Raw genomic sequence first — 67910 nt, 5'->3', positions numbered from 1 at the left:
TTCTTTAAATTATGTTAGTCAACAGAGACACAAAATATAAAATGGTGGTGGTTCAATTAATCCCTCCTGTTAATGTGATGGGTATAAGCTGCAGGAAATGGTCTCAACAAAAACAAAGATAAGTTGGCTTTTGGACTTCAGACACGACCACATCAAGCAAAAGAAGCTAAACGACCTTTTCATGATGCATAATGATGATATCTGAAACATGGATGCCACTATCTCCTACATGCAATCATGAGGAAAGGGTGTGGTAAATTAAGAGCAGCTGTAATAGGAACTAATTTCCTCTGCTGCTCTGCAAAATGGAAGGAGAGAAGCCAAAGAAATTACAGGGGGTAGCAATACATGAACAGGATTGCATTAAAGATGACACGGTGACCCTAGTACTGATCAAAGAGAGGAGACGATGCTCACCTGCACAGTGGAGGAATTGACCGACAGCAGGTCCGGCAAGAGCTTCTCGAAGAGCTCCTTGCTCCGGTACACCGACCCAGGGAGAGGGGCGGGCGGCGGCGCCACGGCCGAGAAGATGGAGGTGCAGTACAGTAACCCAAGAACGTAGGAGAGGAGCACGGAGAAGAGGAGGAACGGGGAGCGGAGCCGGCGAAGGGCCTCGGCAGCCTTGGGGTTCTCGGGGAGGTCGTACCAGGGCCTGCCTCGCGACGCACGGCGGCAATGCCCCTGCGGCGGCCTGGTGGGAAGGTCTTGGACGTGGGTCTTGGCCTTCATGGCTCCGGAGCTGGGTTCAGGCCATTGTATGAAGAGTTAAGAGGAGGTGGTGGTTGAGAGACAGGAGGAGGAGAAGATCACTCCAAGAAAGCGATGAGAGAGACTCTGGTGAGCTTTTAAAAGAGATGAAGAGGACAAAATGAGGTTGTTCAAAGTACAAAGCTTTTGTCTGGGCTCTCCCTCTCCACTTCTAACCAAAGAGGAGAGAGAAAGGTATCGAGGATGGGATGAGGTTCTTGGTGTTGAGAGAAAGAAGAAGAAGAAGCTTCAATAGAGAGAAGATGGTGAGCTTTGAAGAGAGATAATGATGGGATGAGGTTGTTCAACTTCAAACTACAAAGCCTGGCTTTGGATGAGTTTGTTTGGGCTCTCCTTCTTCACCTCCGAATAAAGAGAGAGAGAGAGAGAGAGAGAGGATTCAAAGCCTTTGACTCCTCCAAGTACAGGGGAAGATTTAAGCAAAAATCTTTCTGTGAGTGTGTCAAGCCATGGAGATGACATTGTCGGATCTTTTCTCTCACTACATTGGTATTTGCATATATTAATGATAGGATATAAGATTATATTTTTTCTATATTTAATAATTATTATAACAAGATAGGAAACTTCAGATGTAAATTGAGATGATAGATGATATCATGGCATTTCTTCCTTGTGGTGATCCCATTTCACTAAATTGCACTTCTCTAAGAATTAAAATTATTAGTTCAACATCAACCCTTAATTGCTTTTCTTGGGATTCTCATAATTATTTGAACATTAATTAGAGATGATGATTGGAATAGATGAAGTTCTTCAAGCAGTGTCAACATCCATTAGTAGCTCAGAGAACAGTGCATTGAAGAATGTCATACACCCAGTTAGGTGTAGCATCCATGCATGCTTACCCCCCCCCCCCCCCCCCCCCCACATCTGACACCTCCATTCAACTCACACATTTAGAAATGGCAGATAAAGCTGAGCCAGCAGAACCCCACAAGAGCTCAGAGGCTGTGAATTAAGGTTGCCATGAGCTGTTTGAAGGATTGCATCCCACTGAGTTAAGAGCTTTGTTAATAGCATAATGAGTGTCACAACTATGTCCAATAACATAATTGATCCATAATGAGTGTCACAACTATGAGTGTAAATAGCATAATGAGTGTAAATAGCATAATGAGTGTCACAACTATGTCCAATAACATAATTGATTCATTATTTTGTTAGACCTTAATCACATCATAAAAAGATTTCAAGTCAATTTAACGATGGTATATCCACTCCATTCCTATGAACTAATTCAATTGTTTTCTATGTGTTGTATGAACATACTGAACTTCTAAGTTTATACTCTTCTTTTTATTATTCGATAATTGGTGAGGAAAGAAATCGTTAATATCCTGATCAATCTAATGTAGTTCGGCCCGATATGCACGAAATTTTCTGAGGTACCTTCGAGATAAAAAAACATCAATATTCGGATGTGTTATATGCACGAAGATCAATAAGATTTTCCAATCAAATTGATTCAAAGCTAAAGTTAATAATCTAAAATATATTAGTATCAATATGAGTTGTGAAGGTAAGCTTCATTCTTTTTATTGTGTTGAAGATAAAAATTTATATTTAATCATAAATAAGTAGAATATTATATAGAATATTCTACGAGGAGATAATTATAATTATTTTTAATAATTTTTCTTTGATTTCTTGTTCACATGGGTGACAAAACAAATGAGAGATAGTCCATAATCGTCTATCTTAAACCTTTGCTTACATCGATAAATAGATAGGTGGTGACATTTGTTTTTTTCTTCTATCATAAATATCATATCATGATTATGTATCGATGTATTCTCAATCAAAAATATATAATTAATATGTAGTTCAGTTATTCAATTATATTTATGTTTTTTAATTATATATATATATATATATACTTTAGAATTCATATCATTTTAAAATTATTTTTATTTATTTTCCATTAAAAAGGATGAGGACATAACTTGCGAGGATAATGTTTCGGGACTCGAAATGTGTTACCCAAAATTCTCATTCCTTGTTGGATGTGGGACCCACAAGTGCGCTAGTGGGACCAGCCATGGGTTTTAGGTGTTGCCCCGAGGACCACCCTGCCGTGCCTTCCAAGCACACGCGGACGGTTCCTGTTCCGCCTCGAAGCGATCCGGGGCTCCAACTCTCGCGACCATTTCCTCGGTCTCTATGGCGGTGGTGGCAGAGCCCGCGCAACGGGAGGGTGGTGGTGTGCGTGTCCTCCCATGCTTGCAACCTTCCATCCCCTGTTCGAATGGTTGGTTCTCTGTTGTGATCAATGACGAATATTGCCCTGCTGGCTTCTTTCAACTGTTTATAGCTTGAATTGTTTGGTTGATTTGGTAGCTGATCTGATTTAGGTATTCCGAGCATTTCTTTTCACCCCTTTCTTGTGGCTTCCTTTCATTAACGATCGATTTCTTTGGTGTAGTTTTTGGTTTCGGGATTAATGGAACGAAATGGGTGGATGCCCTGAGAATAAATTTAGGTTGCACTCGACAATTTGATGCTTCGGAAGTTGAGACCAACTTGATGCAGCGTCGGTAGCATCATCTTGGTGGGGATCTCATGGTTGCACAAGGATCAAATAGGTTACTAGTCATCGAACTATCGATGCCATTAGATGGCGTCCCGCCTTTGCTTTCTTGTCCAAAAACCTGAGAGGTTTGTTTTGGGGCAGCGGCAACAATGGCGGTAGAACTGTTGTGTTTGGGCGGAAGGATTGATAACTATTTGATGATTAGGCAATGCTAATATTGCAAATGATGATTGATGTTAGCATTGGATAAATCAGTCTCTGGACGATGATATGCGATTATTAGCTCAACCTGTGGTCAGGTCAGGTGCAACTTAACACACACAGTTGAAGATTTGTAGGTGTCGAAAATGGTGCCGATTAAGGCCAATATTGGGAAGCTAATGGCAGAACCTAACTCCTATGACCCCTAGAATGGACATTATTTAATTGGACATAGGTTGAGCTGCCTGAATGCTTAAATGGTTATTTAATGTGATGCTCCTGCTTATTATGACCAGTATGGAATTTTTTTTCAGATCAGGATGTTTTTTATGGCTTTTGGGTTGTGAATCATCTTCAACTAAGCTGTTGTGTTGCTATAATTATTTAACTGGCTCTCTCTCTCCTTATTCTTTTTTTCTTTTGAATTAGTATACAAATTTAAAGATCGGGCAGAATTTAACTATTATGTCAATTTATTTGCAATTTGGTGATTGGATCAGGTTTTTCTGTGAGATACATGTGCACCATATTTGTATAAGAACATGAACATATTCAATTTGATATGAATACTGAGGCCCATTTGATCTTTGAGAAGTTTTATGTGATATTTGATATCTCATCCTTCGAAAGTTTGCTTGTGACTAGCGATTATATCTTGTTGTTGCTCTTGATCTAAATCTAGCTTTTATCATCAGATTAGGTGTCACATGGTTAGTTAAGGGTAAGAGACCTAGCATGATGTCTTGGTCCTGATCTTGGCTGAGATCTAGCTTTCGTCACGAGATTAGGAGTCACACAATTAGTTAAGGATAAATTGCAGCCAGAGAACTTTCTTTTTTTCCTTTCTTAGCAAATTTTGTATTTTTGTGTCTATTCTCTGACCCTATAACGAAGAAGATGCTCAACATCTGATCGATTTAGATGAAAAAGATTTCTGATTAGTATACCAATAAAGTAATAGGTAAGCTCAATGTCTGCAAAATTATCTGAGAGGTTTTCAAGTGCTTAAAGTTCTATCATGAATTATATCCATTAGGTTTACAGTGATTCATGGCATCTAAGGTTTACCTAGAAATTTAAATGCTTAATTACATGTTATCATAACTATGAGCATGATCGTTACAAAAGGCAACAAAATTACAAAATATCTTCTGTGTGATAATGCCCAATTATTAGGTTGAATCATCTGTTTGATTTGGTGAAGCCTAATGAATTTTCTATTCCTTTTTTCTGTTATATAACTTCTGCCTAATTTGGTGAAGCCTCTTGAATCTTCTAATCCCATTTTTGATATATAATTTCTTGATACATCTTTGTCTTTTTGTAATATCAGTTGGCACTTCTATTTAAAGTATTATTTAATAGTTACTTAAAATCAATATAATGACTACAACAACAACAAAATCGGAAGTCTCAGCTATTTGGGGTTGGCTACATGGATCTTTTGTCATCGTTGAGATATGTAAATATGTTTAATTAAGTTTAGAGTACTTAAATTTTTATTTATAGTTTCTATTAAGGTTTTCCTCTACATTACATTAATTACTTTATGTTTTCTAACTATCGTATATGGGGTTCTCTTAAGCTCACGCTTATAGTATCTTAAACGATTTTTCTCATCTTATCTTCTATCGAAGCGATGCCTAGTTGTTCATGTATAGAAGTTTTTTTTTTTTTTTCATATCTTTCCTAGTAACTCTACATATCTATTTCAACATTCTCATCTCGATAGTACAAACTTTTTGTATATGGTGTTTCTTAATTGTCAACACTCAGATCCATAAAGTATTGTTGGTCTCACAATTATCTTATAAAATTTTAATTTTAATTTAAAAGGTATCTAACTTCTAACGCATGTCATTATCTTAATCATCGTAGCATTATGAGATCATCAATTTTGTATCTTAGATTTACTTCATCGAGCGGAGCAAGCCGATTTACTCTGGTATGGATCGTCAGAATTGATAGATGTTAAATTCATTGGCTTGAATAAATCAGATTCGTTTGAATAAATCAAATTCATTGTAGCCTTATCAAAATTGTATTTCATCAAGCATGTCAAATCATAACTTTATTAGCAATCAACTCTACAATCAATTATTAGAATCAATATGTATTCAAATAATTAAAAAGCTCTTCTTAATTATATTTCCAAAATGATTGAAATGATGGTTCCATCACATCAAACACGTGAGCTCGAATCTTTCTTAATTATTTCCCAATCATCACACTAGTCGACTTGAAACCGATCTCATTTATGTTTAAATTAGACGTAGAAATCGAAGACTAAAAGAAAGCATTGCGTGTGAATCGCGTTGTTGTTGGTGTTGACCCTCGTCGTTCACATTGATTTGTGCATGTGGTATTACAGTGACACGACGATCCTCAGTCATATGAATGATACTTTCCTTTTTTAAAAGTGTCGAGGGGATCATTGATCCTCACGACTCTTCTTTTCCAAAAGTGTCGAGGGCATCATCGATGATAAAAAATAAAATTATATACTTGATCATAAATTTCTTTGTATTTCCTCTTATATAATTTTTAAAAAATTTATTATTTTTCATCGTCTTTATGTCTAATATGAAAACACTCATGGATGATTAGATATATATGGTGTTTATAGAATAATCAAACTATAATTTGAAGATTTTTTTCCTTGGTGAAGACCATTATATACTCGAATATACTTTTCTCCGAGGACACCAATCTACGTCATATGATTTGATATTAAAACAATTAATGATGAAAATTATATATATATATATATATATATATATATATATATATATATATATATATATATATATATATATATATGTTTTTGGTAAGCAATGCTGGTTTACTTAGTGCTTTATAAATTTATCTGTGTTTGTGGAAAAGAAAACAAGAGGCCACCCTCATGATACAATCATATATCATCATCATGTCATCTAACTTTTTTTTTTTTCTTGATGGGGTCAAATGATCCTCCAATGCCCTTCCATCAATTATTTATTATCGAATAATAGGGTATTGCCGTGCAGGCGAGAAGAGCCAGTGGGCGATCAATGATTGTGTTCGACACCCATCCACCTTACTTCCCTCGTTGACTTGCTCTTTGTTGGTTCCCAATGTTCCTCCTCTCGCCTCCGGTCCAACACGAGCTCTTCACCAAACATTTATATTGGATGATCATCAAACCGTTCCTAATTTTCTTTTAGTTTGATAAGTATATTATTATTATTATTATTATTATTCATCAACATATAATTAATTCCATGAGTCATTATTATTCTTTTTTTTATCAAAAAAAAAAGGAGGGAGGGGGGAATGATGAAGATAGATTTTGACTCTAAGAATACTGTTTCCTTCCATGGGTAAGAAAGAAATGGCAGAATCGGACTGAGATGAGATATTTAACTTTACTATGAGGACATAATAACATAATAATTTGATGGATTCGTCCGACTTTATTTTCTTCATCATTTTACCCCATCCAATCAATCGAATTAAGACCCAAAGCCACTTTTTTTTGAAGTGATCTCAAAGCCACCTTTTACGATCAAAAATTTTGTGTCAGTTGATGTTGATGGCATTATGATTTGGCTCACCATGCAATGATCACCAAAAGAGTATTTGTATCAGTCTCGTTGTGTATGGGATACATAAATGGCCCCTCCTCTTCCTTTGTGTCTCACACAGTATGAACTGAACATGCCATGGCATGCACTGTAAAGTTCATTAATTTCCATTACTTGCATGTAATGAATTCTATATAAAACTTTTGGCCATAAATCTGTTTTTAATTTATCAGACTGTTTTCTTTGCTTTTTTTAATGCATATTAAAAGAATATATATATATATATATATATATATATATTATAATATAATATAATATAATATAATATGATAATGGGAGGTTACGGCGTCTTTCCATGGCGGAGAAAGACGCGGGTCTCGAACTGTTCACCGTCGATGGCTATAAATGAACAAGGCAGGTTCGATCCTGAGACCTGTGCCCGGAACAATCTCTCTCACTGCCCCGGCATTGATGGCTTACAACCTCCTCTTCCTCCTCTCCTGCATCGCCTTCGTCTCCTCGTCTTCGCACGCCTACGTCTACCCTCCTCTCGTGGAGGGCCTCTCCTTCACCTTCTACAAGTCCACCTGCCCCGACCTGGAGTCCATCGTCGGGAGCTACCTCGAGCAGCTGTTCCAGAGCGACATCACCGTCGCCTCCGGCCTGCTGCGCCTCCACTTCCACGACTGCTTCGTTCAGGTCGAGGAGGAGCATGGAGAGGTCCCGCGTCTCGCATGAGTACTGTTTGATAGAATTCTTAAGAGGCGAGTGAACTGTGTGCAGGGCTGTGATGGGTCGATACTGCTCGATGGGTCGTTCAGTGGGCCGGACGAGAAGGACGCTCCGCCCAACTTGACGCTCCGCCGGGCGGCCTTCAAAGCCATCAACGAGCTCCAGACGCTTATCACCCAAGCTTGCGGCCCGGTCGTCTCCTGCGCCGATATCACTGCGCTCGCCGCCCGCGACTCCGTTCGTTTGGTATCGACCAACAGATTTAGAGTCTTCACCTAAATTAAATAGGACATTATGAGATTAAATTCTAAATTATTTAAGAGTCTATATATAAATAAAGACATAACCTATAGAGGGATTATAGGATTTTTTTTATGTTATCTAATTGATAATATTTTCACTACCCTAATTTATTTATTTTAATTATATTTCTTGAGAATAATTAATTCTTAAAAATTGATATTAAGTTCTTATTAGAAATGCAAGGCTCTGATCACAAGTTGAATGTCAATCTAAAAGATATTCACAAATGGATTTATAAATCTAATTATATCCTCAAGATTTATATTCAGATAAATTTATAAATCATACATGTGATTAAATAATACTGATAAAGGGACTATAAGATTTTCATGTTTCTAATCAATAAAATTTTCTTTTATTCATCACTCTAATTTTGAAAATATTTTCGTTATATTTTTTAATAAGATGACAAAATATAGTTAATTTTTAACCAATGATATCAGAATAATTATTACTAAATTATAATGCCTTAGTCCGAGTATATAATTCCTAATCTTCATAAGTTTTCTTGTGACAAATGTAAGCTCTCAACGAATACAATTAACTAATTCAATTAAATCATAAAATTGATAAATATGTTTTATAAACTTTAATTAAGATTATTATTAGAATCATATTTATTTAAAAAATTAAAATATTCAAATTATTCTTTTAAGTATGTTTGTGTGTGTGTGTGTATATATATATATATATATATATATATATATATATAATTCTTGTCTTGTCTTTAACTTATTCCGATCTCTTCTTCGTGTAGTCCGGCGGCCCGAACTACAAGGTTGCTCTCGGCCGGCGCGACGGCCTGAGCTACGCGACGGAGGAGGCTGTCCTTAGTTTCCTCCCTTCTCCGACCTCCAACGTAACCGCCCTCATCGACGTCTTCACCGAGCTCGACCTGACCACCAAAGACCTCGTCACCCTCTCCGGCGCCCACACCATCGGCATCGCCCACTGCTCCTCCTTCGAGAACCGTCTCTTCCCCACCCAGGACTCCACCCTGGACCCGATCTTCGCCGAAAACCTCTACCTCACCTGCCCCGTCATCAACATCAGCAGCACCACCGTCATCGACATCCGCACGCCCAACACCTTCGACAACAAGTACTACGTCGACCTCCTCCACCGGGAGGGCCTGTTCACCTCGGACCAGGGCCTCTACGAAGACTTCCGGACGAAGCCCTTCGTCATCATCTTCGCCCTCTGCCAGCACATGTTCTTCGAGAACTTCGTGTACTCCATGACCAAGATGGGCCAGCTCAGCGTGCTCACCGGCAGCCAAGGCGAGATCCGCCGGAACTGCTCGGCGCTGAACTCGAACCTCTCGTGGTATGCGGTCGATGGCGACGGCCACGACGGCAAGGTGTTCTAGGATAATACGTGTGTGTGTGTGTGTGTGTGTGTGTTTGCATATAAGGTGTTTGCTTAAATGGCGGAGAGAGGGGAAGGGCAATAAGGACGCTTGTGGCGGTGCTTTCATGTGCATCCAGTTTGTGGCTCATCTGCTTTGTGGTTTGACGCACTTTGGATAGGGAAACGTAGTGTGTTTGTATTCTGTCCAACTGAAGTGGTATGGGGGCTCCAATCATGTCTCCATAAACTCACACGGACTTGATGTGACGAGATCAATGCTAAGGTCAGAGCTGAAGAGATGGAGATGATAAGATCTTGCATCCACCGAATCACAAGCAGGAGAATGAGCAGATCAAATATAGAAATAAGAAAAAGAAGAAAAATATTTTAGGTTAGACTTCCAATATTAAGTAACCATTGTCAATGGCAATGCATTCTTACCTAACACAGCAATCGCTTTTGGAACACTCATTATAAAAGATGTCTTGAACATTGAGAAACATTCTTACCATTGTACCAATATCTATTTATTGTATAATATAAAATATTTTAATATAATTAATCCTGTTTTTTTGTCCTTTCAAAATACTATGCATATTTATGGGACATGTACTTACCAAACCAACAACATCATTTAACCCACCATGGAGCCCTAACTTCAAAAAGCAAAGCCAAAATCTTCTTCAAGCTTTATTGAAGTTGGAGCCATGCATTGAATCCTAATGGTCTACTTTGCCCATAAAGCTGCTGTTTTTGGCTAATCATTTCCTTTGTTGCTAATGTTGGTCAAGTGGTCAAAAGAAGAAGGTGAGCTTCATGTTTGCTTGTGTGCTCCCAAGTGAGTTCCTCTTCTTTTTTCCTCCCATGTCCTCTCAATGAGGCAAAAATATATGCTTAGCTTGAAGGGCATTAATTTCATGTGTTTGATTGCCAAGAAGGAAGGAAGCATGCATTATTATAAGATGTTTGATTGGTGACTTTATTGTTTGTATTTATAATTGTAATTAAACTGAAGAATATAGGAGGAGGCAACCCATAAAAAAAAAAAAAGAAGGAAAAGTGCATTTAATTCTAATTTTAATTGGCAACTTAAATTATAAAAACAAATGTTTTAAGAAGCAATTACAAGTGTTTTTTTTTTTAATGTCTATACATATGATTGCCAATACATCAATATTCCTTCCTTCCACTTGCAATATATAAAAAGTTTTATTATCATCATCATCATCATCATTGTTGTATAAAATAACATTGCAAAGTGGCTCATTTAGACACAATCAAATGCTTGTAAGTGAACTACTAGAAGACTTGCATGGGGTCCACTTTGGTTTATATAGAAAAATCTAGATTAGAACAACAACTCAATCAAAGGAGTTAAGGTTAGACACATCCCTTCCCAAACTTCCAAGTCAAAATAGATCAGCTAGATTGTTGACTTTTCTAAGGATCAACCCACCCTTAATGGATATGCTATCCTTGGCTGGTCCTTTTCACTCTACCAACGTATACCCTGAAATGCCTATAAACGAAGGTAGATCGAACTCACGAAAGCAGCTTGTGCTACTTCGATGGCTGCTGCGTCTGCTTCTTCACCGACTGCACTACTGCTGCTTCTACTCTCTTGCATTGTCTTCCTCTGTTCCTCTTCAGAAGCCTATGACTACCCACCACTAGCGGATGGCCTCTCCTTCGACTTCTACGACGCCACCTGCCCCTTCGTGGAGCACCTGGTGAGGTTCTACCTCGAGCAAGCCTTCGGGAAAGACACCGGCCTCGCCGCCGGCCTGCTCCGAGTTCACTTCCATGACTGCTTCGTTCAGGTACCATGAACGAGCATCCATCCTCAGCCAACAGAGTGTTGGATCGAGCTCTGATGGCGGGACGTGCTTCCTGTGCAGGGCTGCGACGGGTCGATTTTGCTGGACGGATCAGCAGGCGGGCCGAGCGAGAAGGACGCGCCGCCCAACCTCACCCTCCGGTTGGCTGCCTTCAAGGCTATCGACGAGCTCCAAGCTCTAATCACCTCCGCTTGCGGTCACGTCGTGTCCTGTGCTGATATCGCCGCCCTCGCCGCTCGCGACTCTGTCTATTTGGTATGCTTCCTGTATGTATAACTCATCTCTCCGATGCCTTCACACAAAGATCACAACCTCGAATCCACGTGTGGTTGTCGTCGTTGCAGTCGGGTGGACCGGACTACGAGGTTCCTCTCGGCCGGCGAGATGGGCTGAGCTACGCGACGATGGAAGCAGTCCTCAGCTTCATCCCTCCCCCCACATCCAACGTCACCGACCTCATCGACTTATTCGGCAAGCTCGGCCTCGACGCCTACGACCTCGTCTCCCTGTCCGGTGCCCACACCATCGGCATCGCCCACTGCGCCTCCTTCGAGAACCGCCTCTTCCCCGCCCAGGACCCGACCCTGGACCAGACCTTCGCCGAGAACCTGTACCTGACCTGCCCCGTCGCCAACACGTCCAACACCACCGTGCTCGACGTCCGATCGCCCGACGCCTTCGACGACGAGTACTACGTGGATCTGTTGAACAGGCAGGGACTGTTCACCTCCGACCAGGGCCTGTACACCGACGCCAGGACGCAGCCCACCGTCACAGGGTTTGCTGTTGACCAGTCACTGTTCTTTGAGAAGTTCGTGTACTCCATGACGAAGATGGGCCAGCTGAGTGTGTTGACAGGCGACCAAGGTGAGATCCGGAAGAACTGCTCTGCCATCAACGCAGTGGACGACTTCTCGTGGTCTGTGGTGGATGGCGACGGCGGGGAGAGCAAGCTGTTGTAAGTGTTGCTCGGCATGTGGGCGAGAGATGGATAGATACAGTAAGACATATATATATATATATATATATATATATATATATATATATATATATATATATATATATGTGCTCGAGGAGTGTCTCGTTCGATAGTAAATGTATGCCGTATAATATGATGATCCTCAGTGGTATCACATAGTGAAGCCACAGATGGATATCCATATAAGATCTGTATTTGATACAGGATATGTCCGGTAACTATTGACTAATGGCTGACATAATATATCTGATAATTATTGACTAGATTTCATATGTCCACTTGAGGTAAGGACTTATTTATCTCGTAGGGTGGTGTAAAGAACTTTAAATCGTGGTCTCGGGATCGATGTGACTTGGTTCGAGTCCGAATGATGGGGGATCTTTACGGAACGACCCTTGAGGCCGCTGAGGTGGTCGGCTGCGATGGTCCGATCGAGACAGGGTCGTTGTTTCCTTCGGTAGGAAACTCCTCGCATGAGTGTTTAGTGGGAGGCCTCCGTCTTCGTACCTGCACAAAGGTCGGGTCGGGAGAGCTCGGCCCGACCCCTCCGACGATAAAATTAGCGAATAGTCGCAGGGGGTTTTTTCCGTCCTCCCTCATTTTCCCTCGGAGCACGAGGGTTTTTATAGTGAGGATTACTGTTGTTTGATGTGCATGCCCGCAGGGAGCAGGATCGTATTTCTGGTAACGTCTGACATCGACGTTGGCATGGCGTGAGGGATCGAGCCTGAGCAGGGTATTAATGTGCCTCGGTCGACGTTCCGATCCGTGTTGACCAGGTGCTGTTAGGTCAACAGAGATGTGAGGCGTCATCTAGGGGCTGACGTCACCCGAGTCTTATCACCTTATTACCCTCATCACATAGCATAATGTTTGTTTTGATATTTCGACTAATGAAATCTACATTCCAATGGTTATGTTACACTTTGGTTGTTTTCTTGTCTTAGGTGGATACATTAGGAATCCAAATACTTTATATTGAGTGGACATTTCGTGTGCAAAGAGATCGTTTGGAACGTGTCGAGTGCTTCAGATGCATCATTATTATTGGTGGATAGAGCAAATATAGAATAGATGCCTTATAGCATGTTGGGTGCCTCCAATGCTCTCTTGTCCTGGGCGGATGCATCACGTACAAAGGGGATGCTTAAGGTATGTCAATCACTTTGGATGTTTTTGATCTTAGGCAGATGCATCATTATAAAGGGGGATACCTTGGGGTGTTTCGAATGCTTCAAATATTTCTCTATCATAGGCAAATACGTCATGTATAAATGAGATGTTTTGGGGTGCATCACATACTTTAGTTACTTTTTTGTATTTGCTTATCTCTATATTGCTTCTTAATGTTTACATTTTGTTTTCTTTGATACGAGAACTTCAACTGTTATATGAGTAGCCTATGGATTAGTTTAGAAAACATCATTAAAAGAATTACAATGAATATTATCACATTTAAGAATCATATTGTTGAACCTCATTATATAGTCAACTATATATTAGTCCTTGATAGTAGTTAAGATTTCTTATGATAGATGTCTAGATTTCTACAAGAGAAATATTACTGTTTTGTTAAGAAAAATCCTCTCTCCTTACGTGTATAAATAGAGAGTACCATATCAAACACAGATGTCTTTTTTCGTTTCATTCTTATTCTTAATCGTTCTCACTTTGCCGAGTGTGAACAATTCCTTAGAACAACAATTAATCCCCTGTTAGCTCATTTCTAACTCACAATGAACAAGATAAGCAAGATGCCTATCTTACAAAAGCCACTGAACTCATCTATGAGCATCTACCTTACGAAAGCAAAGTGAGAACCTTCTTTAAGCTTTGTGAAAGATGGAGACAGCATGGGGAAGAACTTTAACAAGGTGCTTACCTTTGATTTGGACTGTCATCGTTTGCCCAATAAGCTGATGTCTTCAGTGGATTTCTCTTGTTTAACCCCAAGACATTGTCTCAACTCCAAATGGATTTCTAATCAAACAAATAACACAACATGGAGATCATATACCTAATCTGTTTGTATGCATGCATGAAGAGAATCAAACCATGGTCTTGATTGATGAAACCAAGTTCATCGTCTCTTGATGTCTTAAGATCTTAACCAGTCAGTATATATAAGTAAGGGTAGCTAAAGCCTGTGTCCATAACAAGCTCTCTTGCCGATGGCTGCTTCTCTACTTCTCTTGCTGGTCTCTTGCATTGCCTTCCTCTCTTCTTCCTCGGAAGCCTATGATTACCCTCCTCTGGTGAATGGCCTCTCCTTCGACTTCTACAAGTCGAGTTGCCCCAGCCTCAAGTCCATCGTCAGGAAGCACCTGAAGCAAGCCTTCAAGAACGACGTCGGCCTCGCTGCCGGCCTTCTCCGACTCCACTTCCATGACTGCTTCGTTCAGGTACCCAACTTCATATACCCATACCTCACAAGCAGCTTCTTGGAGCGAGTTCGAACGATGGATGTCGTTCGGTGCAGGGCTGCGATGGATCGATACTACTCGACGGGTCGGCTGGTGGACCGAGCGAGAAGGACGCGCCGCCCAACTTGACTCTCCGGCCAGCGGCCTTTGAAGCCATCAATGACCTCCAGGCTCTCATCACCAAGGCCTGCGGGCAGGTCGTCTCGTGCGCCGACATCGCTGCTCTCGCCGCCCGCTACTCCGTTCACTTGGTATCGATCTCCTTCCTCCTCCATCATCTCACAAGAACTACTTCATGGCTAGAATGCATGAAGATTGAACCGAGTTCATGCAAGTTTCAGTCCGGTGGCCCAAAATACAAGGTTCCTGTCGGCCGGCGCGACGGGCTGAGCTTCGCGACCCGGGACGACGTCCTCAGCTCCCTTCCTGCCCCCACATTCAACGTCACCGACCTCCTCGACGCCTTCGGCAAGCTGGACCTCGACGCGGACGACCTCGTCTCCCTCTCCGGCGGCCACACCATCGGCATCGGCCACTGCACCTCCTTCGAGAACCGGCTCTTCCCCTCCCAGGACTCGACCCTGGACCAGACCTTTGCCGACAACCTATACCTCACCTGCCCCGTCGCCAACACCACCAACACCACCGTGCTCGACGTCCGATCGCCAGACACCTTCGACAACAAGTACTACGTGGATCTGTTGAACAGGCAGGGGCTGTTCACGTCCGACCAAGACCTGTACACCGACTCCAGGACGCAGCCCACCGTCAAGAGATTCGCTGCCAAGCAGTCCTTGTTCTTCAAGAAGTTCGTCTTCTCAATCACTAAGATGGGCCAGCTGAGCGTGCTGACTGGCAACCAAGGCGAGATCCGAAGTAACTGCTCCGCGATCAACTCAGGCAACAAGCTCCTGTCATCAATGGCGGATGGTGAGGGTGGAAGTAATGCCTTCTAAGTAGATGTATGCGGCCAGATGTAGCATTAGGGAAATTTGCTATCACTTCAGATCACCCAAAAGCTTGTATCTCGTTTGTGTTCGGTACAACTGCTGAGGTTTTGCGAACACCGTCATTGCTGTATTTGGATTGCAGGAAGATATATCTACAGCTTCAATCTCATATGAGTTCACTGAGGTCTCCTAATATTGCTGTCATTACGCAATATAACACTGTATCTCCTGATCTTAGTTTTCCAGGGACATGATCAAATTAAAAGAAAGAAAAGAACAGGAAGAGCTTTTTGGCTGCCGCATTGGGTACAAAGCCAGGATTTCTATTGGCAACTGCAATGACAGTGTTGTCCATGATGCTCACAACTTTACCTTCGACTTCCCCCTACTTCCACACCCTCCCTTCCCCTCCTTTCGAAACTCCCCACCTAGTCCTCTTCCACTTCTCCAATAATCACCTCATCCCTATTTTTAGTAGTATCGTTGTTGTAGACCCTCATCACCCTCGATCTCATTGTTGCTTTTAACATCCCCTCGACGGCAACAAGGTTGAGGCAACGTGGACTAACGGGACGAAGGCCAAGAATACTCTTATTTTTTAGAAAATAAAAAATATTTTAAGATAATAAAGTAAAAAAGGAGTGTTCTCTTGGAAAAAGTGGAAACTTGGGTTTCCGAGGGGAGAGGAGGGGTTGGATATGCTCTTACAAAATCATATCTTAAATATTTTACATTTAGATTTTTCACACCAAAAAATATTGTTTGACACCAAACTAAAGACGAACTGTTATAATTGCTTATCACATACAAAATATTGTTTGGCTCGTGGTCGGGGCTAATTATATATTACCTCTTATAGCTAGTTACTTTTAGCGTCTCGATCCTTATATTCATTTATCCTAATATCGTCAGTTTTATCAATAAATACATGAAAACAAAAGATAAATAAGATAATGTTAACATTCTAATTAACAGTAAATGACGTTGGTGGTGGCAGACGGTGACGTCGCCATCGATCGTAGGATGTTTGTGGATGATGAGAACAACAACGAGAGGTGAGGACAAATTTATATATACATCGATACTGTTGTAATTATCGAGCGATGAAAGGGTCATTGATCTGTATGTACATCGACGGTGATGTTGATATTGAGCGATCGCTGATGCAGATGTTAAGTAGCAAAAATGTCACTGGATAATTACGTCGACGTCAACACATATGCAAAGCGACCCTCACCTCTCACCAGCGGCACTGTCATCTGCCACACCGACATCGTTCGTCATTATTACTTAGAACGTTAAAATTATTTTTTACCTTTATTTTCGTATCAATATAATTTTTTAAAATATAAAATCGATATACTAAATATAACTAACTATGAGGTTAAACTATAATTAGCCCGCCGTGGCTGTCATCATGACACTAGAGACGAAAACACAAAATAAATCTTGCTTCTGTTTCAATTTTTTTTGTTTTCGAAAGCAAAACCACGTTGCGACAATAAAAACAGACGCCGACCTCGACACCAAGCCTGCAGAGGAGGGGAACGGGAGGGACGCTGCCGCCTGCCTCGCGATGGATCTGTCGCCAATCCAAAACGCTGTGGCCTCTGGATCCTACGCCACGATCGCTGATGCCTGCGACGAGCTGATGCTACAGGTAACATCTCCCTTCCCCTCCATTAGGGTTTCCTAGGGTTTTGAAGCTCGATCTTCTCTTCCATTTTCCCGATATTTGATGCTTGTCGAGACCGTCGAGTTATTGATCCTTGGATTATTAGGTTGCCTCGCGGGGGATCGCCTACCAAGAGGACTGGCCCTTCACGGTCCATCTTCTGGGCCACATATTTGCGAACGATCTGTGAGTCGCGTTTTTGGTTTATCTAAACCTGTTGATTCATCGGCTGAAGTGATCAATGGTTGCGTTTGTTTCAGGAACAGCGCGAGGTTTTTGTGGAAATCGATACCCCAGGGGTTCAAGGAGAGCAAACCAGAGCTCGTGGCTGCTTGGAGGATCGGGCAGTGCCTTTGGACTCGTGATTACGCCGGGGTTTATGATGCAATTCGTGGGTTCGAGTGGAGCCCTGAAGTCGCCGGCTTGGTTACTGCCTTCTCAGGTTCGTCTTTCTAGATTCGCAAGTAAAATTTTAGTGAATTCGCAATAAAGGGTAGTAAACTTATTACACCAAACTGCATCGCTCCAACTCCTTTTTAATCTATAAGGGATGTTTGGTATACTGTAATACAATTATGGAATTCCAATATCCTTACTCATCTTTTTGATGTTTATGTTTCTATAATATGTTTTCTATTAATTATAATGCAATTATAGTGGAAATTATTGTTTCTTGGATACTAGCACATAGGACATAGTGTCTGGCTCACACGCCTATCTCATATCAGTTCACATAAAATGGTAGTTTACACGAGACACATTCTCCTATACACAAGTATTCAGCCTCCTAGTTGCTTTTCGTTGTTAACTGCACATATCCTATCATGGTCCAAAAATGCATGTTCTAGTTATATTATAAATTGAACAGAACATTATGTCAAAACTGCCTCACAATATTCCCAAACCAAAACCGTTTATTTACATTTTGTTCTAAACCTTGTTTGTAGGAATTAGAAAGAACAGTGAACATAGCGTAAGAAACTCTATCTGATGATGGGTTCTGTAGAAGATGGCTTGTTTATAGATGAACGGTATTAGGGCTCTTGAAGTTGAAGGCATCTTTTAGGTTTCAAGAGTGATAACATGGATGCTTTCTGATTGATGCTTGGTTTCATTGTGAAATTTAAGGTTATATTTGCCTATTGCTTAGGAAGGTAAGCTATCACAAGAACATCAGGTAAATTGATGCAGTATGTTTGCTGATATATCCTTCCTGAGATTAGTCAGGGGAGGTTGCATCAAGGAAGCTCATGAGACAATTCTGTATTCCATTTCTGCTTTCTTAAATGATAATCCATATTTTTCAACTTGTAGGTTGATCGGAAGTCTCTGGCTTACATGTTCAATCTCCTGGTTACTTTTCATTTGTTAAGTGTATTCATCGTATTCACTTTGAGGAATGCATGTGACTGAAAGGAAACTGAATTATTGGAAATTTTGCTGTTTTTAAGCCTGGAAATGAATAAAAACTTCCTCATTGTATCCCCAGTCCAAATATTATATTAACTTCACCATCCATTGATTAACAAATTTTTTGGCATTGCGTTATATCACCAAATCGATTGAAGTTATACTTATCCTTGTAGATGTCACACTGATTATCTTTTCCAGAAGAATCTTCTTTGAAAATGCTTAAATGGAATTACTGCTTCACGTGAATAAGTTAGATGAAGATAATGATATTAGTCACTTGTCTGCGTGATCTTTATTATATAGCTAGATGATAACATTTGTGGTTGTCACATTATTGTTGTGAACAATGGTGGATGCTCATACCATTGTATATGGTTATTTATATTAATTAATGGTATTTTGCTAAAGCTCTTGATTTGGATCAAACTCCTTGCTCTCAATAGCTGTGCCTGTTTTTGTTAAAAAAACTGACTGATTATGCATCATATAGAGTCACACTCAATTTAAAGTTAAGGTTTTGGTTTATTAATTTCCTAAGCTAATTGATTCATTGTCTTAGAATGGCATGATAACCAAATGATTGAATAGTTTACGTTTGTCACTCAAAACTGCATAAAAAGCCCAAATACCTAAATACAACTGAAGAAGCATGTGAGAAATTGGAATCAGTTGCTTCAATCGTAGTCATTTACACAACTTTTCCTGGCATTCCTGCATATTCCATCCTAATTATCTTTCTCGTGTCTGCCATCATCATCTTGATTTTGTCGATCTACGTGTGCCGCATGTGCATTTTTGATCTGCTTTCTACCACAGCTTTTGTTGAGGGAGAGCCAGCGAAGGTTATTATTTTTCATTGATGGATCTGTAGCACTGTGTTGAAGTATGGACTTTGCAGATTGGAAATCTCATCTTCTCTCTAAAGACCTATTCAGAAGCCAGGAAACAAAGAAATTGTTTCTCACTACAAAGAAATCCATTTATCAAATCAATCATGCTTTAGATTGCCAGAGGGATGATTGCTGAACTAGTCTAAAAATTAACATTGCAATTTTGTAGAAAAGGCCCAACTTGCACTTCATGTTATCGAGCAAAATTTTCTCATTATGTTTTCTTCTTTATGCTACTGTTACCATATATAAGAGAATTATGTATGACATAAGGGCACTCAAATGAGATATATGAAGAAATTGAATATTATGTAGTCTTCATGCATGTGTGAAACATTAGCTAGATTTGAATTGGATTTACTTCATAATTTGTTGATATTCTTTACTTCTACTTCATGATTGAATACTATTCTTGACAATAATCCTTTGATGGTTTTTCTGTTGATTTAAGTTCTTAGAAGCAAGTTACCAGCAATTTGAATAATTTGTATCTAATCCTTGTTATGTGATGCCACAGAGAACTATACCAAGAAGATGTTTCAGCTATTAAGTTCTGCATATTCCACAATTGGGGTTGCTGATGTCGCTCATTTTTTGGGAATGAGCGAGGATGAAGCCACAAATTGTACGTTGAAAGTGACTGAATGAATTTATTTAAATTAATTTTTTGATTTTGTGCATCCTGAATTATTGGTAAAAAAGTATTATCACATAATTTTATCTCTACTGCATACAAATTTGTTTGTGAGCATGTAGTATGTTTATCATGAATTTTTGTGTTTAAACAATATAGTAATAGAAAAAAAATTGTGATGTGAATGCTTATTGATATTTTACTTATCCTAATTGCCATGTCTATTATGCCCTTAAGGTTCCAGTTTTAGTGTATCTTATTCAAATACTTTTCTTTGTTTCATCGAATAATTCCTTTTTTTGTGAATTTTAAATAACTTAAAGAATTAGTTGACTTTTCTTAATTAAAATAATTTTGAATGTCAAGTGCCAAATCTGTTGATAATCATCTTCCTTGACCTGCCACCTTTCCTAGAATATGGATATATAGATTGAGTGTTATCATCACTTTTATGATCTATATTTTATCTTAGTCATCTTTGGCTTACATAGGATATGGAAAAATTTTAATCATGCAATGGACCACCAGTCTGATACCAAATGTCTTTTTATCTTTTATGTTGAGGACTAGATCTTTTGGAAGCGCCTTTGAGCCAAATCTTCTTGGATAAGATGTTGCAAGTCTTAGAACAGTACTATATTCCTTCATGTTTCTCAATTAGAAATTTGCAAAGCACGAACAGGGGTTCTCCAAAACAGAGCACTGGAAGGAGCTTTGATTACAACAAAATCTAGTGTCCTATGCTTTCATCCGAATCACTTGAATCTCTTACTGAAGCCATTCACAGAGCTGCTGGAAACCACTTGGAATCTGGTTTCTGTCTCGATATGACCCACCAACCTCCATATTATCATCTCTGGCCAATAGGAAAGCATACAGTTACCTGTTTGCTCTCCACTGAAAAGTTGCTGATCGACTGCCTAGTTGAGATAGAATTGAATAAGACTAGAAGAGGGTCAAGTGAGAGTCTAAAAATTGAACTACACTGGTTAATTCTTTTTCTGTCAGATTTTGTATGTTAGTGCTAACTAGGTTATGCCACGCAAGCTCAGGAACCAAGCACCATTAATGACCATTGCATCCCTTTGAATGCCTTAATGCCTTACATAGGAATTTGGTAGGTTTGTTTTAGTTTTGGTGATATGGTGGCTTGTTCTATACTTCATTTGCGACTTCTTTGGTAAATTGCTTAAGTGATTGTGAATGTGTTTGCTACGTGCAGATGCATTGCAGCATGGGTGGACATTGGATTCGTCATCTAAGATGCTGACTGTGAAGAAGCCCAAGATCATCACCGAGCAGAAATTAGATCCCAGCAAATTACAGCGTTTAACAGAATATGTTTTCCATCTGGAGCACTAAAATTTTTGTTTCACCTTTGATACAGTATTTCATTCTGCTTCTATGCCTCAGTTGGCTTAAGGGAGAATCTCGATCGGGCACCAGATTCTAATCATGCGTTTTCTTCTGATATCTGAAGGTATTCTTCAGTCTTGCAATGTGCTCCGGAATTGCCAGTTTGTATTTCCATCAAGTGCTTGTTACGTGCTGTCATTGTTCCATACAAACAACGCATCGAGGACTCTTTCCCTGATGTCATTGCAATGTGCTCGAGCTACTTTGGTTGGTCAACAGAGTTATTCTCTCTGGTACATTCTTAGGACACCAAGGCCCTAAAAAATGTATTAAATGGTCGATTAATAGTGACCAAAATCCTCATTTTTCTTTGTTTTCGTTCATTTCTTTTTTGGTTTGGTATATTAAAGTATAGTTCATAGGCAGCAGCCACTTGGTTTTCTTGGGAGAGTTTGCATGGGTTTCAGCTATTAGGTGCAAAGATGGTATCAGGGATTCTGCATGCCTTTAATGGTGCAAGTGCAACTGAGAGGAAGTCACGTGCCCTTTGAAGGAAGGGAAGGTGTAATTCGGAGATGGGAGCCCAACTCCTTGTGACAGGGAGAATGGGAGCCGCAGGCTGTTGAGTGAGCTTCTGAACATGTGATCCGAATCGTGTTCGCACAACGGCTACCGCTCGTGACGCTCTTTTGGTCAAGTCGATGCACGAATCCCGAAGACACTCGAAACCATGCGCGAATCTCAAAGGCGTCTTCATCGGTCGGTGTTGACTCGCCCACGCCACGGTGACCTATCCACGGCGCGGTCCTGCCTGCTGAGGGTCCACGTAATGGGACCGTCCAGATCCGACATTGCGGTGTGGTTCGACTGACGCATGCCAGTCCCCTGGATGAGACGCCGAACTTTTTATCCACGTTCCCCCCTGCTTTAAATTTTCGCTCACGAGCCCCTCAAGCTTCTTGAATTCCCATTTCGAACTCATCCTCTCTCTCTCTCTCTCTCTCTCTCTCTCTCCTACCGAGATCGGTGGACAAAACCGCACAAACCCGCGCCGCGAGACTAGAAGCGGAAGGAACCCTAGCCCCTCATTCCTACCTCGCATGGCGTCGCCACGGGTGATGGCGTCGCCCTCGTCGTCCGCGAGCTCCGACGTCGCCCGCCAATCTTCCGCGTATGCCTCCGCCGCATCGTGCGACCAGACTGAGGCCCTCGGATCCGTGAGCATGGACCACCTCCTCCGCGGTTTCTGCGCCCAGCCGCCGTTCCCCCTGCCCCTGCCTAGGAACGCCGCTGGCACGACGGCGGATGTGGTTTGGGAGATCCCCGACGGGGCTGGATCGGGGTACGAGGACGCGGCGGCGGGGGCAGACGGGGAGGTGACCCTCGAGGAGTTCTTGGCGAGGACTGGCGCAGTGAGGGAGGAGGACGTCGGGGTTTCGACAGGGTTCGTGGTGGATCCGGCGATCGGTGGGCGGTTTTGTCAGCAGGAGCAGCAGTTGCCGCTGGAGAATCCGATGCTGGGTTTTGGGAGTGCCTTGGAGAGTGGAGGGCGGAGAGCGAGGAAGAGAGTGGTGCTGGATGATCTAGTGGATAAAGTGGTGCTGCGGAGGCAGAAGAGGATGATCAAGAACAGGGAGTCGGCTGCGAGGTCGAGAGAGAGGAAACAGGTCTGTGATCTCATTCTTTCTTATTCCCCCAACTTTGTGCTGGTCAGATGTTGTTGCAGGCTAATACTTACAGTGTTTGGTTCCTTTCAGGCTTACACTGTAGAGCTTGAGTCTCTGGTGACACGGTTGGAGGAGGAAAACGTTACGCTAGTAAGAGAACAGGTATTTATTTAGTAGGATCCTACCTTTGCTTTTCTATGGCTTCCTTATTAAAGGACATCATCCAATTTATGTTGGAGTCTCTGTAGAGAATTCAAACTTATTTGATGGGTAAATTGACAGGATGAGTTTAGACATATAACATGAGGTCATTTCAATTGAAATATTTCTGTTTTTCTTATATTACCAAGTACTTACTCTCAACCACGGCACAAATAGACATTGTACCTTCTCAATAATTTCATTTAGGGATGACATTAGAATGTGATGATTTTGAACATTCTTTATTTGGCATGACTGGGTGATCTTACAGTTTGAACAGCAAAGTCATGCACAACATCTTTTGATTGAAAGACATATGCCTGGTGTAAATTGTCTTGTCGAGGGACAGTCTTACTTGTTGCTCAGTGGAATCAAATGATATTTTGTGCTTTCTTGACATCTAATTTTTATAATCATTTTTTATGATCATAAGTTTATATGGTTGCAGGAGGAGCAGCACAAGATGAGATTTCAGCAGGTGCACACTTCTGTCATTTCTAGTGAAAAGTATCTTTCTTATGCTGATAGAATGGATTAGGATGATTGTAGTTCTGCTATTATATTGCTTTATTTCCAGGCATTAAGAACTCCATTTTATGCTAAACCTCGTCATCATCTTGAGACATATTTAGATTGTTTCCCGGTATATTTCTTTCTTTTAATATGATCTACTCGAAGTGTCGCTGACTCACTCTCATGTTTTTGTTTGTGCTCTCTCTTCGGCTCATTTTTCTGTTGTATGTTTCTCATTATCTATTTGCCTCTTTGCATTCTTGTCTCACTCTTAATTAAAATATTCCTCTCTAAGTGCCAATGTCTCTCTCTTTGAACAAGATAAATTTTTAATTTCAATAGTTACAAAAGTTGGCATATCACTTATTTTCAATATAATTTGCTGGAACTATATCTGGTGTTTATGATCTTGCTCTACTTACACCCTTCTCTTGTTATTTCTCTGTAAATGTTGTGATATGTGTGCCTCTCTCTATCTCTGTCTCACACACACACTGTTATTCTCCTCTCGTACTTTGGTATCTGGAAATATCAGTCCAATAGATTCATTACATATAGGAGTGCATAAATCATTTTTTTTTGTGTAAAATCAAATCTTTCTAAGCAAATATAGTTTCAATTGTGCTGCTTTGGTCTCAATTATGTGTTCTTTGCTTTTTGGTTGTTTGCTTTGTAGTGATGTTCACATTCCATTTATCAAGATGTCTTGCTAATACTTAACAAGTTGTTGTTTAGATTCTTTAGAAGACAGTTGGTTAAGGTTGTGGATGTTCCTTCTATGAGTTTTGTTGGTGATCGATTGTACGAGTTATTGGAATTGACTAGCTACTCTCATGGATATCTTATTGCTCTGCAGTGGATAGAATCTTCTCTGAAGAGAAAAAAAGGGGTCATGAGAATCTGAACTCTGATAATTTCAAAAAACATTATTTGATTTGTCATCAGAGATTGGTAGAGGGGATTGGAAGTTTGTGGAGTTGTGTAGGTTGGAGATTGGGAGACTAGTCTACAGGCCAAGGACAGTCCAGCTGAGGTGCAGTAGAACACATTGCTTTATATCTTTCCTGCCTTAATTCTGGCATGTTAGTGGTTGGTTTTTTAAAGATGATAGAGTTACTGTTAGACTTGAGCTTTAGTAATATATGTTTCATGATTAAGGCCTATTCTCGAGTTATGGCACATTAATCATGATGAGGTACACTAGAAGAACACATTGCATTTCTCCTAGTTGCCTTCTAGCATGATAATTGGTCTGGTTAAGTAAATACTTAATAGAGTTGCCATTTGACTTGGACCTTATTGTTTTTTGTTAGTGATTAATAACAATTCTATCCAAATTTCCGGGATAATAGTTTATCAGGCCATGATGATTGAAACAGGAGTAACTTCATGGGCCTGTCCTTGTGGGTTGGCACATGCGAAGATGATTTTTACCTTGTTCACTCCAAGAATAATATTATTTTGGGTTGGTCCAATATGAGAATCCGGGAGGTTGATTTTGGGCTGCCTTCCACATGGAATTTTATTTTTGCATGGGCGATTGTGATAATTCATTAGTCTAATATCAGGAGACATGATAGGCATAACTTTACAAGTAACTCAGGCGCAACTTTTAAGTTTCATGTCCAATCCCTGTTTTATCCAACCTATTCTCAAGTTTTGCCCAATGCCTGTTTTAACATTTTAAACTCCATTGAAATAGGATCACTTTTCTACAAAAGGTCATTAAGGTTGTCTAGGGAGTTATGCACAATGACTAGAAAGTGTGATGTCATGATTTTTGTACTACAGTAAGTATCTTTGCCATTTCCTATTTTTCCAAATTTTCCTTGTATTTAGTACATGTGCTTTTATTGATGGACTTGATGGATATTTTCTATTAAATTATGATTAAGAAGATAGTTGGCAAAAATTATGGTTGCATCTTGAGAAAGAAAGTTTAGAGGGCCATCAAGATGAAAATCCAAGGATGCAATTATTTTTGCTCAAAACACTTGCTTGACCCTATCCATGAGATGATATCACGTCAGGAACTTGATATATATATATATATATATATATATATATATATATATATATATATATATATATATATATATGTGTGTGTGTGTGTGTGTGTGTGTGTGTGTGTGTGTAAGATCTCAATTCTATTTCTTCCTATGAACAACACGAATTCAATTTGGTTTCACAAAGAGCTAAGTACAGCTCCCAATTTGGTTCAACATTCTAATTTTAGTGAACAGCTTTCTCAATTAGTTATTATGGCTGCTTATGAATATTTTTTCATAGTTTTCCACTTGTACTATGGTTGTAACCTGTGTAGCCCTTTTAAATTTTATGAACAGTAGAGTTAATTGTTCTTGCTACTTTGATCTTTTTCAGCTTATGGTGAATATTATCCCAGTTAATGAGAGCAGGAAACCACTGCCTGTTCTCCGAAGGACTAATTCCATGCAGTGGTAGATATTTCCTAAGCTGATGACAATATCAATATTATTGTCCAAAGAAGGAAGTCCATTCTGCTCACAGCGCACAGCAAGGAAAACATAATATATGGCATAGTTGATGCACCTGGCTTTTTCCTTGAAGTTCCATGCTGACATTTTTTCCTGAAAATACTCATTTGTGAAGATTAATGGATGGAAACAAACAGAGGAGGAATTTGTAGATAGTGTTGTGTTATGCAGCTTCCTGACTAGTAATGTTTTTGCATCAATAATGCAAAATTACACCACTCTTTTCTTTTAGGATGTTAGTGACACTTTTCACACTTTCATCTATGCTGGGCCCAGAGTCTTGAAATTTTCTTTAACAACAGTAGCTGCCCAAACTTGTAGCTTGTCAATTCTTATAGATGATCAAAGGAGAACTGTGCTCGGATGAGAAATTCTGTAATGAAAATAATGTTGGTCAAAGGAAAGTACCGACTCCCAATTCACTTCTCTTTCTTCAAAGCAGCTTTTGACAGCTTAAAATTGCTAATTAGCTCTAGTCCTTTGTTTCAGGCGATTTGTTCCCACACTATTTGGTGTCTGATGCATTTGATGATCATCCATCGTTCCAGCAGAGACTAAGCCTTGAAGTCTAGACCAGGAACAACACCATCTGAATGGAGCAGAAAGGTTCGACAACTTCAGGTTAGCATGTTAGAATGAGATATGTAGTGCCAAATGGTTGTATATTATTCTTGCATCATTATATTCAAGCCCCAATCTACTCTAGATTTCATGCCAGTTTGCAGGAGTTTTGCATTTTTCATTTGTCTAAAACTCAAACTCATCGAATAATGTTCAACTGTTTTTCAAGATGTACATTGGCTCATGGCTTACAGGTACCTGTTCTCTCAATTCGGTTTTTGTTTCCAATATTCCGGTTTATGTTGGCGGCTTTTGGGACATGGACTACCACCTACAAAATTTGAGGTTAGTGATGCGTAAGTTTTACCATTTTGCAGTTTATTAAATGCCCAGTTTTTTTTTTTTTTTTTTTTTCTTTTTTAGCTTTGGATTCTTGTTGCTCACTTCCTTGCAAGTGACCAAGTATTGTTTGCCTTAAATTCGATGATCCTGTGATTTTTGAGTATCACCGTAAGCATTAAAAGATAGTTGAAGATCTTTTTAATCAACGAAGAGAAATTAAGATTTGTTAGAATTCAGGACAGTTGTGTGGCCCTATTACACTTGAAAGAATTCATTGGTGTTGATGCTTTCTATACAGTCTGAAATGATCTGCATTGTGATCAAAATACTATTTAGCAGCAAATATAATAGCACAATCTCTCTTTTTAGCATCTCTATTAGTAAGAAATTCCAACCAACTTATGATGCACAAGTGACTGGAGAACATCCTGGAAAAAACAAAAACAAAAAAAATTCTATACTGCAATCACCGGTAAAATACAGTCTCAGGTTAGATTATGACCCAATCTGAGACAACCATAAAAACACAGCTCTACGATCATACCCCTTTTCTATGAAGTAAACACAAAACTCGACACTCCATACAAGAACCAAGTGTTCTTGTTTGGAGGGCTGAAGAACTGAGTCAGACTGAACTGGTAAAAAGGGGCCCAGGCATCACTCTCCGGCCTTGTAGGATCACCAATAGCAGAAGAAAGAAAGAAAAAAGAAAGGCTTATTTGCTCGTTCATTGGGCGGCTCGTGACAAGCAATCGAGGCCTGCGGTGCGGCTGCGCACGATCCGAAGGAATACCTCCCTGACTTGGCGCTCCAAGGGATCGAGCCCTTCCTTAAGAGCCTCGCAGACCTGCGCCAACTCCTCCACCCTCTGCCGCAGCCCCTTTTCCTCCTCCGCAGACATCGGCAATCGAATGCTCTCAATCTGCTCCGTCAATCGGTGCGTGCACCTCTCTATCTGCTGGATCTCCTTCAGCAGGCCCGCCCGGCTCTTCCTGTCCTTCCTCGATTCCTCCATCATCCGCTCGTGGAGCGACGTCATGGGCACCCCCCACGCGAAGGTCCGCGGGACCGAGAAGTGGGCCTGGAGGCCGCGGTCCTGGCAGGGGATCGCCGCCACCAGGGCCCGCATCGTTAGGAAGAGGACCGCGCTCATAGTGTACACGGGCACCGCGAACCCCGCGGTGGCGACCACCTCGTGGCTGCGGGGCGCGGCAACGTTGCTCCCGATGGCCTGCAGCAAACGCGACGCTGACCACGGACGGGACGCGCTCCAGGAGAGGGAGCGGAGGCTGGAGAGGTGGCGGCCGCTTTTCGGCAAAGAGAAAGAGGATCCGCTGCGGCCGAAGGAGCGGTGGCGGCGGGTGAGAGCGGCGCCGGCGTCCTGGTCGTCGAGCATGAGGTCGGCGAGGTCGGCCAGCGCCTTCCGGGCGCGGCGTAGCTGGCCCTCGCTGATCCCGTGGCGTGAGGTGCCGGCGGCTGGGCCTAGCGCTGCGACCACGATCTCGAGATGGGTTCGCCAGCGGCGGATCTGATCAATACCGTCGCGGGCGGCGTTGCATATGTCGAGGGCCTTGACGGCGCGGTCGGAGAAGTCCGCGACGAGACGGTCGAGTGGCGATCTTACGACGAGCGTGCGGCTTTCCTGGAGAAGAGCCCGGAACTCCGCGTGGCACATGAGGAAGGCGTCGAGGAGCCTGCGGACCCATGAGAGGGAGAGGAAGTCGTGGGCGCCGGGCGCGGCCGCGTCGGAGAGGTCGACGCAGAGGTCGGCGACGCAACGCTGGAAGTCGAGCAGCAACATCTCCTGCTGCTTGCTAGCGCCGGCGTCCATGATGCGAACCTGGTCGCGGCTGAGGGAAGAGAAGTATAAGCCCGTCGCGTACATCCTTGCTTCAGTCAAACAGTTCGATTCATCCTCGCTTGGAGCCCCCTCCCGATGCGATGAACGCAGGCGCCTTTTATTCACGGAGAGGGGGATGTATTGGTTCGAGGGGATCACCACAGGCGTCCGCGTGCTTGCTTTCGGAGTCCTTTTGCCCGAATCCGAAAGCAACGCGTGCGGCGATCGTCGACCATGTCGGATGAGGATGCCGTCGATGGAGGGAGCCGTTGCCATTACCACCCGGGGGGTCCTGTCAAGCGGACCAAGTCCGAGTCATCGTTTCCGAGTCGAGAACCGTTTCTAGAAGAAGCTACTTCAGTGGCCGAGAGCGCCCCCGACTTCCTCCGACTCCGTCCGCATGAACGGAGGACACCCTCGTCATTTCGCAGCCCAACGCGGCCCCGTGGAATAGGGACCGAGTCCAACATCCCGTGTGGATCAAAAAAGCAGCTGGTGCATCCGTCGCCGTCGAAGGAGCAAGTTATGGAAAGGACCCACCTCACTCACGCGGGTCCCACGATCTGACACGGTGGCACTACCTCATCTGCACCCCCATAAGTTGACGACGACGTGACTCTGAGCACGTTGGTCTCGGTCGGAACCCGAACGAGATAATCCCATGCAAGTCTGTTGACATTGTCTTCCCTAGAAAAGGCGACATTTGAAGTCCTCGAACTTGGACTTGAAGGCCAAGCGCCAGTCGAAAGGACATCATGGACCGATTCAACGATCCATAGTGTTACCCATTCAACAATCATAGATATCTCTACTTTTTTTATTTTTTATTTTAAATAGTACCCTTATTTTTTATAATCTTATAAATATCCTTTCCTTTCCTCTTCTGGCCATCACCCCTATCACCTTCGTTCCGTCACTATCGTCGGCCCTTCCTCGCCCGTCGCCGCTGCCCTCAGTCGAGATCCATTGCCTGTCCGCCACGTCGTTCCCCGCCCGATGCCATCAAGAGCAAAAGCACCCAGGGTGACCGGCGAGGAAGGGTAGAGCCTCATAGTGACCAGACGCAACAACTAAGAAAGAGATTACAAAATTATAAAAAAATAAAAATAATGTCTAGAAAAAATTAAAAAGAAGGAAAAGAGCAGCATTTTCAAGGAAATCGCTCATTAATATATAAAGCTAAAGAAAAAAAAATAAAAAGGGTATTATCAATCAACTTGAATCCATATGTCCAAATCATTTATCTTACAAAATCATGATCTGGACATATTTGATCGGTTAAGGAATCAATCGTGTCCGAGATGAGGGGGTGGGAACATTGGCATGACGACGGGAAGGCAGCAGGTCAAGCCCTCTCGCCCCTGATGCGGCGTGCGAGCTGGATGTCCTTGGGCATGATGGTGACCCGCTTGGCGTGGATGGCGCAGAGGTTGGTGTCCTCGAAGAGGCCCACCAGGTACGCCTCGGCCGCCTCCTGCAGCGCCGACACCGCCGACATCTGGAACCGAAGGTCCGTCTTGAAGGCCATCGCGATCTCACGCACCAGCCGCTGGAACGGTAGCTTCCGGATGAGCAGCTCCGTGTTCTTCTGATACTTGCGGATCTCCCGCAGAGCCACCGTCCCTGGGCGGAACCGGTGCGGCTTCTTCACCCCCCCCGTCGCCGGCGCCGTCTTCCTGGACGCCTTCGTCGCCAGCTTCTTATGGGGCGTCTTGCCGCCCGTCGACTTGCGAGCCGTCTGCTTCGTCCTCGCCATCTCCTATTCGACTGCCTGGAAGAGGGATTTCGCCGCCTCTCGTCGTTTGGGGAATTGGAGCGATGAGATGGGGAAAGGGTGTATTTGTAGCGGGCAACAAAGGGCGGGAGCTTGGGAAGTTGGAAATGTTGACGCGCGTCTCCGTTGGCACCGTCGGATAGGGAGAAACGAAGGGACCGGATCTCGTCCTCGGTAGGCAACGGATGCATTCAAACGTCCTCCCTTCCATCACAGGCATCAGGATGCGCCGACGCATACACGCTGGCGAACGTCAGATCGTGATCGGCCGGCCGTCAGGGGCCTGATCCCCATCAACATCTCAAAGTCCCGGCGCAGTCGTTCATTGCACCACAGCAAACTCAAAGGTGGTTTAATTGGTATATGAAAGTGACTTTATTTGCTCCTGTGATTCTTTAGAAAATATCTATATTTTAGATATTTCTCAAATAGTATCTTCCTTTTTGTATTTTTTTCAGTATCCTTAATTTAAAAAATATTTAAATTATTTCTCAAAAAAATTTGCCTATTATAATGTATTATATTTTTGGGTTATAATTATAATAAAAATATTATATATAAGCTAAATAAGATCAAAACATATTGGAAATTACTTGTGATAGGGAATCATTCTTCTATATACCAATCCCTTTTTATTCATTATGATAAAAAATTAATCATAAACTTTCTTCTTAATCATTGATGATAAGAAAAACAATCATAAGTCTTCTTTTTCATCTATTATAACGATGAATGTAATTATAAATTTATTTCTCATCCTCTAATATATAAAAAGATATCTTAAACTCAGTACAAGATATTTCTTTTGAACTATTTGAACCCACATTTCGGAATATTATAACATTGGAGGAACTAGATTGGGAAACATCTCCTAACATCGATCTCAATGTAGGTTCCACCTTGGAAGCACAATATTTTCATCTCAGAAGCATAATATTATTGTCTTGAAAACATGACATTTCTATCTCGAAAACATGACATTTCTACCTCAAAAGCATGATATTTCTATATCAAAATTACAACATTTTCACTTCGGAAGCATGATATTATCACCTCGGAGATATCTTGGACATTCATATACATCAGAGTCTGGACTACATCTAGCTAGCTAAGACAATAACAATATTGTTAGAAGAAAGGCCTCATGTGATTGGAACGTTCACCCGTCAATCCCCTAAATGAATGCTCCAATGAGGAGGTCTCGCCTCCAACCCATAATACTTTTACTCAAGTGGGTAACTATCATCCTTCCCACATGTTGATGTATCAACTTCGGTACAGATGTTGATGAGGTACTAGCATTTATTCAATGACCTGGGCCTCTCATACCCCTAGGGGCAAACTCAAGCTACCTGTTCGTTCCCACCGAGATATTCTTAAACCTCACCCATTGAGTATAGATGCTCGCAGGCATGATGGATGCTATTAGTTCTCTCCTACCTCAACTAACTCAATAAGCGACGCCACTATCTCAGCCACGTGCGACACCTCAACCGTCGCTGACACCGACACCGACACCCGTCAGAATCCCCTTGATCGACGTGATGTCAGCATCTCAAGATTGCCCAAGGTCCGTAAAACTATTAGCTGAAGAAGCACCCTGCTCCCTTATGGTAGAGTTTGGCACACCACCACTCTGCCTTGCCCTAATTGTAGACCCAATCGATAGATTGAATATATGACTCCTTGAAAGTCCAACTATGGGAAATGGATCAATGCCTAGATGAAATGTGATGAGAGTTCTGGCAATCCAAGGGAGAGAATCTGATCGATCCCTATTCACCCAAAATATCCAAAAAGAATCAATATCGACCAACTTTCACCTCCCATCGTTGGAAGTCTTTGATAGTAGTATTGATTTGGTTGAACACATTGTCGTCTTTCATGCCTAGATGTCTCTCTATAGTATCTCAGTCGCTTTGATGTATCGCACATTCCCAATGACACTAAAAGGCCCGACATAAGAGTGGTATACTTGTTTGAAGCCACTCTCGATCAACTCCTTCGCTCAACTTGCAAAAGAATTTAAACTCTACTTCCTAGAAAGTATATGTCTATGACCATAAGTAGTAATGTTGCTTAGACTCAGGAAAGTAGAGGAAGAGACACTCTCCGACTTTGTCACTCGGTTCATCAATAAAATCCGAGACTTGCAAGAAGCTCATATATCACTCAGGATTCAAGCCTTCATGATGGGGCCCAAACATTCTCGTTTTTTTTTTTGCCATTGGTGGATTGGCTACCATCAACCATACCTGAGGTCCCCCAAAGGGCCAACCAATACTTAACCGTTGAGGCGATGGTCTCATGTAAGTATAAGGAGATGTGTAATAGGCCACGATAGAAGCAACCATCATTGGTTCCAATCTAAAGGTGACCTCAGCAAAGAAAATAAAACTGACTTGAGCCACCTGCTCATCCCTACATAGATGTTCCTAAATCTTAACCAGCAATAGGCATGATGCAAGCTATTATTCTATTCTTTCCCCAACTAGCTCAATGGGAGACCCTAACAAGTTATAAAGAGATAGCGAAGTGATACCATACCTTGTTTCATGGATAAGTTATCCTTATTTGACCGGTGATCCTCCTCGATGACTAACCGAGGACATCGATTTTTTTATGATCTACTCGATCACCATAGCCCCCAAGCTAATGCAAACTAGGACTCCAGAAGTAGCAATGATGGCAAGTCCATCACCCTCGGCCAGCACTTCATCCTATAGCCCCAAAGTAAATGATAATTAGGACTCTAGAAGTGGCAGCGACATCAAATCCATCACCCTCGATATGCTCTTCATCCCACATTCCTCGAGCTAATGCTAACCAGAACTCTAGAGGTAATGACGTTGAAAAGTCCATCACCCTCGGCCAGCTTTTCAAGCGTGCCAATCATGCTTAAAATGACGATGTCACCAAGTAATGGCTATGCCTCTCTGGACCACCATGTCCTCAAGCTTGATGACTTCACCCCCGAAGGTGATGCTAGTGACCACCTGGCCTTCTGCCTTTGTCCCCTTCATCCTTGTCTCGATTGATCTTTTATACAACATTAAGATGCATCGAAAGTTGTCACTCTTACACAAGAATGACCTTGCCATCGACCTTGCCACCGAAGGCGATCTTTAAGACTAAGACGCTATTGAATTCCATCTTTAGTGAGCCAAGGAAAGGGAAGATCTTCACAGTGTTGGGGACGAATAGCTCCGACAAGGCCACCCTAATCAATGCCCTCGTAAACTACATCATGTAGGAGAACTTTCAAGGTCCCATCACCCTCAATGGCAAGAAGCTCGAGGGGTGGCTCCTTAAGGTGATCTCCGCTTACTTCATATAGGATAACCTCCTACACCCCATGCTCATTGTAGAAGAGACATTGATGTTCTGCGCAGAGTTTTGGCTATCGCGATTGGGAAAACTTAAATTGTATAAAGTAAAATCAACCACGACGAAGACACAAGACTCAAAATCCACCATGATAGAGGAAAAATCTAAAATCTACTATGATGGAGAAGGGAATTGAAATCTACCACAAGAGAGAAAGAATTTGAGGCTTGTGATAGTGGGAAGATCCAAAATCTATCATGGCGAAAAGATGACTTGAAATCCACCTTGGCAGTTAGAATTTGAAACCCACTACGACGGAAGAACCTAAAATCTGCCACGGTAGAGGGAGGATTTAAAATCTACTATGACGAAAGGATAACTTGAAGCTTGCCACGATAGAGACATAAGGCCAACGTGCCTAAGAAGCCTGAGTCAAAAAAACCCAACTCACATAAAAAATAATTTGCCACGACAGGGGCATAAGATTAATGTGTACCCAAGACACATTATTCAAGAAAACTTGACCCACGTAAATAAATTTGTTATGATGGAGTTGCAAGGCCAAATATGATTGAGATGTGTAAATCGAGAAAGGCTGATATGCACCAAGATCAATCTGCTACGACCAAGACATAAGGCTAAATATGTTTGAGATGCATGGGAAAACTCGACTTGTACCAAGATAAATCGATTATAGCGGAAACACAAGGCCAAATGCACCCGAGATATGTGAGTTAGAAAACCTCGACTTGCATCAAGAGAAATGCACTAAGGTAGAAGCATAGGCCCAACGTGTTTGAAACACCTGAATAGGAAAAACCTAACCCGCAAGATGAGATCTCAAATGCTCCAATATCAGACAAACTAAATGATGTACTTCCAACCCCTCCCGCAAGAGTCCCGAAACACGCCTACAGAAGGGATAAAACGGAAGGGATAATTGATAGAGAATCTACTATTATATGATATATGATTGCCATGTGAGATCTAAGCCATCCTCCACCTATATGCCTACTTTGACAAAGATTCAAAATAGGGAAACATAAGCTTTCTTCTCATCTATTGTGATAAGAAAGATAATCACAATCTCTCTTCTCGTCTATTATAATAATGAAGGCAATTATAAGTTTTTTTCTTATCCTTTATGACAAGGAAGATAATCACAAACTATCTTCTCATCCATTATGACGAACTAGTATAAAAAAATCTAAAAACTAAGACTCTTTTTGAACTATTCAAACCCATATCAAGGACCTCATATTGCTAACTTATATGTTAGCATTAGAGAGATTAGAGAGACCAGATTGAGAAACCTCTTCTTACTTTAGTTTTCATGCAGCTTTTACCTTGAAAGAATGTTATTTCTATCTCAAAAGTATAACATTTTTACCTCGAAAGCATGACATTTCAACCTCACAAGTATGATATTTTCATCTCGGATATACTTTGAAGATTCTTGCATACATGGGTCTAAACCATATTGGATTGGCGAAGGCGTCAACGATATTTTTCCCTAATAACTTGTATATCGTATTATAGTTCAAATAGGTATTTATAATAGTTTAGGAATAACATCACCTAAATAAAAAAATATTAACTTATTATAGTATTTTTGCTACCACAATAAAAACATTATCAAACCTACTAAAAAATACTATAAATAATTAAAATGGACTCCTGAACTTAATCGGACAAGCTATAACTCTAAAAATATAGTATCATGAGAGTTTAGGAGCCGAAGAGATATAATGTGATATAACTTATATTTTTTAATAATATTTTTAATACTTTAATGAAAACACTATAAGCACTATTGGAAAAAATTATAAACGAGCTAAATAATGACATTATTGTTGAATCCTGAATTTTGATAATTAAATCAATTGATAAGTTTATAGACTAATATGTTTTTAAGACAAGTGAAATAGAAAATACTTCGATCATGGACATGAACTATCAAAGAGTAAATTATCGAAGAAAGATAATAAAACGTTATGTCGGAAAAAGTATCATATCAAAAATTGGATGTTGAGTCGAAGGATTGGTCGATGTATTGAAGATTGAACTTTGTGCTATAAGTTTAAGCATCATGTCGAGAGGATCAGGTATTGTACCAAAAGATTAGATATCATGCGAAAGTCAATATGTCGATAGATCGGGTGATATACTGAAGGAAAGGATGAAGTACCAAAAAATTGGACGACATGTTGGAACGACATTTAACATGTTAAAAAGCTTCGTAATTATGTTGGATATGTGGTTGAATTGTAAAGTTTTGAATGTGGTCTTTTTGTGTCATATTATGTTATATTAGATCGAAATTATGATAACTTGTTGAGAAGTCTAATAGACTTGGACTCAAGTCGAATTGGGCTCGTTAGAATGCCAAAATAATAGCCTTTTGCTGGTTTGGTCGGTGATACCACCAAGCCTAAGTGGTGGTCTGAGTTAGTCGACAAGCACAAACAATGCTTGTCAACATTACCAATAGTGGTATCATCCAAAATTGAAAATTTACGATGATGGTACCATCCTAAAGTATGAAATTATGGTGTTAGAAGTTATGACGATAGTATCACTATGTGTCAATAGTAGTATTGCCCATACCTTAAATTTTTTAGAAATTTAATTTTTTTTGCTTAATTTTGAAGCCTTTTGAGGTTTATAAATACTCCACTAATGCTTGGTTGATGAAGCATCAAATTCTGAGTTGAAGTATTGTAGCTATCTCTTTGAGCATAGTTTGATGTTTTCCTCCTCTTTGAATTACGAAGTGAGTTTAAACCGTAAGAAGTGAGAGATATTATAAAAGAACGAGTGTGGAGGTTCTCTACTAAGCTTATTAAAAGAAAAATTATAATAAGAATAATTGATTATGTTGGAAAGAATAATTGGGCTCGACAGAAAAGAAATTAAGAGTGATTGTAAGTCGAGAAAATTAAACCACAATAAATCGGTTTGTATTCATTCTCTTACTTTTCATTTGTTATTGTTTACTCATTTACTTTACTTGCAATCCTTATTGGTTAATCATGTTTTTGATATAAATTTATCAATTAAAATTTAAAATCAGTTAAAATTTATTATAGCATTAATTCAACCTCATCTTGGTACCATTACGATCCTAACAATTATAACAATAAAATTGGTAGAAAATAAAAAAAAATTGAGGAGAAAATTTTAAGGATATTTTATAAATTAAGGGTCTTGTTTGAGAAAAATAATATAGAAAATTGAAAAAATCTGAAATGTGTCTTTTTTTTTTATAGAAATCACCCAATATAGATCACTACCGATCCATAGTTTATTCTGATTTAATCTTCTGTTACAATTGATATTTTACTTTCTTTTTACCCTTTGTTGCAATAAAATTTTTATTTTCTTTTCCCTTTTCCTCGCAAAGCATTATCTTAGTTTTATTTGAATATTAAAAGATGACTAATCAATCTTGGTCGGACGATAATTGCATCATTTTTTTATAAAGAGAGAATCATATCGAATACTAAACGCAATAAGTTTTTGAATTTTTAGTATATATATTATCGAAAATGGCTAAGTTTAGAGAGATAGAACGAAAGTTGGTGGATTTCCACAATTCTCATGTGGTATCAGCAAAATGGATGGCAACATTTCGGTAGTCTTGAAACCCCCTCGATCGATCTTAGTTCATCTATGACGTCGAAAATTTTGATGGATCATGTTAAAGATCGATCGAATTGGTGTAATTTTAGAGAATTTATGACCCATCGTTTATCCACATCGAATTGATTTTTCTAACATCTACACCGATTTGTCCCCTTTTTTGAGATAAAATTATCATATAATTATATTGTCTCGTATTATTGATGTGGACGATTGATGAGTATAATAATTACGATAAGACTCACGTGACATCAGCTGCATCAGGTGACGCATCTCGTCTCTGTCAACTTGATGAGCCACCCGGTCAATACGGACCGGAACGTCTGCCGAGGCACATTAATACCCTGCTCAGGCTCGATCCCTCACGCCACGTGAACGACAATGTCAGACACTATCAGAAGTACGATCTGTTCCCTGCGGGTAGCCACGTCATGCAACGGTAATTCTTATTATAAAAACCCTTACGCTATGAGGGGAAGGAGAGACAAAAAAGAAACCCCCTTTATCTTACACTGACTTGATTGTCGGAGGGGTCGAGCCGAACATCCCGACCCAACCTTTGTGCAGGTGTAAAACCAACAACCCCCACAGGACATGCAGGCGAGGAGTTTCTGCCCGGAGAGGAGAGCCACCCCATTCCAATCAGACCCACACAAGTGGCCACCTCAGTAGTCTCGGGACACGTTCCCGGGAGATCCTCCATCGTCCAAACCCGAACCGCATCGATCCCGAGCCCACGATTAAAGTTATTTATACTAACAACGACAATCCTTATATTGTTGATTCTTACTCAGATGTTGACCGCCTGATTCGATCTTCTTCCTCAGGTCGAAGACATCTTTGACTTCATGCGACGGAACACATCACGTGCTGATGTAATCATCAACCACGTACGGGCCGATTCCTCCAACCTTTCACCATCGCATCCCTACTCTACTACTACTTGAGCCTCCACATCATGCATCCTGCATCATGCATCATGCATCATGCATCATGCATCGTGCACAAAGGAAAAGGCATGGCAGTGAGTGCATGGCCATACGTTCGAGCGGGGAAGCAGTGCTTGGTCGCCATCGTGTATGCCGTCCGTCGATCATCATGTCATGAAATGAATTAATGGATCTAAGTGGAGGAGCAGTACGCCATGTGCCCATGCGAATCACATCCTTTTGGCTGACCCATGCAACAATGAGCTTTTCTTGAATTGACTGTTTCATGCAGAATAGTTTGTTACTTAATTTACAGTGTCGATTAATATATTTCATTTGATCGTCTTAAGTCGTCTTTATATATATATATATATATTAACGAATGGTTGAAAAAGTAAAATAAGATGGATCTCGCTTACGTACGAATCGAAGTCCACGCGGCACTGGTTGACTGGTTGAGCGGAGGAGGGCCCACTGCCACGCCCCAAAACAGTCAAAGTGTGGGCCCCACGCAGTAAATGCCAATAAAGAGTGGCCACGTCGGGCGCATCCATCCCCTCCGTGGCGTTCGCGTCGTTTCGGAGGCCGCGTAATAAACCTTCACCGCCAGTCCTCGGGAACGACACCCATACACTGTTCCGTCCACGTGGGCGCGCCTTCCCACGCGAGAAACGACCCAGGGACGGAAGCGAAGCAACCTGATAGTAACGTGCTCCCGAGGTGCACGGCTCGGGGTGGGTCGGCTTACCATCACCTTCGGTGACCGCACCCGACCTCTTCCTTTGGGTATATAAATATTCCTTCTTTTTCGCTTTTTGGTCTATTTTTAGTCCTTTTGTTGCCTCCTTTGGCTTTTTGACTCGTTTCTCCTTTTCCCCCCACCTTGTGAGCGAGCTCGAGTCCGCTGCTCCGCCTCCAGTGTTGCTCCGCCGCTCCCCCTCTCCCCCTCCCGTCACGGTTCTCCGACCACCCGAGAGCCGCTCGAGGAACAGACGCACCGCCGACGGGAAACCGCCCTTGCTCCCGCCTTAGGTCGGTGGTCCTCGTGGAAGTTTCCCACTTGGAAGTTACCGTCGGCGTCTCCTTTTCCCAAGTGCGGGGGAGGATTTGTTAGGGTTTTCTCGTCGGATTGGTGGAGATTGATGAGAGTCCGAGGGAAGATCTGGCATCTATGACGACGCCTGATCGGTGCTGGCGGCGCAGCGGAGTGGTACTCAGATGGAATGGCAGATCTCGTCGGCTCCGGGGATGTTGAGAAGGTGAGGGGGATTCGATTTCTTTCTACTTGCTATGCTTATAAGTCGCTTTTTTTGGGGTTTTATGGCAGGCGTATTTGATGATCACATAAAATCTTCCATCTTTTGTTCTTTTCCTGTTTCTTCGGGATATGCTTACTAAACAGAGCCTTTCTTTTTCTTTGATTTGGGGCTTGGATGCTGAGGTAGGGAAATTTCTTGTTATTTTAAGCATCAGTGCTGGTAGCTGTAAATGATTAGAATTTGTTTCTTTGGAGGTCTCGGGAAACAAATCTGGTATGTGTCGACACAATGGATGGAACTTCTGAATCGTTTGAGATAGAGGATGAACCACATTTCTGCATGATTGCATGGTTTGTGCAAATGGACGGTGGATATAGTTTATTGGCTTGCTCTTGAGACTTGGGGTTTTTTGAGTATATTAGATATGGATCAGGCCTATCTTTAACTGGGACCCTCGATGAGCATTGGCGGAAAATGCACCAATAGACCCTCGATGAGCATTGGCGAAAAATGCACGAATTATATCAGTACCCAATTATATCAGTATATTAGATATGGATATGGTCTGTCATTACTTGGACCCTCAATGAGCATTGGTGAAAAATAAACCAAATATAGATATAACACAAACTGATACCCCTTGGGAAGAAGGTGACGACGAGGATCCATGCGTCTTAACCATAGGAAGAACTTTCTGGTGTGTGCAAAAATATTAGGAGGTAGGACCCTACTTGTGGGTTGGTGGCAGGCCTTGCCTGTTGTTCTGCCTTGCTTGTTTTTCGTCTCTATAAAGTCAAGCTTTTGGTTGGTTTAACAGTGGTCCTTGTGATGATTCTCACTGTTACACCAAGAATGAAAAGACTGCATCATATATCGAAGTTCAAGGAAAATTAGGGTATAGAGAACTTGATATAAGACCAAATTTGATGTTGGATTCATGATTGTGCTTTGGGAGCTATTGATTTTGTTATATTCCTAGGAAATATTGAATTCCATGTACTGACAATGGATCAAGTCCAAGTTTGGTACCTGTCAGGCATTGTTTTTGGTCTTTGCATTCCATATTAGTGATCAAAATTATTTGCGAGAACCTTCTTTAACATCAAAAATCCCCTTTCTTTTTCTCTTTAGATTTCAAGTTAATACTAACACCCAACATAATATAGCGGCAAGGAATAATCCACACAGATGATGGCTGCAGTGGGAATACAAATCACAAGTGCTTCTTCGACTGTGATGGTCACTATGCGTAACTACTGTTGGTCCTAAAATGCCTTTAGTCAAATGTCTAGATCTAGTTCCCTGTCTGCACTTCCTACATATGTTCCTGGAAGTAAGCAGATAATTTGGTCTCTTAACCACCACATGAGGACCAAGAAAAATATTGAACATATTGGATGGAGAAGAGGTTGAATTCTGCTTTTGTTTCCCTTATCTTAAAGACCGGCGATATTTGGAATGTATTGGAAGTTTAAGATGATGGCAGGTCCCACCATGGCTAACTGGTGGAACCTTTCTTTGCTTGATATCTCTTCTTTGAGCTCTTTTTATGCTATGTTTTCTGATGGGATCAACCGTTAATTGTACATCAAAAAATTTCCTTCTATAATATACAGAATGTGGTATAAATGTTAAATTGTTGTTGAAGTTCCATCACTTATGTGCTTTTTCTTTTTGATCCTTCCTAGCCAGGTTCCTGGATCCTTAAATTTGATGCAAGACAGACCATAGTCTTGGGCATGCACTATCTTAGCTTCTGCCTACTTTTGTCTGACACCAAAACCATGCAACATATCTTAAAATGTAGAATTCAGATTCATCCTCATCGTCTGGTGCTTTTTTAGTAGTGGCGTTAGATTCTCTTCGCTTCTCTATGTTATTAGTTTACAGTTTCCCCACATCATTTTCAGTTATATAATGCAAACCATCATTGTACTGCTTGTACTCGAGAATATATACATTAGGAGCATGAATCTTCTTCTTGATTTATTATGCATTTTCATAAAGAGTCTGCATTTTTCTTTAACACTCCATGTGTTTTTGAAGGCACTCCTTGCATTGAAGAGAGGCAGTCATTTGCTTAAGTATGGTCGAAAAGGGAAGCCAAAATTCTATCCATTTAGACTGTCTGATGTACGTATGCTTTCTTGCCTCTTATCATAGGAAAACCTTAAGAGTTAATAGATTTCTATAATCTAACTGTCCTTTGTCTGATAATTGTCTTTCATCTACGCATCTTATTCTATAATGAAGTTACACCACAATATATACAAGTTATCTGCAACATAAAATCATATGATTGTCTCATCATATATCTAGATTATATGTTGTATGCTTGAACAAGAGCAGGCCTAGTTTAATAAGTTGATTCTACGAATGTTTTGCAGGATGCATCATCATTGATTTGGTTATCAAGTGGTGGAGAAAAAAGTTTGAAACTAGTTTCTGTTTCAAAAATTATCCCAGGTCAAAGAACTGTAAGTCAATCTTCATAATACAACAAATTTGGAGGAAATTTTATAATTAAAAAATAATTACAATTAAATTAATTGGGCTTCTGTGTGACACTATATTGCTACTTTAGAAAACAATGATTCTTTTTTTACATATTTCTTTGTTAGCTAATTTTCAATATAATAATCTATTCATTTCAGCCTGTTTTTAAACGGTATCCGTGCTCAGAGAAGGACCACTTATCCTTTTCGCTCATATATGACAATGGGACAAGGTCTCTTGATTTGGTTAGTATATCTAAGTTTTTAATACTATATATTTGTTGATATTTCCATGATTCTATATGCTATTTGTCTTTGCTGTTTAGATCTGCAAGGATAGATTCGAGACGGAGGTGTGGTTTGCAGGCCTCAAGGCGCTGGTTTCTTCTGGTCATGTTGGACGACCAAAAATTGATGGCTGGAGTGATGGTGGACTATATTTTGATGTAAATTTTATGCACCATAACCACTACTAATAAACTACTAATATCAACTAATAGAGTGTTTCCAAATAGAGTTTCTTGACCAACTTCAGCCTTTAAAGATGCATATGCTTATAACGAGGATAACATTGTTCTTCATCGAGTGCTACTTGCATGATTTTGCAATCATTTTAAGTTGATCTAATTCTACAACAGATGGGTTTACTTTGTGCACTTCATATTTTTTATATATTGAGCTGAGATATGGTTCTAGCTTGTAGGAAGTCAACATTGCATCATATTTATTGGTTTGAAAGATGTTCTTGATTTAACTACTTCCTATTCATTTAATCTAGGGGTTCCATTCTTAGTTGGAGACTTCATTCTTTCCACTGAGAACATTGTTTTTCTCAATGTTCATAAACCTATAGTGACTTGTTTGGAACACATTGCACGGGGAGTTGATTTAAGACATTATGTATGTGCCCCTGTTTTATTAGATCTTGTAGTTTAGTTACTGCATTCAGAATTGATGCAGTGTTTGCTAGTTTCTATGGTTCATGGCTTTCTCATCATTTTAAGAAGAATGGTTTGATATTTTGATATTCCTTCTAATGCATAATAGGCATGAAAAAGATAGTAACTAATGGATACTATAATCGATAGTCATTTTCTGTTGGTCTTATCTGAACCATAAGATTACTGAAATGCTGATAAGATGCCTCTGTTATTTTTCCTGCTTGCCTAAGTTAGTAAAATTTTTGAAAGAGAACAAAAGGAAAGTATCTTGGTAATAATTCCCTATCTTATGTATCTTAGTATTTTGCACCTCACAGTAATGTACTTGAGTGCGTAGTTTATTTTTTTAATTTTGATGAAACTGATTTGAAAGAACTTGTGTTTATGTGGCATATTCTTTTCAGTGAACTTCCTTTATGTGTGTGGTAATTTGGACAATTGTTTCAGGATTCCAAGGATTTGATATCTAAGAGTCCAAGTGAGAGGTCGAGTGGCTCCATTCTGGATAGTAGTTCTCCTGACATCAGTTATAGTATTAAAACTTCATCAGTGGTCTCTTCTGAAAATTTTGTACGCTTGGAAAGATCAGATGTATCAAATATGCTAGCAAAAGGTGCCTCTTCAGATATTATCAGAGTAAGTGTTTCTAGTGCACCCAGCACATCAAGTCATGGTTCTGTGCAAGATGACTGTGATGCTTTAGGTGATGTTTATGTGTGGGGTGAGGTCATATGTGAAATTTCTTCAAGAACTAGCACTGATAGAGGTATAAGTTTTTCTAGTGGAGGAGCCGATGCACTTTTACCTAAGCCCTTGGAATCTAATTTAGTTTTGGATGTTCACCATGTGGCTTGCGGAGTCAGGCATGCTGTTCTTGTTACTAAGCAAGGAGAAGTCTTTACATGGGGTGAAGAATCTGGAGGACGCCTTGGCCATGGAGTTGGAGCTGATGTTGTTCAACCTCGCCTTCTCGAGTCTTTAGCAATTTGTCATGCAGATTTGGTCGCTTGTGGGGAATTCCATACTTGTGCTGTCACTACAGCTGGTGATCTTTATACTTGGGGTGATGGCACTCACAATGCGGGCCTTCTTGGACATGGTAATGATGTTAGCCACTGGATACCGAAAAGAGTTTCAGGACCACTGGAAGGTCTTCAAGTTGCATATGTTAATTGTGGCACCTGGCATACAGCCTTAATAACATCAACTGGGAAGTTGTTAACATTTGGTGATGGAACATTTGGTGCTTTAGGTCATGGTAGCAGAGAAAGTGTTACGCAACCAAGGGAGGTAGAATCATTGATGGGCTTGAAAACCATTGCAGTTGCATGTGGTGTATGGCACACTGCTGCTGTAGTAGAGGTTATAGTAGCTCAGCCTGGTGCAAATGCATCATCGGGAAAGTTGTTCACTTGGGGTGATGGAGACAAGTACCGACTTGGCCACGGTGATAAGGAGCCACGACTCAAGCCTACTTGTGTGGCTTCATTGATTGATTACAATTTTCACAAGCTAGCTTGTGGTCATAGTCTCACAGTTGGCTTGACAACCTCTGGACAAGTTTTTACAATGGGAAGTACAGTTTGTGGTCAGCTTGGCAATCCACAATCTGATGGGAAACTTCCATGCTTAGTGGAAGATAAGCTTGTAGGTGAATCTGTTGGTGAAGTTGCTTGTGGTTCATACCACGTTGCAGTTTTAACAATTAGAGGCGAGGTTTTCACATGGGGAAAAGGTGCTAATGGAAGATTAGGTCATGGAGATATTGAAGACAGGAAAACGCCTACCCTTGTTGAAGCTTTGAAAGACCGAGCTGTTAAATATATTGCTTGTGGTGCAAACTTTACAGCTGTCATATGCCAGCACAAATGGGTATCGGGTGCAGAGCAATCACAGTGCTCAGCATGCAGGCAAGCATTTGGATTCACCCGCAAGCGACATAATTGTTATCATTGTGGTCTTGTTCATTGCCATTCATGCAGTTCCAGGAAGGCCTTAAGAGCAGCCTTGTCTCCCAATCCTTCAAAACCTTATCGAGTTTGTGACTCCTGCTATGTGAAATTGAACAATGTGTTGGAATTTGGTGGAATTAATAAGAGAAATGGCTTACCTCGCTTGACAGGAGAAATCAGAGACAGGTTTGAGAAAGCAGAGATGAAATCAACAAGGCTAGTGTTACCTAGCAATTTGGATCTCATGAAAGATCTGGACATTAAGGCAGCAAGGCATGGGAAGAAAACTGACTCCTTGTCCTTTGTTCGAGCTGCTCATGCCAGTTCACTTGTACAGCTGAAAGATCTTGCTTTGGCTGGCGGGATTGATCTGCAGGGAGCAGCTCCTAGACCACTTCGCACGTCCATGGTTCAGTCTGTAAATCCTTCGAGAGCTGTTTCACCCTTTTCTAGAAAATCTAGTCCTCCACGTTCTGCTACACCAATTCCCACAACTTCTGGACTTTCTTTCTCCAAAAGTACTACCGACACTCTGAAGAAAACAAATGAACTCTTGAATCAAGAAGTTCAGAAGTTACGTGCTCAAGTATGCTAAACTTTTCCTTCCTTTTCTGGATACCTTATGTGTCATTGGCAGCCTACTTTCTGTATTGACCTGGATTTGTGTTAGGTTGATAATTTGACAGAGCGCTGTGAACTTCAAGAAGTTGAGTTGCAAAAATTAGGAAAGAAAGCTCAAGAAGCCATGGCGCTGGCTGCTGAGGAATCTGCTAAATCAAAAGCTGCAAAAGAAGTTATTAAATCTCTAACGTCACAGGTTGATTCTTTTACCTGTTCCTATCATGTGCCTTTTCAATATAACGAGAATAGTTGGAGTGCTGTTATATTTATTTGATTGTCTTGATAATTCTGGTTCTTTTAACTTGGTTATTTTTTTTGTTTTTCATTAGACTTGGGGCCAGAGCTTAACTGAGTTGAGTTTTCACAAATTGCAGACTTTCTTCCCAAATATTATATACTTGAAGTGCTGTCTTATAGTAGCTTTTCTATTCTTTCTACTATAGTTGGAAGGTTGACTTTACAGAACAGAAAGTACTGTTGGTTTCAGAAGAACTATAATTGTTTACTAGAATGACTATATCATTCTACACTCAGCAGCCACTTATCTCTTGTTTGACTCTTGATTTTTTTTTCGAACCCTTCTAATATCAGATACTAGGACTTCAATGATGATTGGAAGTAATGTAATGTGAGCTCTCTGATATTGCCATTACATATATTTTAAACTTAGCTGCCCGCCTGCCGGATAACTTGTGAGACTCGTCATGACTTAAGATTAAGTCTGAATCTTTTTCTCTATACTGTCTCTGTTGATCAACCATTTTTTCAGATAAAACTGGAGAAATGTTTTATTATTATTCAATGTTACAATGACCACAAATTATTTTCAGCGGTCACTGTCTCGCATGACACTCGGACTTTGCCATCAAACACTTCTAGAAGGCACTTATGGTAATTGATATAATGAAAATGATAAAATAGAACTATGATTCTTTGGTATTACGATCCAGCAAATTGGAATCTTTGCTGTCCTTGTCAAAAATGTTTGTCAGACATACATAGTTGAACTAACATCTTCCCAAAAAGATGGAGGCTATAACTTACTGATTGAAAAATGAAGCATGGAACTTAAAGTTATAAAATCTGTTGTACCTGATACAAAATCTTAGGAGTTTAGAAAAATAAAAATCACTTGATTTGATGACCTTTTATAAATCATCAAGCAAACGCAAACTATGCAAAAATGCATCTATGTACATAGAAATTGAGGTGAGGATCCAAAAAATTGATATTGATTTAAACATTATGGGAATCATGCATACCAATATCCAATGTATTTTGATGCTTCCCAATTACTGCTCAGTTCAAGAGATAATCGTTGCCACTATAGCAGTTGGTAATTTGCATCTAGTCGATATATAACTTAGAAAGCTTTTGAACATGTGTTCGTTAGATGCTTATCAATTTAATTTCCTCTATTCATCTTTTATATGGAAGGATAAATCTTAATCCTTTGCAGGAGACCAGAGCTCTTCTTTTTTTCTCTCTTTACACATTTGCTCATAGATGTATATATAAAACATTTTACATTTAAAGCATGCTAGTTGTTTTTTTTTGGTGAAATAAAATTGCTATTAGTTATGCACATTTAAGAGCATAGTTGATCAATAGCTTCGAGATATTTCCCCAAAAGTGTATAACTTTGTTTGACATCTTATCTGATGTATAACCTTGTGATTGCTTCATATTAGCCCTATAACCTGTTATTCTTATAAATTTTATACAGAGGATACAGACTGTTAAGTTGATTGAAAATCTTGCAAACACCCCATTTTTTCTAACACGTAATGTGCATTGGACAGCTTAAGGATATGGCTGAGTTATTACCTCAAGGGGTTCACAAAAATGGTGCGATAAGATCAGCAGGCTTATCAAATGGATTGGACTTACATTCTGGTCCTTACTCAATTCTTAATGGGGATCAGCAGCATAGATTTAGTATAAACAATGCTATGACAGCAGTGTCTCCTATGGCTTCTGAGTCTACTCTTACGAATGGAAATTCAGGTCAGAATCATGCACTAATGAATGTCCATGAATCTCACAAGATGAACCCAAATTCACAAGACTGTCAGTCACTGAATTCCAGTGAAATGGAAGAGGACTTCAGTACAGGAAAGCGTGACAGCAATGCAGAGAGGTCATCATCCAGCAGTAAAGCTGATATTGACAACAAGGAAACTGAACGTCCTCAAAATGGTGAGAAGGTTTATAAGTCTCGAAGTCCCATTTCAACAAGTAATCAAGCAGATGCGGAATGGATCGAACAGTACGAACCTGGTGTCTATATAACTCTAGTAGCCCATCGTGATGGAACTCGAGATTTGAAGAGAGTGCGGTTCAGGTAATTGTTCCTATACTTCTCTTTGTTCACCATTATTATGTGCTACATTATGCTTGATTTTCTTGACTATAATTGAACCCTGGTTTATCATGATCAACTTATCCATGACATTTTCTTTGATGGCCCTTTATAAGCTGCTGTTATTTTGAAATTTGTGTCTCAGCACAGATTTATGTTAGATGGTTATGATTGTCTATTTACCTTTAATTATTAGAATTTTTATTGTGTATTGTTGTCTGAAGAGTGGACATATTTTGCAGTCGAAGAAGATTTGGTGAGCATCAGGCAGAATCCTGGTGGTCAGAGAACCGTGAAAATGTTTACGAGAGATATAATGTACGTGGATCAGACCGCGCCTCATCAGCAGTGTCACGCCAATCTGCACTTAGATCAGAAGAAGATTATATGCATTCTTCCAGGGCTTAGTGAAAGTTGGTTTGATCGCCAGAAAGGGAGGGGCAGATATCTTGCGTAGTATTTTGATCTTATGAGGTTGTTCTCATTATTGATACAGGAACTGCTGAGTCTATGCTTTGCACCTTTGAGACAATGAATATACGTATTCAATATATATTTTTCTACTTGCCAATACCAGTTCTTCCTTAATTATACCTGTAGGTCTGCTATCACCTGTTGTATTGTAGTGTATAAAAGTTATCAAATACAAGAACAATAGGGGGCAGGGCATTTTGTGGCCTAATAATTGAGATAAAATCTCTTAAAATATAAAATGTAATTTTCTATATTCTGCTCTGCTATGATTCCTCTGTTTGATAAAATTTTTGTTTCCTTTTAACATGTTTTGGACTTTAGGAGGACGTCAGCCGCGTTAAGAAGTTCTATTACAGAATTGGTGATAATTGGGCCGGAAGGTGTATCAAGACTTCCAGGGCCTGCAGATAAACTGGTTTTCTACCAAGAATTGGTATGACAGTTCAGTGACAATTGCAGATGCTGTTAGATGAGTGGAATCAGCCTCAATGGGTCATACGACCCCCATTGTAGGTGGACTGCCGGGGACACCGATGATATTTTAATTTCAGTCAACTGTGTGGTTTGTCTAAATCATGGAAGATTTCTTCAATGTCCACTAGTGCAACTTCAGCCTACTTTGTAGGCAACTTTATCATCTTGATCTGGATTCTAGTCGGTTCTTTGATGTAACCTGAAATGATAATTTTGTAAATGCAATCCCTCTCGCTGATTCCAACTTATGTTCATGTAGTAATGGCTGTAATATCTTTTCATAATGTTATGTAGAATTTCTGCTCTGTGCAAATTGGAATGATGCACTATTTTTCATATCTTTTTTGTTCTTTTCAATCTCCTCCACTGTCTACTCCATGATATTGACACTGGTTACATCAAGATGTTGCATAAATGTTGTTTATTACCTTAAACTATTTCCTGAATTAATTACTCTTTTTCTTGTACAGGTATGTGCTCCTGTCCTGCAAGCCAGTTATCATGCATGAACTTGCTTCGAGTTACTGGTATGTGAACTTGGAAAAAATGTTAGAACTAGAATGAATTGTTTTTGTTACCTGTTATTACCAAGTAGAGAAAACTCATTCAGTTATATCAGTGAGTTTTGTGGTTAATGAACTATAGATGTGATTCATGATAAACTCTTCTAGTGTTCCGTAGAAACAAGGCCTTTCTGTTGCTTTCAAGTGATGTCCACCTCTACAATTGGATAAATTTGATTGAAATGAAAGGACCAACAGATAGAAAACCGTGTCAATCTATTTGAACAAGTTCAGATGATTCCCATGTGTTTGGGGTGAAATCCTCTGCATTTGTTCTATCCATTTTAGTCAAGTCTATCAATTCACACATATAGTAGGTATCTTCATTCATGAAAAGAAAGCATCCTCAAGAACCTTTGTTTTTGTTTTCCAATTGCTTCAAAAACCCTAGTGTGTACTCTGTGTGTTTTATTATCCATCTATCTTTCTAAATTTTTGTTCTTTCTTAATATATATTTCTTGCTATTATATACTGAGTATCAGACGATAACCATCTGAATGTCTCCTCATATAGATGAATGCTAATTCTTTATTACATGTCACATTTCTGCAATGCTCAAAATCATGTTAAGATAACTATTGAGCTTTGAAGTGTCCCCAAGTGGTATTCAGTCATGAAAGTGGTTTTAGCATGAAATTTAAAAGGAATAGTTCAAACCCCACACCCATATGACTAACTCAAGTAGGATTCTTAGAATTTAAGTTAGATTCGGTGTAAAATGCTACTATTAATACTAAAGTTCTCAAATGTTACAATCCTTTCCTTTTCCTTTGCTACCAAATGGAAGAGTAGAATTATCTATGATATGAACATTTCCGAGAAAACATATAAATGACATGGTTAGACAACAAGTGTCCATTAGTATTAGTGATGTATGGATGAGAATTGAAGGGGCACATAAAAGGACTTTACTTAAAATTTGAATGCTCTTGTTTTGTAGAACCAAGGATGGAAAAAGATGCATGGAGCTTGCCCCAAATGATCAGGATATGTAGCTGCTGCTTGTTTTGGTTGTGGTTGTTGTTCTTGATCACTAGAAGATGAAACCATAGATCCTTTTAGGTAAACTTTCACATCAACTTATTTGGGAGAGATCACATCACATCCCCAAGTTTCCATCCACCCACATGGGACATAACATGTGGACTTCAATTCATGGAATTTCTGATGTCTGGAATCTAAGACAGGAATAGGATATGGGTCACAATCCCTCCTAGACTCGGACAAAATGACCAGCTGTCTGAGATCACCTTCTGGGGGCAGCTTAGCCTCTTTTATTTTCATAAGACTTTTTTTATCTCCATTTTATTTCTGGGATTCGAGCTCCTTTTATAAATGGTTGCTTGGCTACTATAGTCTCTCTGTCCTTTAAATATTGGAGAGCATGACTGTGTTTAATGTTATCCATTCTTTCTGATATGCATGGCTAGATAGAAAGTAGTGTGGTTTCTGTTTCTCACACAAATTAGGTTGCTTATGAATTTACCACTGACCATGTTGGATTTTTCTCATAAATGAAAAAAGTTACTTATCCTTCAGGCAAAAAATGATGTATATTGATATCATATATATATATATAATGTCGTTTTATCATAATAGTTTAAGCATCCTGATGTTTCCAGTTTGAGGTCATGGAGTGGTTGAAGTTTTACTTGTGTGTTAACTCATAAAGATTATATTTGGATGTTGGCTAATTACATATTAGCCACTATAATTAGATATCTTAGTACTTGGGTCCTTACATTTTAAAAGTTATATTGGTATCCTAATATCATTAGTTTTATTGATGAAAATAAAATGTAAAAAGATAATTTTAACGTTTCAATCGGTGGTAGTGGATGACGTCGGTGGTGACGGACGACGACGTCGCTAGGGCCGTGGGTGGTTATTATGGATGAGATTTTGAATGAGAAGAATGACGACAAGAGGTGAGGGTCGCTTGATATTTATATCGACAATCCTTTTGCCACTCGATAATTGTATCGACGTCGACGCAGTTATCGAGCGATGAAAGAATCACTTGACATCTACATTAATATTGATGCTGATGCAAATGTAGAACAATTTTCACATCTTGTTATCACTCTTCTCATCCACGACAGTCACTCTCAGAGTAACTGATTATTTGAAAGAATCGAAATAGTAAGGTAGCTAATTATTTGTTAGACTAGAATTCTCAGGAATGAAAATTTCTTCACAGAGTTGCAGATATAGATATCAGTACGTGTGTGATCAAGAATCACACAAATAAACCCACTGGTGTGCTTATTAAACATATCAAATGCTCACTTATTGGAATATTCACTACACATGGATGGCTAGAGATATGTCCAAGTATGCTGTGCTGAAACCGAGTGATCAAAGATCTCCCACGCTTGCTGATTACTTGCATCATGGAGGATGGCATCAGTGTCATTGGCTTGTGAGAACAACAGTTCCACGTATGCCCCATGAGTGAGTGCTAAAAGGTAGATATTGTACAGTCTCTAAGATCAGGTGTGCCATCAAAGACCCATCCAATCTGTCAAACTTTAATTGGTGTTCTGTTGCAGACCCCACGCTAAACAAAAGAGCATGAGTTCTAAATCACAGTTGCATTGCAGACAAGGTGGCACTAATGGATGAAAAGTTTCATGAAGGTCATTGTCTTCCAAGTTGTCTTGCATAAAGTGTACAACCTCTTTTTGGACTTATCCAGGAGAGAAGGAAATATTATTATTATTATCAAAGGGTTATTAATCTTGATCAGGGAATATATTTACTCAGAGGCAAGGACATGGGTGAATAGAATAATAGCCTGTTTTTATCTGTTCTCTGGTGCAGTTGCAAGCAAAGGACTGCAATTTATTATGCATGCTGCGCACCTTTTGGCAATCAATGCAGGGATATGCCTGTCAGATTCTCTCTTGGAGTTTGTGGAGGTTAGAATACATGAAGCTTCTTCTCTTTCAGTTTTATTAGGTCCTTCAGCCATCAGAATACCTCATTCACATGAGAGCCACAAGTTCATGTACTTGGAACTGTAAGCTGAGTTGTTCCTCCAGCCATCCAACTTTAAAGCTTCCACACAACATCATCTCCATCTCCTTGGACTTTTTCTTTCAGAACTGACTTGACATCTACTTCATTGTAGCTACCATTCTCCTGCAATGGTGGTACACAGACCAAACAGCATCTGCTTTCCCAAACTCTTAGTATTCCTGGTTGGGAACTTGGGATCTATGTTGGTCTCATGGATCCAACATGGGAGATCATATGCAGTTTTCATTTCTGCAGCATTGAGCTCCTTCTTTGTTAGGTCTACTTTGGTATGATTGTTTGCTCTTTTATTATTTTATGAGCCTTATCATGTTTGCCACTTAATAACAGCATTTACTTTTGTGAAATACTTAATTCTTGTTCCTCATTTTTCAGTGCACTGAATTAGACAATGAAGACTTGTAGTCCTCCTACCACTGCTTCAGACCAAATAAAAAAAAGAAAAATCAGATTATTTGGTCTGCATAAATTTATTGGTTTGTCATATACAACCTGTGAAGTGGGCTGGGATTAGGCCATCATTACATATTATTGCATGCAGCAAAATGTACTTTGCTGAGCCATATTAATGAAGAGATGATGCCAGGTGGAAGTAGTCTGTCTGAGTTGGAATCTGATTTGCCTACTCCACCCCCCATCCTCTGAACTCTGGTTGGTGAGAAATATTGTTAGGGTTAAAATATTCCTTCCAAGTTAGACTTGTCTCCCATATCTAAACACAAAGAACTGTAAGAACAGTGTTCAATTTTTTTTTTTTTGTGGTCAATAAAGACAAGTTGTAAAGCAAAATTCCCCACTGTCACCTTTTTGTCAAAAAAGCACAAAACAACAAGATGTCCTCTTTTCCACCACCCACTTACTTTTTGACCTGAAACCCCCATAGTATGAGAGCTCCATTCAATTTAATTATAGGTCATGTCATCATTTGTCAAGGATTTAATAAAGATTACATGTAGATGAGGGCACTGTCAAGATTACATGTGTCTCTCTACAATTTCCACCTCTTAGACCTCACCATGTCTCAGACATTCCTCTCTTCATGGTTAAAGTACAAAAGATGACTGATCTCTCCTTCCCTTTTACCTAATTCACATTTAAGTCCCACTTAAACTCTTACCAATCTTTCTTGGGTGCTTAGATGTTAAAAAGAAGTCCCTTGTTGAAAATCCCTCTTTTCTTCAATCAATCAAGAATATTTTTATCCTTATATTGATAGTAATTAAAAGATAAAAAAAGTCTAAGGTATTATTAATATATGCCTAGTTATTAATATAATTAATTAATTATTAATATAATTAATTAAAATATACCTTGGAATCAAACACTAAGGTATTATTAATATATGCCTAGTTATAAACATAACTCTTATATCAATAGATTTTATATAAATATTAGTCTATAAAAATCTCCCTATTAATCAGTACAAGAAATAGAAGATTCCCAAACCGGTCCATCGGTTCCGGTTCAGTCTGGCGAACCGAAACAAACCGAAATGGACCGAGTGGACCGAGCCCTCCTCTTCACGTACAACCCCGCCTCCCATCGTTCGCGTCTCGATTCCTATATCGTCCATGAGGACGGACCAACCAAACCCTGGAATTCCAATCCGAATCCCTCCTCGGAAGACCACGGACCCATCGAATTCGACGAGAAGAAGACGAGATCGATCGGGTTCTTGCGGACGGACGACGGAGGGGAGCGTTCTTGAACCCCCGGCGACAGCCACGGAGGAGAAGCGACGGAGGCCTTCTTTTTTAGTCCGTAAGTACAGGCATCTGAGCCCCGTTGACGCGGAATCGTCGGCCCGGATCGTGTTCATGATAAAGGTTGGTTCTTGATGCGGCCAAGGAGGGGCGGCGTTAAGGTGCGGTTGGAAGCGGTCAAGGACGCGCCATTAATGGCCGAGGCGAGCGTTCGGAAGCTGGGAAGGCGGAACCAAACCCCTCATAGGTCGAGGTCGTGCAAAAGCAACGCTACAACTGATCACCAGACCAGCAGCTCGTGGGGGCGAGGGAGAGAGAGAGAGAGAGAGGCGAGGGCAGCTGTTGGTTAGCGATGGGATCACGCCTGCCACGAGCGATCCCTTTCAGTAGCTCTGAGCGGGCTATCGACCAGGCTGTACGTTACGTTTTCGGCAGCTGCGATCCAAAAAGCGCCATTATTGCAGCCGAGAAAGGGAATGGAACGCAAAAGCCGGTCGCTTTATATAACCCGCGAACGACAGGATAAATACCCCTTCTCTTTCTCTCTCTCTCTCGCTGCGTGTGTGGGAGATTTTGGGAAGGAGAGCTTTAGGGAGGCGTGCCCACCGCCGCTCGTGTCTGCGTCTCGTGCGGGCGCGGGTGCTGCGATTCGGGGTGCGGTTACCTAGGGGCTGTTTCGTTCAGGTTTTAGCTTCTTAAGCTACATCAGAGTGGGATCCGATGCCTGGTTGGCGTCTTCTATATTTAGATTTCAATCCATCACGCGCCGTTCGTTTCTTTGCCATTGCCTCTGTTGAGAAGGAGACATCGGTGGGGAGCGGGGGGTGCTGGTGACGAATCGTGGAGGTCTCCTTTGGTGCGACCGGCCGATGAGAGCCGAATTTCCTGTTGTATCGCGGAATTTTAGGTACCTGTGGTTGGAATAATACGAATCGATCATTGGCTTGGTTTTTGATGAGGGGTTTTGGGTCTTTTTCTTGGGGGGTGATTGCTTTAGCTAATCGTACTGTCTGCAATGGAATAGTGTGCTGAAGGATGGTTCTTTGAGCTTTGGCTGTTGGGGTTTGGCGTATGAACTCAATTCACAGTTAGGTTTCTGGAACTTACAAGACAACAGGAGTATTAGGGCTTGTTGTTATCCTGGAATTCTGCTATATCTATGCAGTAGAATATTTTTGGTGTGTTTAGTTAGATGTCATCACTGATATATTGAGAGCTTCAAGAATATGGTGCATTTCTTGTATATATATGTCCATGAATTAGGTATTTTATTAGGAATTTTGCAGGCTTGATCGTCATGAACTGGATTTTTTTTTGTTTCTTTGAAAGTTTTCTTTTTTGGTGTGTGTGCAAAATTGCACACCTAGATAGTAAACTTTATGATTGCCACTGAACTATAATTGTGAGTAATTTTGCATTTCCTTCGTTTTTTTTTTCCTGTTTCCGGGATAGATACTTAGGAACTGAAACAGGCATTTTGTTGGAGAGAAAAAAGGTTCCCCTGTTGCTCTAATTTTATCTTCAATAAATGACTGTAGGTACAGCTGCAGCAGAAGAGACTCAAGTGCCTTATGACATGCAGGGATGCTGATGAATCATGTGCTTCTGGCCCTTAGAGTGGCAGGAAGAGCTTCCTGATCGCTGCCTGATCCCGCATCTTGGCGGAATTCTGATTAAACATGCCGATCTTCGACGAGGGAGAAGATAACTTCTTTGACGCATATGATGAGATCAGGACTTCCATTGATTCCTCATCATCTGACAATTCCCTTATCACAGATCAAGTTTTGGAACTTCAGAGGATTGAATATGAACTATGGACGAAGGAGCCAATGAGTGTTGATGACAGGCGTAAAAGGTTCTTCAGAGGAATGGGTTTTGATGAACTTGTACAATCTCCTGTAGGCTGCTCTATGGATACTGAAGATTCGACAATTGGTTCATCGGAAGAGAAGATGGATGCTAAAAGAATTATGACAACCAGTGGTGTTGTCTCGAACAGTTTGTCATCTCCTGATGTTGGAGAACCTGAAGATTCTTTCTGTTGTATAAAGGATCTAGATAGTGGTAGACAATTTATGGCTCATGAATTTGGGCAAGATGGTTTTCCCAGCATGTTCAAAGAAGTTGGCTCAGAAAAGTTGATGACACTGCAGGAGTTTGAAATTTTTCTTGGCCTCTCACGGTCTGTTCAGAAACTCTCAAGGAAAGATGTCGTCCTCTTTAGGGAAAAGACTATTTGCAGTCATGATACAAAGAAAAACAACTATTTAAACTGGTGGAGAAGTTTCACAAAGAGGAGGCATCGTGTGGGAGCAAGCAACTATAATGTTTCTGTTAAGAAGACCAGACTAACCAGGTCAATGAGAACAAAAGTTCATCGATATAGGAAAAACTGCATGGATTTCACTGCACTATACATGGGTCAAGAGGTTCAGGGACATAAAGGTCTGATTCGGGCCATGAAATTTAGTCCAAGTGGGAGGTATCTTGCAAGCGGTGGTGAAGATTGTGTTGTACGCATTTGGCAGATTATTGAAGCTGAAGATTCATGCAAATGTGTTACTACAGATGGATCATCCAGATTTGTTGGTAAAGTTAAGGGTACTAAGTTGGTTGAGGGGAAAGCTAGCAATGTGGCTCCAGTTTTTATTCCAAAAAGGATTTTTAAGATTGAGGAATCTCCGTTGCTGGAATTGAGGGGTCACACAAGTGATATCTTGGACCTATCTTGGTCTCAATCTAATGTAAGTCCAGAAGAACTTCCTTATTCTGACATAACTTGATGTCTTCTGTTTATGTGCTAATATTTCTAATTCACACTCAATAATAGATCCATTTCATGGCTTTAAATGACTTCGTTCATTTTAAAGATGATTTCATGGGATTTTTTTTTCTGTCCCCTTAGCTTCTGAATCTTTACATGCTTTAGCCTATATAAAGCTAAGCTACTAAGACTCCTGTTCCATTATTTTTATAAGTACCTTCTCACTTTTGTTTACTGTAACCTAATCTTTTCTTGCAGTGTCTGCTGACTTCCTCTAAAGATAAAACGGTACGCTTGTGGAAAGTTGGTTGTGATGGATGTCTTAAAATTTTCCAACACAATAATTATGGTAAATATAATAATTTATTTTTTTTGTTCCTTTGCATTTAGCTTTATTAAGTCATCTGTTTGAATAGAGGCCGTAAAAATATGTGAAAAGATTAGGGTTCCTTTGCAATTAGCTTGTTAAGATGTCTCTTTGAATAAATATTATAAGAGGCTGTTGTGTTTGTTGTACATGTAATCCGATTTTGGTTTTATTTATCATGTGTTGAGCACTTTGAGTTGAAACATTTGAAATTATCTGGTGCTGTTAATATTCATAGTTGGATAGCTTGACATTCTATTCATACCTGTTTAGGATTCTACATAGGATCCATATTTGTATTTGTTATACGTGTAAGTCAAATTTTGTTTTATTTATCATATGTGTTTGTGCACTTTGAGTTGACAATTTTGAAAATATCTAGTACTGTGAAAATTCATAGTTGGATTTTTTATGCATATCTGTTTAGGATTCTACATAGGATTCTTATTTATTTTTCCAAGGAAAACTTATTTTCGTTTTGCTTTATTTTCTTTGAATCAGTGACTTGTGTTCAGTTCAACCCTGTTGAAGATAGATTATTTATTAGTGGCTCAATTGATGGCAAAGTTCGTATTTGGGACATTCTAGAGAATCGAGTAATTGATTGGGTTGAAATAGGGGACATGGCAACTGCTGTATGTTATCGGCCAGATGGAAAGGTTTACTTCAGATTTGAGTACTTATGTGTTTCCATATTTTTGCTTCATTAATGCCATTATTATGATGTTGTTCCAACTATTGGATCAGGGATTTGTTGTTGGCTCAATCAAAGGAAACTGCCGCTTTTATGACTGCTCAGGTGTATTTCATTTTCTGTTTTTTCCTTGATTTGATTCACTCATTTCAGTGAGAAATATCTTGTTTCTTTATAACACATTCTTTTCTCACATTGATGCAGTTTCCTTGTTCTTAGTTCAACTTCATAGCCTATTCTATGGCAGCTGTTTATCATTTTTTTAATTTGTTCTTTTGGATGTAGCTAAAACAATGCAGCTTGATTTGCAATTCAGTCTATGCAGTAAAAAGAAGTCTTCTGGCAAGCCAATTACTAGCCTGCAGGTTAGGCATCTGAATCTGTGGTAATCACTAACCTTGTTGTAAGATTTTCTTGGTAAAGTTTGTTTAACTGTAAGTCTTGTGGTCCTTGCAGTTTTGCCCAGAAGATTATAAAAGAATTATGATCACGTCGGCAGACTCGAGAATTCGTATTTGTAACGGGGTTGACATCATTCTTATACTCAAAGGTGCGGCAAAATTATACCTTCAAACTTCTTGGAAGTCTAGTGTTGGATTCACCGAATTTGTCTCAGTATACATTATATGTATGTGCTAGCCCAAAGCTGGCATACATTTAGTATGGTGCATAGTTCTTAAAAACTTCCTTCTAGACACTTGAAATGGAAATTCTTTTGAGGTATGGTTGAAGATACAACAGAAATAGCATGTTTAATTGATATATGTCCGTATTCCAAATTTCCAATGGGAATGTCAGAGATTGCTTCACCTCTTGGAGTCGCAACTTCCGGTTTATTAATGTAACTTTTGTATTGTTTACCCTTTTCCACAACCCATGAGGAGAAAATCATTATACTGCCAAAAGCATCCAAATCTCATGCCTTTCGATTTTGATCTTTGGAAGTCCATCACAATCATGGAAAATATTTTTTTGATGTGTTTAGGGCAACTGCAGTTAATATTTATAAAAAGAACTATATAGGTGGACCAAGTCACCTTTGAACTTTGAAATTTTAGTTTATGGATTCATTTATATTTCACTTATTGAGTGTAAAATTTCTTTGAGAATAGAATTTCTTTTAAAAAAATATCATAGCATGTGAAATATTTGCATTATTGTGAAGGAGTGTTACACTTAGATTCTGTATGTGTAGAAGTTGACATTTGGTAACTAGGAGTGAGAGAAAATTTTCTTATATAGTAAATATGGTCAACCTTTATTATGTTGATTTTTGGCTACAATGAAATAACGATATTCTCGTGTTGGTCTTCATATTGTAGGCAATATCTTTTATATTTTCTTCTTGATCTCGATAAATTTGTACTTCATTGTGCTAATTCGGAACACAATGTAGGTCACAGGAAGGCCAAAAATCAGTTGTATGCATCATTCAGTTCAGATGGACGACATGTTGTATCCGTGGGTGAGGATTCCAATGTTTACATCTGGAGTTATGATATATCAGGCAACCTACCATGCAGAGGTCCCAAGTTGATTCGTTCGTCTGAGTTCTTCTTTTCTAAAGGTGCATCAATTGCGGTACCATGGCCTGGCATGGGCTGCAACTACAGAGAAGCAATTGTCAACAACAGTAATCATATTTCCTCTCAACCACAGAAAATTTCAGAGCAAGTCTTCCGGCTAAAGAATCCGGACTGCTTGTCTCTCGGTGCATGGCCGTTTTCTGATGGTTCATCAAGGGCGTCGGCTACATGGCCTGAGGAGAAGCTTTCTTTGCAAACGAAGCCTCGGTTACTGCCTGAAGACTGTCATCAGCAGTATCACCATCTCCATCATGATTACTGGAGCCTTACATCGATGGCAAGCACATGGAATTCAGTCATAGTGACAGCAGGAGATGATGGGGCTATCAGGTCTTTCCATAATTTTGGATTGCCCATTAGGCTGTGAAGCAAGAGAAGGCATTGTGCAATACTGGATAGAGAGGCATGTCACAATAGTTAATAACCAGCACAACATTGTGATCAGACACCTGAACAATCTGCTTTTGTTAAAGATAGCTTACAATCCCGATTGACATGAGCTCTGGGTAGTAAAATACTGCAGTCCGAAATATTCCTCTTAAACAACATGGTTATGATCCATCTGGTTTTTACTCAGGCACATGATACTTGATGAAGCATAGGGGTGCAGATGTTCGGTGTTCTGTTCTGGAAGGATCAGAGCGAACTTTTCTTTTTTCTTTTTTTATATAGGAAAAAAAGGAGGAAGTTTTGGAGGGTGGATTGGCAAAACTGAACGCAGTTTTTGTCGATATTTATCTTTGTTGTATCGATGAAACCAATTCTTCATCATTCAAAATAATAGCTTGTGTTTTTCTTTGTAACAATAACAGCAGAAATTTACGAGCCGTCCAAAGTTTGCTCTCATCTCAGATTAAGAAATTGGTCTACTTGTTTTGAAGTTGTAATTATTGATATTTGCTTTCATAGGACTATTGATGTTCCTCAAGTGATGGTTAACATTTGCTTGCCCTTCTCAAGGAATGTAAAGTTGGTAAAACTTACTGTTCATGAATTTATGTTTTTCTAACAGCTGCAGATCAAACACCTCAAGAAAAAAGAACCAAGAGAGTATATGCAATCCCACTGTTCATCCATCTACTGAAACAAAATTGTTCCTTGTCTAGATCTCTTTTACATTTCAGCTTGGTCTCACGATCTGTTGGCCAAAGAATGAGCCAGCTTTCTATGCCAATTGCTTAGGGATTAAAAGGAAATCTTGAGCCAGTCTCTTTCCTTCGGGTTTTAAATGGAATAGTTGTTATATTACTGGCTGATGTTGACCTTGATGAGTGTGCTGCCTGCACTCATCAGTTCAACTTACATCCTGATTAGTTGCTTGGAAGTGGTCTTGACCATCTTCAATCCTGTTCTTATCACATCTTTTCTGAATTTTAGCTTCAAGAATTATGAGTTGTATATAGTTCTTGATGAATATGAAATAATTCATTCATTCATTCATTCATTCATCTTTTAGTGCTTATCAACCTTGCCAAAGCCATCATTGTGAGAAGGTTGTCACCTTACTTGGTGGATGGAATCAGCAGCAAGTATGTTATTCTAAACACTAAACTCTATCAATTCTGAACACTAACTCATCAATTCAGGATCTTTCTATTTCTTGCTGTTGAGATGCAGTTGATCATGACATATATCCTGCTTTTAACATAATTGTGCATTATGTAACTGTAGGAACATAATCTCCCTTTGTTAAACTTGCAGAATGACAATTTGTTCTCTTGGCATCATAATGTATAATACTATCTGATGTATCTTTTGCTGCAGTGAACTTCTCTTGCTAGTCAGCATTTCACACCTTACATACATGCAGCTCATTATCCATATATTGTGCAAGTTCTGTGATTTGTATCACTTGATTTGCTACTTAAATGAATCAGGACAAGAATTCTCTTTCTTATTCTGTTTTCTTTTAGAGTGTTACACATGCAGCAAGTACATGAACAAGCATCCAAACTCTGGAATCCTCACAGCATGAGAAGGGTCTTCCAAAGGACCCATATATGCTTCAGCTAAAACAAATCATACAATATATTTAATTTTGATATGAAGTTTCATTGGTCAAAATATTAATTATGCCTTTTCATTTTGTTCACATGCTAGTTTTCCTGATTTAGTTTGTATCCTGAATAACCATGTCATTTGTAAATCTCCTTTTAACATGTTCTTATCATCTTATCAGTAGTATGGGGGGTGATTGAATTATCTTGTGAAACCATAACCATGTTCATCATTACACCACAATACACAGATAGCATTAGAAGGAAACTCTTAGCCAAAGAAACCTCTTTATTTTCAATCTGGGAAGCCATTCAATTGTTCTATTGGCTCCCTAAAACCCATTTTTTATTTTATAATTCAAATAATTCCCAAATAGACAGATATGTACATACATACTTGGAAACAATAACCATTGAGATATTGATAGGTTATTAATTTTGTTTGACTTGTATAAATCAATATCCTCTTCCTCTTTAATGGAGGAAAATGCAGTTGGCTAAGGAGTCTATTCATTGTGAACTACTTTGGTGGCACTTCAATGCTCTTCTTGCCTTTGTCAATTAAGTGTCTGTCTATGTGTAAGCTTATCATCTTGAGACAGGTCATATGCAGCCAACTTCACCCAATTTGGACAAGCAAAAGACTAGTAATGTTTCTTGTCCTTTTCTTTGAGTTCTTCCAACCTTACCATCTTAGACTTTCACTTCCTCTGAAGACTGTTGATCTTGCAACAAGCATATTCAAGAAAGAGAAAGAAAAATAACCTGTCAAGTATGTGGTTGAGAGAGAGAGAGAGAGAGAGAGAGAGAGAGAGACCTTATACCAAACACATTCAAGGAGAAAGAAAAGTAACCCATTTATATATATATTTATAGAGAGAGAGAGAGAGAGAGAGAGAGGTTTTATCAGTGTCAGAAGGCTATGCATCACAAGAGAAAAAGAATGAATAAAATAACACAAGAGATTAATTGTATGGAAGCTGCTTGGACTGCAGAATTCCATGGTCCAAGGAGTGACCACCATCAAGAACTCATCCAATGGTGGTCAGGAGATCAAATCCCTATGATCAAACCCTGTGTGGAGATCAAGATCAAGTGACCAACCTGTGAAAGAGGAGGAGGAGGTAAACAGAGGCCAAAAAGTCAGCTCTGGCACAGAAAAGTCCAATGATGGCCATCCCTTCACCTTCTTCTTCCGTGCCTCCCTGCAGCTTGTCTTCATCTACATGTCTGGGAATTGGCTCATCAGATCCCAGAAAGCTCCGGGAGAAGGAAGAGTAGGAGTTGACAGCAAGTTGGTAGCAGGACTGGACGAGTAGTTGCTTCCTCCATCGAAGAAGCTCCGATTGCCGCTGTTGATGGTGGTGGCGAAAACTGGACTCAGGTCATGCAAGAAGCTGAGCATACTCGGGTCGAACGAGGGAGAGAAGAGGTTGGGAGATATCGGGGGGAGCGACGCCGGAACCGGCGACAGGATCCCCGGGAAGGAAGCAGGCCGGTCGATTTCCCACTGGTCCACGGAAGCCGCTCGTGGCGACGACGTCGCCTTTTCGAACGAGGCGATGCGGGCGGCGGGAGAGAGCGCGCCGCCGGGCGGCGACGGCGGTGGCGGGAACTGGGAGCCGGAGTTGGAGCCGGTGAGTCGTTGGACCAGCGTCATGAACTCGCTGGGATCGGTGTGGATGATCTTGGGCGAGACGGCGTAGATGATGACCGGGTCCCGGTGCTGCTGCGGGGGTGGCCGAGGTGGCAGATCCGCCGGGGGTTGGGGGTGGTGGGACGGGGCCACGGGGGGCTTCTTGATCTTGTAGGAGTCCTTGCTGACCCTGAGAGGAGCAGGTCGCGGGCCCTGCAGCTCACGCCGCGGCGACGGCCGGGACTCCGAGGGATCCATGTATAGGACTGGTCTTGCTGGGGAGGAGGAGGAGGAGAAGCTTAAGGTGGAAGGGTAAGAAGTTTCGTTGGGGGCGGGGGCGAGGCCGAGGCCATGTTCTTTAGCTAGAGAGAGAAAGAGAGAGGAAAGAGGCACTGTGGAAAAGTAAGAGTCAAAACTTATTTTAGCGGCCGAGTCAATAGACAGACCGCTTAGTATATTAGTCAAACTTGCTTTATATATATATATATATATATATATATAGAGAGAGAGAGAGAGAGAGAGAGAGAGAGAGGGAGGAAATATTATAATGAATTCAGGGTGTCCTACATAGCATATATATGATATTTTTTAAAAATTAAAATTTTATTTTTTTTACATAGCATATTTTTTATTTTATTCTTGCAAAGCATCTATTATTTTTTAATGATAAGATTACCCTAGCTTCCGTTCTATGATGGTTGTCGTACCACGCTATATAGTGGGCTACCTCTATCATCATAAAGATTTGCTATGACATATTTTCTATTATGGTTGTCCTACCACGTTATATAGTGGGTCACCTTTGTCATTGCGAGACTTTGCCACGACTCATTTATCATTGTCCTTATTATCTTTGTAATGAGGGCTCACTTGATCTCTCTCCTCATTGTTGCTTTAGTTACTCTTTCAAAGATAAAGGTCGAGGAAGAGAGGGAGTAGTCATTGTTGATGTGGAAGGAGATAAGACATGAGCATTCGAAGGAAGTAGGGGGGTGAAAAGTAATTGGGAAGTCGAGGGTGAGGTTATGACATCATGGACAGTAACAAAAAAAGATAGGAGCTACGTCTCATCCTCTTTTGCGCCACTTGTGGCCACTCGATGGAGGCTTCACCAGATCAAGATTAGCACAAATACGAAGGGGCTTCATGGACGAAAGTGGTAACCATGCAAAGAGGCAGAAGTGACAACACGATGAGCCCTTGTTATGAAGATGACAAAGACAATAACAAAAACCTCGGGTGATGAAGGTGGCTTGTGATACAACCCGATAAGATGGAGGTGAGAGACAAAGGTGACTACGGTAAGGTCACAATCCATAGGACGAAGGTAAATGTAATCTCACTCTTTAGAAAATAAGGGTGATACGTTAGAATAAAGAAAAAAGATGTGCTATAATAAAAAAAAAAAAAAAATTCTTAGAATTTATGTCTCTCTCTCTCTGTATATATAAAAACCTAAATGAGGAACAAATATTACGTAAATATTTTAATTAAACACCAAACATATAACAAATACGTCATGTTATTATCATTGATAAAGATGTTGATTGGGTAATTAATATTATCTTAGGAAAGGATCCTATAAATAATTTCATAAAGAGGGACAATGATCGATCATTAATCTACAATCTTCTTGCATTTTCTTTGATTTCAAGCTCTCGAAGCTTTACTTGCTGCTTACCAAAACACAAACAAAATTAAATGACATAGTATTAGCTCAGTGACTGCATGAGACGCAAACAAATCCCACTCCATAATTCAACATACATTACTCGACAAAATCAATCGTTAGATGATCCAAATGTTGGCGAAACTTGTTGCTTACAAACCATCATGTTGTCATGCATGTCTTGAGAACACAATGTCTCATCTGTGATAGTTCAGATCATATGAGACATGGTCAATGTTTTGCAGCCACGTTTGACAGTATACTTGCTCTCTTTATCTTCCAAAGTCAACTTAGACACACTGCTTTCAATTTCTATTTTATGCAAATATTCGCCCGGAGAAGAAGACAGAGCTCGGTCACGTCGACTGGTCGTCGAAGAACAGCCACAGCTCAATCGACGCTGTCGCGGTGGTAGGTGATGCCGGCGGCGGTGGTGATAGGTTCCTTCACGATCTCAAGTGATATATATGTCCCACCCATGCAAACGCTGCTTTCTTCCTTCTCCGCCTTTGCCGTTCTCTATAAGATTTGATGAGTGCAAGACGAGGGCCATTCCGTGGTCACCTAAGGTTTAAACCTCTGCGTTAGGCCCGAGCATTTTGACCGCTGCTAGTGGAACTTCAATGCCGGATCTCAATATAGTCACCATCGGTGTACAGTAGTCTCATGATATGTGTGATAGCAGAGAAATTTAGGTTCATCAGCGATTCATTCGGAGTCCACAAGGGGTAGCGGTCAGCCCCAGTGACGGCGGATCATCGCCACGCCGGCGTTCATCACGCCTTGCTTCTCTCCCTCTGATGCTGTTCCATTCTACCTCACTGCCTTCGGAGTCCAGACGAAGACAGTTTTGGTAAATTCAAAGCAATTCTAGATGGGCTGACGATCGAATAGCCATTGTCATCGCCAACTTCTTGTCAGCAGCATGTTGCGATCGATCTAAATATAACCACACCATGATGTTTCAGGTCATCGGTTGAAGTTTTTTCTGTAACCGTGTGGAAGGATCCAATTTATCCCCACACCATCTATCATGAGAATTGTCTTCCATTGGAATTCAAGTTTTGCTCAGATCTCATAGCCGAAGCAGAAGGTCAAGCAAAACCTGCAGCCTCTTCTTGATCTGTGTGGAAAGAAACCGAGGGAGAAAGGTCAGCTGTGGGGTTAGCTGGACATGGAGGAAGTGGAAGAAACATGATCAAAGAATGCCAGTTCACGGCATGTACTTTTTATTCGAGTCTTGAGAGGAATCTGATTCAGATCAGTCCAAATCTGCAACATGAATTCTTAAGTAATAGGATTTGACCTCACACATATATCAATCGCGATCTCGAGCTAATGTTGACTTTTCACATGCTTCTCTGCACCTCGTCTTAAAAGTCCAAGATGACAAATCAAACGGCCAATATCCAGCCGCGTGTCAATCTAAGTCTGGAAAGGGTTCTTTTACACATATATCCTTTCACAGTATAAATATATTATATACATATATATATATATATATATATATATGCCTCAAATACTTGTGTATATTGACATATGTAAAAAAAAAAAAAAGATTATTAATCTTATTATAAGTAACTAATTTGTGTTAGAAATATAAAATTAAATTATCTAAAATTCTTTTGCTAATTTCATTGAGTATCTTTTTCCTCTTTTTTATTTTCATTTTAAGGAGCATTTCAAGATAATATTGAAGACTGTCTGATAAAAAAAAGTCACTCAATCTGATGGATATTAATGTCAAATTGAAGATAATATTATTTATCATATTAACAATCAAATCAAATAAAGGATATAAAAATGATTAGAAAAGCAAAATAAAAAGCCTTGCAGGGGCGTAAACGTAAATTGCGAGAATTCAAGGACAACGAGGACGCGACTCCTTCCCTCCTTCATCCATCGCCGAGCGGGCGAGGAGACACGAGGAGATCGCCGTCGATGGGGGCTCCGCAGGCGATCGAGATCCTGACGCAGAGGGCGAGCGTGCTGCGGGAATCGCTGCAGCGGAGTCGATCCAATACGGAGAGCATGGTCGCCATGCTCGGCTCCTTCGACCACCGCCTCTCCGCCCTCGAATCCGCCATGCGCCCCACTCAGGTTCATCTTCCTACCCCTTCGAACTTGAAATGCTCTGGATTATGCATCGGATCTTTGATCGGTTGGTTGCAGGTGAGGACGCGTGCCATCAGGACGGCTCATCAGAACATCGAGAACACATTGAAGGCGACGGCGGTCGTATTGACGCATTTTGATATCCTGCGGCAGGTTCGACAGCTCATCCACATGTTTATCATGTTTGTGCTTCTCTCTTCTCTCTGACTTGTGACATGGAGTTCGTTTCTTCTTCGCCCTTTTGTTTGATTTGACTTAAAGTATGCTTATAA

General features: G+C 40.3%; 12 protein-coding genes and 1 long non-coding RNA gene across 15 annotated transcripts in view; 9 read left to right on the top strand and 4 right to left on the bottom strand.

The window, feature by feature from the left end:
* LOC103976602 (O-fucosyltransferase 10) overlaps positions 1–1103 on the bottom strand; it is a 6181-nt gene extending 5078 nt beyond the window's left edge. The window contains exon 1 of the mRNA XM_009391868.3: positions 418–1103. Coding sequence (XP_009390143.2) covers positions 418–732 — 315 coding nt within the window. The 5' untranslated portion in view covers positions 733–1103. The remainder of the gene's footprint in view (positions 1–417) is intronic.
* A 1762-nt stretch (positions 1104–2865) lies between these two features.
* LOC135605067 (uncharacterized) lies at positions 2866–3531 on the top strand. Its single transcript, XR_010484294.1, has 2 exons — positions 2866–3022; positions 3197–3531. It is a non-coding gene; the product is annotated as an uncharacterized LOC135605067 (long non-coding RNA).
* Positions 3532–7460: 3929 nt separating this feature from the next.
* Positions 7461–9662, top strand: LOC103975138 (cationic peroxidase SPC4-like). Its single transcript, XM_065097082.1, has 3 exons — positions 7461–7767; positions 7852–8046; positions 8861–9662. The coding sequence occupies exons 1-3, from the start codon at positions 7474–7476 to the stop codon at positions 9470–9472; spliced, it is 1101 nt and encodes a 366-aa protein (XP_064953154.1). The 5' UTR covers positions 7461–7473; the 3' UTR covers positions 9473–9662.
* A 1356-nt stretch (positions 9663–11018) lies between these two features.
* LOC135605066 (cationic peroxidase SPC4-like) lies at positions 11019–12336 on the top strand. The gene is made up of 3 exons (XM_065094755.1): positions 11019–11273; positions 11352–11546; positions 11636–12336. The coding sequence occupies exons 1-3, from the start codon at positions 11022–11024 to the stop codon at positions 12251–12253; spliced, it is 1065 nt and encodes a 354-aa protein (XP_064950827.1). The 5' UTR covers positions 11019–11021; the 3' UTR covers positions 12254–12336.
* Positions 12337–14258: 1922 nt separating this feature from the next.
* On the top strand, positions 14259–15822 carry LOC135605065 (cationic peroxidase SPC4-like). Its single transcript, XM_065094753.1, has 3 exons — positions 14259–14672; positions 14750–14944; positions 15035–15822. Exons 1-3 carry the CDS (start codon positions 14442–14444, stop codon positions 15647–15649), a joined length of 1041 nt encoding a protein of 346 aa, XP_064950825.1. The 5' UTR covers positions 14259–14441; the 3' UTR covers positions 15650–15822.
* Positions 15823–17145: 1323 nt separating this feature from the next.
* Positions 17146–21988, top strand: LOC103976542 (COP9 signalosome complex subunit 8). Its single transcript, XM_009391781.3, has 5 exons — positions 17146–17303; positions 17425–17504; positions 17579–17760; positions 20139–20246; positions 21478–21988. The coding sequence occupies exons 1-5, from the start codon at positions 17220–17222 to the stop codon at positions 21615–21617; spliced, it is 594 nt and encodes a 197-aa protein (XP_009390056.2). The 5' UTR covers positions 17146–17219; the 3' UTR covers positions 21618–21988.
* Positions 21989–22568: 580 nt separating this feature from the next.
* On the top strand, positions 22569–26770 carry LOC103976541 (bZIP transcription factor 12). The gene is made up of 4 exons (XM_009391780.3): positions 22569–23278; positions 23369–23440; positions 23928–23957; positions 26375–26770. Exons 1-4 carry the CDS (start codon positions 22712–22714, stop codon positions 26453–26455), a joined length of 750 nt encoding a protein of 249 aa, XP_009390055.2. The 5' UTR covers positions 22569–22711; the 3' UTR covers positions 26456–26770.
* A 1070-nt stretch (positions 26771–27840) lies between these two features.
* Positions 27841–29534, bottom strand: LOC135606197 (protein BYPASS1-LIKE-like). Its single transcript, XM_065097080.1, has one exon. It carries the CDS (start codon positions 29525–29527, stop codon positions 28139–28141), a length of 1389 nt encoding a protein of 462 aa, XP_064953152.1. The 5' UTR covers positions 29528–29534; the 3' UTR covers positions 27841–28138.
* Positions 29535–30344: 810 nt separating this feature from the next.
* On the bottom strand, positions 30345–31060 carry LOC135606196 (histone H3.2-like). Its single transcript, XM_065097078.1, has one exon. It carries the CDS (start codon positions 31005–31007, stop codon positions 30597–30599), a length of 411 nt encoding a protein of 136 aa, XP_064953150.1. The 5' UTR covers positions 31008–31060; the 3' UTR covers positions 30345–30596.
* Positions 31061–39626: 8566 nt separating this feature from the next.
* On the top strand, positions 39627–49806 carry LOC103976537 (PH, RCC1 and FYVE domains-containing protein 1). 2 transcript variants are annotated; one of them, XM_018822594.2, is made up of 10 exons: positions 39627–40182; positions 42229–42315; positions 42570–42659; positions 42837–42923; positions 43004–43123; positions 44066–46156; positions 46241–46387; positions 47994–48535; positions 48796–49027; positions 49349–49806. In XM_018822594.2, exons 1-9 carry the CDS (start codon positions 40147–40149, stop codon positions 48959–48961), a joined length of 3366 nt encoding a protein of 1121 aa, XP_018678139.2. In that variant the 5' UTR covers positions 39627–40146; the 3' UTR covers positions 48962–49027; positions 49349–49806. The 2 variants fall into 2 exon arrangements, with proteins under 2 accessions (XP_018678139.2, XP_064953149.1); XM_065097077.1 differs by lacking the exon at positions 43004–43123.
* Positions 49807–54652: 4846 nt separating this feature from the next.
* Positions 54653–61135, top strand: LOC135606195 (uncharacterized). 2 transcript variants are annotated; one of them, XM_065097075.1, is made up of 8 exons: positions 54653–54865; positions 56346–57554; positions 57833–57923; positions 58443–58600; positions 58689–58740; positions 58921–59000; positions 59092–59185; positions 60032–61135. In XM_065097075.1, the coding sequence occupies exons 2-8, from the start codon at positions 56487–56489 to the stop codon at positions 60586–60588; spliced, it is 2100 nt and encodes a 699-aa protein (XP_064953147.1). In that variant the 5' UTR covers positions 54653–54865; positions 56346–56486; the 3' UTR covers positions 60589–61135. The 2 variants fall into 2 exon arrangements, with proteins under 2 accessions (XP_064953147.1, XP_064953148.1); XM_065097076.1 differs by lacking the exon at positions 54653–54865 and adding an exon at positions 55712–55894.
* A 1915-nt stretch (positions 61136–63050) lies between these two features.
* Positions 63051–64239, bottom strand: LOC135606194 (protein MKS1-like). Its single transcript, XM_065097074.1, has one exon. The coding sequence runs from the start codon at positions 64110–64112 to the stop codon at positions 63441–63443; it is 672 nt and encodes a 223-aa protein (XP_064953146.1). The 5' UTR covers positions 64113–64239; the 3' UTR covers positions 63051–63440.
* Positions 64240–67398: 3159 nt separating this feature from the next.
* The window catches only part of LOC135606193 (exocyst complex component EXO70A1-like), a 7307-nt gene continuing 6795 nt past the window's right edge, over positions 67399–67910 (top strand). Inside the window, exons 1-2 of the mRNA XM_065097073.1 lie at positions 67399–67623; positions 67696–67791. Of these exons, the coding sequence (XP_064953145.1) occupies positions 67465–67623; positions 67696–67791 (255 nt within the window). The 5' untranslated portion in view covers positions 67399–67464. The remainder of the gene's footprint in view (positions 67624–67695; positions 67792–67910) is intronic.

Source organism: Musa acuminata, chromosome BXJ2-2 (assembly GCF_036884655.1).
Source record: "Musa acuminata AAA Group cultivar baxijiao chromosome BXJ2-2, Cavendish_Baxijiao_AAA, whole genome shotgun sequence".
Classification (NCBI taxonomy): Eukaryota; Viridiplantae; Streptophyta; class Magnoliopsida; order Zingiberales; family Musaceae; genus Musa; species Musa acuminata.
The sequence above is the reverse complement of the archived record's forward strand: the minus strand, read 5'-3'. Positions and strand labels throughout refer to the sequence as shown.

Excerpts from the sequence above, each read along its gene's own strand:
- LOC135605066 (XM_065094755.1), top strand. The coding sequence starts at position 11,022 with ATGGCTGCTGCGTCTGCTTCTTCACCGACTGCACTACTGCTGCTTCTA. Across the intron at positions 11,274-11,351 it reads TCCATGACTGCTTCGTTCAG|GGCTGCGACGGGTCGATTTT; the intron begins GTACCATGAACG and ends CTTCCTGTGCAG. Across the intron at positions 11,547-11,635 it reads CTCGCGACTCTGTCTATTTG|TCGGGTGGACCGGACTACGA; the intron begins GTATGCTTCCTG and ends TCGTCGTTGCAG.
- LOC103976541 (XM_009391780.3), top strand. The coding sequence starts at position 22,712 with ATGGCGTCGCCACGGGTGATGGCGTCGCCCTCGTCGTCCGCGAGCTCC. Across the intron at positions 23,441-23,927 it reads TTACGCTAGTAAGAGAACAG|GAGGAGCAGCACAAGATGAG; the intron begins GTATTTATTTAG and ends ATATGGTTGCAG. Across the intron at positions 23,958-26,374 it reads ACAAGATGAGATTTCAGCAG|CTTATGGTGAATATTATCCC; the intron begins GTGCACACTTCT and ends GATCTTTTTCAG.
- LOC135606196 (XM_065097078.1), bottom strand. The coding sequence starts at position 31,007 with ATGGCGAGGACGAAGCAGACGGCTCGCAAGTCGACGGGCGGCAAGACG.
- LOC135606194 (XM_065097074.1), bottom strand. The coding sequence starts at position 64,112 with ATGGATCCCTCGGAGTCCCGGCCGTCGCCGCGGCGTGAGCTGCAGGGC.
- LOC135606195 (XM_065097075.1), top strand. The coding sequence starts at position 56,487 with ATGCCGATCTTCGACGAGGGAGAAGATAACTTCTTTGACGCATATGAT. Across the intron at positions 58,601-58,688 it reads GTTATCGGCCAGATGGAAAG|GGATTTGTTGTTGGCTCAAT; the intron begins GTTTACTTCAGA and ends CTATTGGATCAG. Across the intron at positions 58,741-58,920 it reads CCGCTTTTATGACTGCTCAG|CTAAAACAATGCAGCTTGAT; the intron begins GTGTATTTCATT and ends TTTTGGATGTAG.
- LOC103976537 (XM_018822594.2), top strand. The coding sequence starts at position 40,147 with ATGGCAGATCTCGTCGGCTCCGGGGATGTTGAGAAG. Across the intron at positions 46,388-47,993 it reads TTAAATCTCTAACGTCACAG|CTTAAGGATATGGCTGAGTT; the intron begins GTTGATTCTTTT and ends TGCATTGGACAG. Across the intron at positions 48,536-48,795 it reads TTGAAGAGAGTGCGGTTCAG|TCGAAGAAGATTTGGTGAGC; the intron begins GTAATTGTTCCT and ends CATATTTTGCAG.
- LOC103976542 (XM_009391781.3), top strand. The coding sequence starts at position 17,220 with ATGGATCTGTCGCCAATCCAAAACGCTGTGGCCTCTGGATCCTACGCC. Across the intron at positions 17,304-17,424 it reads GCGACGAGCTGATGCTACAG|GTTGCCTCGCGGGGGATCGC; the intron begins GTAACATCTCCC and ends TTGGATTATTAG. Across the intron at positions 17,505-17,578 it reads CACATATTTGCGAACGATCT|GAACAGCGCGAGGTTTTTGT; the intron begins GTGAGTCGCGTT and ends CGTTTGTTTCAG.
- LOC135605065 (XM_065094753.1), top strand. The coding sequence starts at position 14,442 with ATGGCTGCTTCTCTACTTCTCTTGCTGGTCTCTTGCATTGCCTTCCTC. Across the intron at positions 14,673-14,749 it reads TCCATGACTGCTTCGTTCAG|GGCTGCGATGGATCGATACT; the intron begins GTACCCAACTTC and ends CGTTCGGTGCAG. Across the intron at positions 14,945-15,034 it reads CCCGCTACTCCGTTCACTTG|TCCGGTGGCCCAAAATACAA; the intron begins GTATCGATCTCC and ends TGCAAGTTTCAG.
- LOC103975138 (XM_065097082.1), top strand. The coding sequence starts at position 7,474 with ATGAACAAGGCAGGTTCGATCCTGAGACCTGTGCCCGGAACAATCTCT. Across the intron at positions 7,768-7,851 it reads TCCACGACTGCTTCGTTCAG|GGCTGTGATGGGTCGATACT; the intron begins GTCGAGGAGGAG and ends AACTGTGTGCAG. Across the intron at positions 8,047-8,860 it reads CCCGCGACTCCGTTCGTTTG|TCCGGCGGCCCGAACTACAA; the intron begins GTATCGACCAAC and ends TTCTTCGTGTAG.
- LOC135606197 (XM_065097080.1), bottom strand. The coding sequence starts at position 29,527 with ATGGCAACGGCTCCCTCCATCGACGGCATCCTCATCCGACATGGTCGA.